We start from the raw sequence: 72,089 nt of genomic DNA, 5'->3' as shown, positions 1-72,089 counted from the left end.
TCCATGTACAAAGGAATAATTTAATTACAATGAATAAAAGATAAGTTGAGAGTAGTTGGTTCTTTTCATAAAGCAAAATTTTTTAGACATCAAGAACTCCATGAATCCAATTTTGAGCTGAAATATGGGTAGACTCCTCCTGCCCCAGCTGGCCCCAGCGCACCTCTGGCACACATGCCCACCCAGAAAGTTAAGTCAAGGGGGATCGAGCTTGGCGCCTCTGAGGCCCTGCCCCCATCCCCGCCCCTGGCTCCAGCTCCCTGTCCCCGACTCTGGCTCCCCGCCCCAGGCTCCCGCCACCACCACTGAGGGCCAGGCTCCCAATGGAGGCTTGGCCTGCTCTGCCTGAGCCTCCGCTGCCCTGCCCGCTGCAGCTCCTCCCTGTCAGCCTGTGTTGTGTGACGCCCCTGACAAGGGCAGCCGCCTGCGGGGCCGGTCTCTCCTTCTCCTCCTCCTCCTCCTCCTCCTCCTCCTCCTCCTCCTCCTCCTCCTACCTCTGGCCTGCACCGGGGGCTGCAGCCTCACCGCGCCTAGCGCTCCAGGTCTCGTCTCCCGAGTTCTCCCGAGGCGCTGGAGCGCCTCCTTTCTCTCCCGGGACTCCGCTTCTCCCCCGCTGCTTCCCGCCTTCCTCACCCCAAACCCCAACTCCTCAGCTCCATGGCGCCTCCGGGATGCAACTCCCCTTTTTCGCACACTGGGGCAGCGGTGCCCTCACCCAGAAACAGCCCTCTTGGGGGCGCTGGGCTCCTCCGGGCTCCGCGTGGGCACTCACAACCAGGGGTGGGGACCCAAAGCCCCTGCTTACCTCCCACCCGCCCTCTCAGCCCCTGGGGAAGGCGCGGTGACTGGCTCCTGTCATCGTCCGTCAGGTGCCTGCTGCCCAGGGAGCTGACCTTCTCCGCCAAAGCTGTAGCTGAGGCTGCCGCCGCCAAGTTCCCGTGTTATAATTCCTCCTGTTAGCAACTCCACCTGCTCCACTCCTCCCCCTCCTCCTCCTCCTCCACTCCTCCTCCTCCACTCCTCCTTCTCCCCCTCCTCCTCCTCCCCTCCTCTTCCTCCTCTTCCTGCTCCACCCCTCCCCCTCCTCCTCCTCATCTCAGCATTTGCCAAGAGAGATGGACCACACCAGCTCTGGAGCAGAGGAGGGGGCTTGGGAGCAAGGCTGTCCCTCCCTCCTCCTCCCCAGCAGTGACCACTAACAAGTCCTGTCACTGGGGAAAGGAAGGGGTGGAGGAGGGGGCAAAGGTGGACTGAGAAAAAAATATATATATGGGTGGAGGGCATAGGAGGTGGAGAAGTGTGGCAATTCTTCCTGGGCCATGGAAGTTTTTCAGTATCTCTCCACCAAATTAAAAGTAATAAAAATTTTTAAAAAACTCATAAGGAGAAAAAGAACTTCTGAAGCCATCAACATTTTTCTTTTTCCTTAGTCTCCACCTTAGAACCTAAAATATTTTATGCTGCTATCATCATCCAATGATGCTTCTGCAGGCTTATGGGGGAAAGGCATTTTCAAATTTTTAAAAATCTTTCTGGATGATTTGCACTTTTTTTATTAATTATGATTTCTTTCTAGTCTATCCTAAATATGATTTTAATATTGTTAATTTTCCTTATGTGTCTCAACAAATCATTTTTTCCTCCTTTAAAATCAATAGTATTCATTCAATGACTTTTTTTTTGTTATTTAAAATAATTATATTTCCCATGAACTGAAAGCATCTTCTGTTAATACTCTAACCTGAGAACATAGTGACCTAAGAAAAGAAAAAAAAAAGACTTTTGTAAAGAAACTCAAATAAAAACTATTTAATTCAATAATAGTTTGCATCTACCTATACTCAGAAACTAATATTTAAGAAGTCAAAATGAGAAACTTTGTATTAAGGACTATCTAATTTAAGATCTTGGATCTGCCGACAATGGTGTCAAAATGTGAAAAGAAGCACACCTAAAACTCCTGAGTCCAGCAATTAAAAACATGAGAGGATAGCAGACCCTCAATATCAAAGAAAAAAGGGGTCAGAATCTCCTGGTAGAGTACTTTTCTATTATGTGTGAGGTACTGGTTGAACACTCAGCAGCACATTAATGAAAACAACAAAGAAACAAACTAAAAATGATATTATATCCATCTACAGCAACAAATAAAATTTCAAGAAAAAAAGGACTGTGTCTTAGACTTGTGTACCCTCACTACTTGTGTACCCATAAACCTATATAGATAGATAGATAGATAGATAGATAGAGAGTATGAATTTTTCCTTTGATGCTTTTTCAAGTAACTAAATTACAGGTGTTCATCATAATTCTAGAATCCCCCTACCCTTCTTCTTCTTATAATTATTTTGAGTGGCTGTGAATTGCATTAAATGCCTTGGGTTGATTTACTTTGAGGGAGAATTTCCTTCTAATAGTAGGACCTAACCCAGACAGAAGTGCATTGACACTTATCACTGTATATAAGGTTAAAGCAATTTGTGAATAAAGATGTATATATTTTTATTTATGGAAATGATATCACAGTTAGTTTAAAATTTTATTTAACTTTTCTGTTCACTGATCTTATGAAAAACAGCTTGAAGTTTAAACTCATTAGCAATTTTCTTAGGCATCAAGATCCCCATATCTCTCACCCCTAAAAAGAGACTCACAAGTATAATTTTAAATTTTTTTCTATTCAAATTAAAAATGAAAAACAAAAGTCAGCCACAGTGACATATACCTATAATCCAAGTGGCTCAGGATGTGGTTGCAGGAGAACTATGAGTTCAATGTTACCTTAAGCAAAAAGTAAGGCACTAAGAAACTCAGTAAGACCCTGTCCTTAAATGAAAAAGAAGAAGGAGGAGGAAGAGAAGGAGAAAAAAGAGGAGAAGGAGGAGAAGAAAATAAGAGCTTAAACAAATTGTAACTAAAAACTCTATATTCAATATATTATCATGGTTTGACACTATGAATTTATTAATACATACATGCACTTTTGGAAAACCATCTAAATATTCACTATTTACCTGAAGTCTCAGGCATATCTCAGTTTACTGTATCCAAATTTCACATTGAGAGCTATGGATTCATTGACATCAGCAAGATGAAAGGCCTGACCCACTCATTTTTCTGTCCTAGGTGATGGAATACACTTCCTGGACATATTCTCAACAGGGCCAAAGAACAGGAGAGATAGTTCACATTGAGACAGCTGGCAGCTCCAACCCAGAACTGTACAAATGTGGGCATTATTTCTCACCAGATTCTAGGAACAGATTCATTCCCATTTCAGATCCCACATGGTAAACATAAAGAATTGGTGTCACAGGAGGTGTATGGTGCCAGGTCTTCAGATTTTTCAGTAGCCCAGACTCTACAATATAAATACATTAAAGGGAAACTTACCACTGTCTATAAGATGACTGCTGTTTTTCATACAACCTCTGCACATCATGTGATTGAATCCTGGCATCCAGCCTATAGTGAATAAATTAACTAATTATCTATCACTAATTAACTCACTCTAAAACTTATTAGCTCATATTTGGGATGGTCGTCAATTTAGGCTCAGTTCACCTGGAATCTTTGCTGCATATGATTAGCAGATGGTTGGTAAATACACTGAACTTTAGAGTGTAATCTGGCTGTCAATAAAACACCCTGAAGTTTTTTCCCAAAATAACTCATGATTAAAAAAGTATTGTGTGCTTGTTCTCATGGAGGTAACAGTGTTCTGAAAGCAAAAACAAAAACATTCAAATGTTTCTTGACCAGATACCTGACTAATATTCTTTCATAACAAACAGAATTACATAATTCATAAAAAATAATAAGAGACCATATTTAAAGTTTTGGAAACACATTCTACACTTTTCTAGAGTAGGAGTAAAAACATATCATCTACTTTCTGTATATAAATGAAGCTGAAGAATTCTTACGTGTTGGCATTTATGATTATTGTACCTTTTATAATAGATGAGGTTCACATAGGTGTTCAGTGTGAAAGAATATTTGCTAAGTCTCACAAGAATATTTGCTAAGTAACTTTACTGGAATTCAGGTTCAACTTTACCTTATCTCAAAGCCAAAACTCACCTCCTCTAGGTTACATGAGTTATCAATATTTTCATAATCTTTTGGATGTTAGCTCGTGACACTTATTCAAAAGAGCAGAATTTTTGTTTCTTTTGTACTAGAGATCTTACTCAGGGGCATTTAAGTACAAAGTCACACCTCCAGCCTCATTTTATTTTATTTTATTTTTTGTATCAGGGATTGAAGCCAGGGGCACTTAACCCTGGGCCACATCCCCAGACCTATTTTGTATTATACTTAGAGACGAGTCTCACTGAGTTGTCTAGGGTCTCACTTTGGCTAAGGGTGACTTTGAATTTTCCATCTTCTTGCCTCATTTTCCCATCCTTCTGGAATTATGGTTTTGTACACTTTGCCCAAAACAGTCGTGGTTTTGTTTGTTTGTTTGTTTGTTTGCTTTAGTATTTACTCAGTTGCTGAAGTTGTCCTTGAATGTGAAATCTCCCTGCCTAAATCTCCTGAGTCACTGAAATTACAGAAACACATTACCATACCGGTTCTTTTCAGTTCATACAATGGCAGAATTGGGATGTCAAACAGAAAGAGAGCTGTTAAAATCACCCCATCATAAATGGTATCTTATTTCCTAATATTTAAACATTGGACTTGTTTTGACACATAATGAGGAAATATTATTTTAATCGGGAGACTGTTGATTCTCATTTTATCTATACAATTTGTTACAGTTCAAAACTTGATTTAATTTGAAAATATAATTCATCTTGTAAAAATTTCTGTGCTTTCTCTGCTTTCTGATAGAACACTGGTCTCAATGCCTGTGCAAAATTATGATGAATTTACAGCTAGAGAGAAGTCTATATAATAAAATATTAATAGTATTTATTTTAATCATATTTTTGTTTCATATTTCTAACTTAGTTAGCAATATGAAGAATTGAACTCATAACTCCTCTATCACTGATTAATACTTCCAGATCTTTTTCTTCTTTGTTTTATGACAGGGTTTTTCTCAGTTGTCAAGGCTAATCTCAAACTTTTGATCCTCGAGCATCAGAAACCTGTATCACAGGGATTGAAGTGCATGACCGTGTACATGGCTATTTTGTAACATTCTTAAAGTTGAGTATACAAACTCACGTAATGGTGCATTCCTGTAACTCTAGTTACTCCCAAGGATGAGGTACTTTTTTTTTTTTTTAAATTCATCCATGGTGACTAAGATGCAGATCATTGCGTTGAGAGAGCATACAACACAAGCCTTAAGTCATAGACTGAAGGATCTATTTCTAGTGAATGAAAAAAAAATCATATATATAATATTGTGTTGCATAATCACATGACATTTTGTTTGTTAACAGCAGCACAATGATGAGTATGTAACAGATTTAGTTGCATATGTATTCTAGATGATTAAAATAATATTAGTATGGTTTCAGTACATATGCTTCCTGAAGTTGCAGCTACAAAGCAACTGACCAATGATCATTTGTATGAAAAGCTTGTCTGGGTACCATCTGGAGGTGGCTTTTAGTAGGTCTTGGTTGTTAAAATTTATTTCTACAGTAGTCTTATAATACTCTAGATGCTGAAAAACTTCTTATCCTTTAATATTGCTTGGTTAAAATTTATGCACTGCTCTTAGGAAGGAAACCCAAAAGCCTTTTTAGTGACAGATGTACTATGGAAAATTGTCCCCACAAAGTTCAGATGCTGTGTAATATCAACTCCCTGAAATCAGAGAAAGGAAATGACTTACATTCTTGGAAAGTGAAGCCATTAGCAGCTTTCTCTGAAAAACTACACCCTGTGGCAACTGGGAGTATTTCATACAAAAACTACATTTAAATAGATGCTTATGAAACCAGTAAACAAATATCACCGGGTCCTTGAGGATAAGGGAAGGAATCACACATGGAAGATACAGCAAGAAATGATTTTCCTCTACATTAAGAAGTGCTTGGGCTGGGGATGTGGCTCAAGCGGTAGCACGCCCGTCTTGTATGGGCGCGGCCCGGGTTCCATCCTCAGCATCACATACAAAGAAAGATGTTGTATCCGCCGAAAACTGAGAAATAAAATATTAAAAAAAAAGAAGTGCTAAATCCCAGACTTGAAGTAAAAAGTTTGTCTTCCCTGCTGTGGGTAATGCTCAGCTCCTGAGGAAAATGCTGGCAAAACTGAGTCTTTGCTAAAATAAAATAAAAACAAAAACTAAAAAAGTAGAAGGGAGTGAATGACCTAATATTTCTTCAGGCACAAGGTACACAACTGTACGGTCCCAAAATATTGCAAGCTTTCATTTCAAGTTTAAAATATACTAGTTTTGACCATTTTCCATCTCTTCATCTTTTAGAAAATGCCCCTCTGTTAGGCTCTGCCATCCCGGGAATAGAGGTGTTGTTCTCATCCTTTTGATCTCCCACGTGTCCCTACCTTACAGTGCCTGGCCAGCCAGCCCAGAGAGTAAACTGGGGGGCTTCTTTGCTGTCGCCTGACCTAAGGTCTGCCAACTCCTCCCAAGACCCACATTTTGCAGGCCACGATCCAACTCACAAGTCCCCTGAGATCCCTTTAAGTCCAGGAGCTCCATACTGGAGTCGGTTTCCCCAATGAGGCACTTTCAGGGTCTTGGAGCAGACACTGCGCTCTGGTCCTTTCCAGAAGCCAGGCAGCCTGGCCTCAAGGGTACACAGCAGGCAGCACCCACAGCCTTAGGAAAGCGGGCTCTGACGCTGGTCCCTTCACAGTGACGGAGAGCAACAAGTAAGAGCCCTAGAACAGAGTGCCAGAGACACCATCAAGCCCTGGAACCTGCGGAGCCCAGCGATCCGGGGAAGAGGCCCGATGCTTGGAGCCCAGAGCACAGCCCGCAGTCAATACAGGCCTCCTGCCCTCTCCACAGAGGGGACTGGGAGCTCCAGCCTCCCCTGCTGCCAAGCTCTGCTGCCCTCTGGCCTGCCCTCTGGCGTGTCCTCTGGCCCCGGCATGGGTAAACTCCGACTCCTGAGGCAACTTGCTCATCTGGTGCCCATTCTAGACCTGAGCGAACTAAAAGAAGAAGAAAGACCAAGAGGGGAACACTGCCTTCCCAGGACTGGGGACCTCGAGAAACCGTCTGGAAACGGGTCCAGTTTGGCTGACAGGGGACCCAGCCGCCTGCCGCTGGGGCGCGGTTCCCAGGGAGGTACTGGGTTCCTTTTCTTACCTCTAGAAAGACCTGAGTGCCAGGAGTCAGTCCCTCCTCAGCTGTGGACTTCTTCCTGCCCATGCCTCCTGCCCATATCTTTCTTGAGTCTCTCTTAAGGATTATGTGACTTTTTGCACCACTTGGGAAGCAAAACAGAACACTTAGCCTCTTTTTTAAAAATAATTTTTATTTGTGGATGAACACAATACATTTACTTATTTATCTAATGTTATGCTGAGGATCGAAACCAGGACCTCACACATGCTAGGTAAGTGCTCTACCACTGAGCCAGGATCCCAGCCCCACTTAGCTACATTTTGAAACAGATCAACTCTATTTGCATAAAACCAGCAGGCTGGGGTGAGCAGTCATGATGCTGTTATTTATTTATTTATTCACCTTGAAAAGCACAGAGTGTTCAGCAACTATTAAGAATGAACAACTGGATAGTGGCTTTGCAGGTTTTTTTAGGAAGGCAGGTGAGTGACCAATGTTTGGGATCCATGTGACTTACCTGAAAACTGGGAAAGCACCAAGGTTGATCGTTCTTTGTGCAAGGCTGCGAATCATGAGGCCACTGCAGATATTTCTAACCAGTCAACTACTGAGCCGAGTGCCCAGCTGGGTTTGACACATTTCTGAAGTAACTCAACTCTTCTGAAATGATTCCTGTTTTCTGCCTCCAGCCAAAAGTCATCTCAAAATATTGACTAATTTCAGAAGGAGGAAAATAATGTTCTAATGCTGCCATTCAGGTCCAAGTCTTCTCCAGGGCACCTGCTAGGCCTGCTGTGAGCCTCCATCAAAATGGTCAGGAATTCACTGACAAATTTCAAAGGGGCTGAAATGTCATTACTGTTTGTATAATTTTGGATTGATTAACAATAGCATAAATGACACAAACATGACAAAGGTGGAAGGTATGAAGCAAACCTCTCATTGGCAATCTTTTTTTAGTCAGTATTCAGCAGTAGAGTCAAGCAGTGGTTTACCTAGCATGGCTTATTTGGGGGGCAGAAAATGGCGTAAGTAAGGATCAGAGTTACATAAGCTTCTTTCACCATATCAATTTTCTTTCAGACGCTTACAACATTCTTATCATGGACACTCATGCCATCCACATCTCCAAATACAATATGTCAAATCTTTCTTTTCTGAAATCTAGATTCTATTTTTTGATGTTTCATAGTCCTGCCGGAAATTATATTTCCCACCTTGGTCTCCTCTTTCATCTATTTGCTTTCTATTTAAAAAATAAAATAAAATAAACAAAGAAAAAATTTTAAAAAAATTCTTCTGCATGCCTATGTATCTCACATTTTTTTTTGTTTTGAGAACATAAGACTTGGTGGTACTTTACATGCTCTCTAGATCAGCCTGCTCTCTAATTAATAAACCTTGATTAAACTTCCAACATATTCAATGACAACCTATATTTTGTTTGTAAAGGGGTGTTGAGATAAATTCTAGCTCTTGTTCCTTTGTTGAGAGCCATGGCCAGTCAGAATGATGCCTGGAATTTGCCAGAGAGAATGTTTGAAAGGTGACAGGGAATGTTTGAAATGTTATGCCAGGGAACCATTGAGATGATGATTTGTGTTAAGCTATATCTAATTGCTGTGAAGCTGGATTGATTCCATTGTATATTTGACCTTTACTGTCAGGCAATGGGGTGGCTCTTGCTGCTTTGGGCGCCTGATACTTTGAAGTTCTTCCTCTACTTTGGAGTTTTCCTGGGGATTCCCAGAGAGTGCCCATTGTTTGGGAAAGTGCTGGAGGAGGGATTTCCAGTGTGGGGGGTTGCTGGAAGGGCCATGTGAGTGGTGTTGGTGAAAAAGCATGCATGCACTGCCAGTGAGAGTTCAAATAAAGTAGTTGCTGTTTGAACCTACAAGGCTTTGTGGTGGCTCGGTTATTTGTGCCCAGCCAGACTGCGGCATTTCATCTTGATGAAAACTGTGAAGTATATTAAAAATAAGTCCAAGCACATTACTCTAAATCTTTTGTCATTTAAAATGATAGACCTCAGCCAGAGCAAAGGAACATATACGAAAATACTTGCACTAGCCTGGTTTCAGACACCCCCACACCCTAATGGAGCAGCTGACCCCAAAACAATAAGCCCAGGAAATACCCTATTCACATTCTGGTTCCATGTTAATTAATTAGCTGGGATAAGTGCTGAGAATTAGGCAAATATCAAAGGTGCCAGATTAGCTCAAGGCACTATCAGCATATTTTCTCAACTAATGAAGCCAAATTTAAAATTAGGTAGTCAGTGTAGTTAGGTAAATCGGGTCTAATATGGAGTGAAATCTAAAATGGAGGCCATGCTGAGAATGATTCTGGGAAACACAGGACAACTCATGGAATGTTAATGAAGTCCCAAGAAAAGCCCTAGGCCCAAAGTCCATCCCAAAGGAATGTTAATGAACAGCCCCAGCAGATTTGAAGATAGCCCATCCCAATGAAGTGTTAATGAAGTCCTTCCTGCTCAGACTACTTCTTTGGCCCACCTGTGTCCCACCCCTTGGGCCTTCCAACCTACATTCCATCACCAAAACTATAAAAAGGGGAGACAACTGCACTTCTACAGATTCCACCTCTTGGGTCCCTTTTTCCTCTGGGAGAAGTCTTGTTAAGCTCGAATTCGGGACCCCCAAAAGACCACCAGAGACCCAAGATCGATGTAAGCGGCAAAGAGGTCTTTATTGCGAGCTAGCTCGGTCCTCCGCACGCACACACAGCAACTGGTGACGCTGAGAGGCCCCAAACCCAGGGTTTGAAGCATTTTTATACATTTTTTTGGAGAGGGCAGGGACTTCACATTCATCATAGCCTCTTTTAGCAAATCATCACACACTGCGGGAAAATCAAATAACAACTCTAAAACATGATTAGCACATTTACTGGTGGGAACAATTTGGAGGGGGGTGATTGGCCACTTCTAAGCGGGGTACACATTTGAACTGATTGGTTTGGGGGCTTGGATGCCTACCTGCGGGATTACTCAGGGTCCCAAGTTATTAGACAACCAGAGGAGTCAGTGAAAATATTTACTGGGCAGTTCGGGTATTGTCCTAACAGCTACAGGGATTACAGGTTTTGGGGGTAGCAGAGGAACTTAACAATACTTGGTCTTTTACTTTTTAACCCAAGCCCTGCAATTTAGAAACTTTACAATGTCCAGTCTTTTACACTTTAACCCAGGCTCTACGGCTTAGAATCAGCTTAGAAATTTTACCTTTATAGTCTTTCCTGCTGTCCTTTAATAAACTTCTAATTTCTACTCTGACCTTGCCTTGGTGTGCTTCTTTGGTGTTATTCTTCAATATCGGTGAAGCAAGGACTCTCGTCACCGATCAACAGCAGTAACACTACTATTGCTGGCAGTATTGTGTTGTGGGTGTAATAGTGTAGAATAAAGTAAATCACCAATACCCTGAGTGAGACCTTCCAGAGCCCTGGCCCAACTCTGCTGACCACAGTAATAACTCCACAACTACCAATTGCTCCTAAAAGAAATTTGTTTGTGCACTGTTTCAACTTTAACAAATTTTGTTCGAGTTACTATGTTCTGAAGTTTAAAGTTTTAGATGCAAAGGTGACTGGGCATGTGCAAATATCTGTAAACTTCAAACAAATAAATTTGCATTCTTTTTTCTGGACTTTTATGGACTATGGTTTCCAACAGTCATTCACAAAAGAGGTTAGATAAAAATCCCTGTTTATTCCCAAGGAATCTTTACACAACACTTTTACACTGTCTACTTCACATAAAATTGCCTCAGGGATTTAATTCATAAATCTAATGAATTTCCTGCAGCCTGTACAGTTCTGTTGTAATGGCTATTATAATAATGTAAAATTGTCATGAGTGGTGAAACATTCCTGAAATCCTAGAAGTTCAGGAAAATGAGGCAGGAGAATTGGTAGTTTGAAGACAGCCTCATTCACTAAACAAGGCTCCAAGAAACTTAGTGAGAGCCTGTCTCAAAATATAACATAAAAAAGACAGTGGATGTGGTTCAGTGGAAATCACCCCTGGGTTCAATACTCAGCACCAAACCAAAAATTAAAAAAAAAATAAATAAACATAAGGATTCAGGGTACAAAAACATGTAAAAAATGTTGGCAACAGCATAAATTTAATAAATATATCTTTGATAAAAATGTTAAGGTTCTTTAAAAGCTCAAAATAAAAATGCTACATAATCCACTAGAAATAATTTGGAGTACTACCACAAGGTTGTACATGCCTGTACTCTCTGTGGCTTAGAAGGGTGAAACAGGAGGATCTCAAGTTAGAGACCAGACTCAAAAACTTGGCAAATTTCTAAGCATATCAGTAAACTCTGTCTCAATAATAAATAAATAAATAAAAGTGGTGGAGACTGGGTATGTAGCACATTGGTAAAATGCCCATGGGTTTGAAAGAATACGGTTTGTCCTGAAAAGTTTTTAAGTTGCATTCGGAACCTGAAATTCATGTGGCAGTAAAACAATTCCCGGAACTGCCCATTAGATGTGTGTCAAAATCTCCCCTGACCACCTAGTTGCTCAAGGAGAACAACCAGCCTCTATCTCAGAGCAAAGCCTGTCCAAGGAAGAGACATGACCTTTGTCTTTGGAAAAACCCACAGAGCACTCCAAGGCACATTTCCACCCTGCTAAGTTGTTTATCTACAGGAGAGATCTTCTGCACCAGGTGTCCCTGACTCAGTCAGGCTAGATGGGGACCCATAGCAGTTCAAATGAATACCCCCTTTGTACTAACCAATCACCCCTAGACAACTTGTTCCCACCAGTGAATGTGCTAATCATATTTTAGAGTTGTTATTTGATTTTTCCGTGGTATGTGATGATTTGCTATGATGTATGTAAACTCCCTGCCCCCTCCAAAGAATGTATATAAGCTCTGCTCAAGTTGTTCCCAGGGCTCTTTGTTCTTTGCTCCTCTGAAGTGAGCTCAGAGCCCCAGCATGCTGGACCCCCAATAAACCCCTTTGCTGTTGCATGAGACAGTCTCTTGGTGGTCTTTTCCTCCGACATTTGCCCGACCTTTTCAGGTTAATCCCTGGGTTCAATCCTCAGTACCACAAATAAGTAAATAAATAAAAGAGAGAAAGAGATATATTGAACTTGCATGTAATTTAAATTCAAAATAAATTTAAAAAATTATGGGTATATATGTAAAGCAATTGAAATCCTTTTGTTGAAGATATTGCTGCACTTCTATTTTTATTGTATCTTCATTCACAGTATCTAATAAAAGAAAAAAATTAAGTGCCTTTTATATAAAAGGTATTATCAGAAAATGCCTTTCAGCTGCAGATTATTCAACTAATGCCTTTAGAAACTACACACTTAAAATTAAAACTGATCCCTAGAAGTCAAGACTAAGATACTGGTGTTTTTTAAGTACTCCAAGATATTTGGTATTTGTTGGCACCTTTTTTCAGACTGTTCTAAAACTCAGAATGAGGTACATATGGGAGGTCAGAATGAAACCACAATATACAGTAAATTCTTCAATGGGTAATCTTAACTCAGATACTCTAATTGATGAAACAGTTTTGGAGATAAAACTAGATTCTATGTTTCACTGATTTCTGGGTTATGGATTTAATCCAAACATACATTAGAAAAGACTTAAGGCTACTGGTTAAAATCTATTTATAATTGGTATTGAAAATATACCAAAGGCTGGGTGTGTTGGTGCAGGCCTGTAAACCCAGTTGCTGGAGAGACTGAGGCAAAAGTGATAGACCCAACCTGATATTTTATTAAAATTGGGAGCCATCTTGCCACAAAGACATGAAAAGATAATTTCGGCTTTACTATAAATTACTGCAAATTCTGAACCTGCTTGGAATGCCTGCCAGTGCCTTGAACTCACCCATGCCTGGCTCTCTGACCAGATAGCAGCCATCTCTGAAACTTTAGTTACACCTCATAAATATTGGCCTTCCCTGGCCAGACAATGACACTTTCTGAGGCTCTAATGGTCCTCATAAATTCTGATGTTGGGGCCAGCATAAAAAATATGTAAACTACCATTAGTGTGATGCTTTTCAGAATTCGGTTATCTGTAACCCCCCCCCCTTTTGTTTAACTTTCTGGGCTATAAAGCTGGTGGGGTTGCTGTCTTGTTCCCGCTGTTTTGGGAGGGAGAGGCAGCCCGGCCAGTCGAAAAAATAAGCTTGCTTTAATTTGATTTTAATTGAAGTCAGTGGTCTTTTCTTGCATCCTGGTCTAACAAAAAGGATCAAAAGTTCAAAGCCAGCCATAGCAAAAGTGAGGTGCTAAATGATTCCGTGAAACCTCATCTCTAAATGAAGTAAACAATAACCCTGAGACTAAGTCTCAGGAGTCCAGGGTTCCTAAGTTCAATCTCTAGTATCCACCTTAAAAAAAAAAAAAATATGTACCAGGGGCTGGGGCTGGGGTTCAGTGGTAGCTAACTTGTCTGGCACTTGGCTTAATTCTCAGCACTACATATAAGTAAATAAAATAAAGGTCTATCAACAACTAAAAACTAGTCTTTTACATAGTCTACCTATTTGTTGACAGCCTGTGACCTAATTTGCTGTGTACTTTAGTTTTTGAAATTGAAGTTGGCCATGCATGGTGGTTCATGCCTGTAATCTCAGCTGCTTCAGAGGCTGAGATAGGAGGATCCTGAATTTTAAGTCAGTCTCAGCAATGGTGAGAAGCTAAGCAACTCAGTGAAAATCTTTCTCTAAGTAAAAATAAAAAATAAGGGTAGGGATGTGGCTCAGTGGTAGAGTGCCCATGACTTCAATCCCTGGTTTTGCCTCCCAAAATATGGGAATGGGGATACAGCTCAGCTGGTAGAGTGCTTGCCTTCTAAGCATGAGGCCCTGGGTTTATTTCCCAGTACCACAAAAAAACAAAAACAAACAAAAAAAAAAAAAAAGGAAAGAAAGAAAGAGATTAATCTTTCATGTAGTTTAAATTTAAGGAAGTCCCACTTTTATTTTCCTGCCACACCAGAGAAAGGTGTTTACTGAAATGTTTGGAATGTCTCTATGGGTCAGGGCCATTTTAATAAAAAGGTCTTACATATGAAAACAAAATGAATTGAGGACCTTTATTGGGACACATAAACTACACTACCTCATTTAGAGGAGATTAATTCTTTTTAATGTCACCTAATTTATTCTGCTTTATTCATATGTAAAAAGCTCGGATTCTTGGTAAAGATGGTGCCTGGAGGGGCTGGGAATGTGGCTCAAGTGGTAGAGCACTCACCTGGCATGCGTGCCACCCAGTTTCCATCCTCAGCACCACCTACAAACAAAGATGTTGTGTCTGCTGAAAACTAAAAACTAAAAATAATTCTCTCTCTCTCTCTCTTTCTGTCTCTCTTAAAAAAAAAAGATGGTGCCTGGAGCATTTATCTTCCAGGAGCTCAGGTCCATGACACTGAATGGCGTGAACATTTAATGGCACAATGGCACACCTCCAAATCCCCAAAGTATCATGAACTCTCAGCCAATAAAGAAGTAAGAGCCCACTTCCCCCTGCCTCTCCTCATCGCCCTTGAGCTCATAAATATCAAAAGCCTCTCCCTCTCCCTCTCCCCCATCCCCCTCACCCTCTCTTCTCCCTTCCCTCTCTCTTTTTCCCTCTTCCCCCTTTTCTTCTGTGACAGGCCTCTACAGTCCTGCTTGTTGAGTTTATGGAGCTTTTTCTCCATTCCTACACAGATGATAAATCAAATCTTTTAAAAATGCACTATAGTTCTTGAAGAAAAATAAAATGAAATATGGGAAAATGATCATTGATAATGTTGAAAGTGGAGTTTTGAGATGAAACAAAATTTCTCACATTGCCAATTGCATCTGGGTGCTTGTCTCACAAATTTTGAAGAAAAAAATGTATTTATTTAAGCAAGTGGAAATAGAACTCCCACCATGTGGGATGGGGAATGATACCAGATAAACTCATTTTTGTGTGCCATCTTAAAAGCTTACAGATGTTTTTCAGAAGACATGGAAAAAATTTATTTAAAATAGGTTTTAAAAAAGACATCCTGACTACCATATGGGTTCATTTTCATCTTTTCCATAACCCATCTTTCCTCTTGCAACTTCACCACGGGACAAAGGACTTTGTTGAAGGTGTTCCCCAAAGTGGGCATTAAGGTTTTTTTACATTTGAAATAGGCCTTAATGGTGCTCATTAACGTATCTTCCAGTTAGGCTCTAGCTGTGTTAGAATGAGGTTCATTATCCTGATTACACTGTCATTTTAGTATCCCTTCTATTTTATACTAATTCACTATAAAAAAGAACCCTAGATTTGAACATGTGAAAAGAGAGCTAGAAAACTAGAGGTTTATTCTCAGACCTAGGAGGAGCTATGCTGAAGTTCTGAAATTTATATTGTTGTTCTGAATTTGTGATACTGCTTCCCCTACATTAAAAAAGCTCAGGAGTCTTGAGGAGCATTGAGTTAAAATCCAGCATCAGCAACTTAATGAGGCCCTAGGAAACTCAAAGGGACCCTGTCTCCATATAAAAATATTTAAAAAGGGCTGGGGATTCGATTCAGTGGCTGAACTCCCCTGGGTTGAATTCCTGGTACCAAAAAGAAAACAAAACACACACACACACACACACACACACACACACACACACACACACACAAAGAAAAACCTCCATAACAAGCTCTAAAAGTACAATCTCTCTTGTGCAGGGAAACAACAAATGAAGTTGTGGTTCTCTTCAGATAATTATTCCAGTCTTCACCACACAATGTGGGAACATGCTGGACTCATGGCACATGGATGCCCACAGAGGGCTTTAGAGACAAGCTGAAAACACCATACAATTATGGAACAAAATGCCCAGGTTTTTAACTGCTGATCTAAGCTTCACTAGACTAGTAAGGGTGGCAGATGGAGGTTGATCTGTCATAGAGACCCTCTGAGGAGTCCTGTGAAGATGGTCTTAAGCCTGAGCCTACACAACTCTATTTTAAAAATTCAAGTTTCTAACCTGCAGTCTCACCAGGCACACACACACAGAGCACCCCAGTATGGCCTCTAACAAGTTATTTCCCCTCAACCTGATAAATAGAGTGATGCCCCTGGCAGGCTCTACTAGCCTGATAAGAGAGAAAGGCAAAAATATCAGGGTGGAGACCACCAGACAAGATGTTTCTGACCCCAGGGTAAATGATAATGAGAAACCTGGTGGTAGCTGAAGAAGATTGCAAGGGGTGTTAAAAAGCCCAAAATTTTATGTAAATAATAGAGCTAATGAACAGGGATTGAGCCAGCCAAAACAAGGATGCACTTTAGATGGAAAGACTGATGAGGGCCTGACATCCCATTACTTGTCTTCATTTCCTGATCCTCTGCATAATACTCACCACTCTCCAACTCTATGCCCTTGTCTGGACCCTAGTGAGAGCTGCAACTTCTCCCTATCATCCTCTCCTCAACCAGTCATCTGCTCCACACCAGGAAAGCCCTGCCTTGGTTTTTGTCCTGATTACCCTGGTCTGAGTGAGTGTGCATATGCTGGACATAAAGCCTAAGGCTTGATACTTTTGAACTTAGCATGCAGAAGGAATGTCTGTAATTAGCCTGTCATTATTACGTGTGCTTTGCAGTGCTTCGAATTAATTTATAATTGTTAGCTGTGAATGGATTATGTCTATTGCAGTACCTAGCATTAAAAATTGTTTTTTTTTTGATTAAGAACCTATAGAGGACTGGGGATGTGGCTCAAGCAGTAGCACGCTCGCCTGGTATGCATGCGGCCCGGGTTCGATCCTTAGCACCACATACAAACAAAGATGTTGTGTCTGCCGAAAACTGAAATAAATATTAAGATTCTCTCTCTCTCTCTCTCTCTCTCTCTCTCTCTCTCTCTCTCTCTCCCTCTCTGGCTCTCTATTTAAAAAAAAAAGAACCTATAGAGTGAAATTATGTTGAGTAATTGAATGAATAAAGCATTGAAAGGGGAAGAATTGCATGGAAATTCTTTATTTCTCTCATGTACTGCATATATCACAATTGTTGCCCCCTCACAACAAGTCCCTAGCCACAATTTTTATTTTCCACCATTGCCACTCTTGCCAGCTTTAAACAACCTACTTATCCAGTCTCAAGAAAACAAGGCACACTTATCATTTTCTTGCTTTCAGGGTTTTCAGAGTTCTCTCTGTGGTTTGTTTTCAGCTTCTTAACACAGAAATTTGGGCTCCTGATCCATGACAGAAAGCCTACAAAATGATTAAAAGAATGGAACCTAAGAGACTGATTGGACAAGTCTTCAGGCACTGACCCAACCTAAGCGTAGTGGGCCCAGAATCAAGTCCAAAATGCAAGCTGGTCCATTTTCATTGTTAAAAGACTAAGGATCAGGGCTGGGGATATGAACTTAAATAAAATAAATCTAAATACTTCTTATAAGATATCTGCTGTTTTCCAGATATTCACTGTACCACATATGATTAAAACCTGACATTTTCCCTCCAGTGGATATATTGTTGTCTATAACTGTATAAAAAGTCACTCTAAAACTTACTGGTTCATATTTGGATTGAACTGCATTCATCTGCAATATTTTTGTTGCATATGTTTAGCTGTTAATATTACTGAACTTCAGAGGGTGATCTGGCTGCCAAAAAAAAAAAAAAGAAAGAAAGAAAGAAAAAGCACGCTGAATCTTCTTCGCATGACATCTCAGAATCTAATAAATTAAAGTGAGATTGTTCTCATTGAGGAGACAGTGTTCTAAAAGAAAAAGCAAAAATATTAAAAAATATTTCCTGACTAGATACCTGACTAGTACTCTTTCATAGCCACAATTTTATAAAAGCCATAAAAAAGAAGAAGAGCCCTGACCCAAAGTTTGTAGAATGCATTCTGCATTTGGCTAGAGTAGGAGTAAAATCACATTACCAAATTTCTGTACACAGATAAGGCTAAAGGACTATTGATATTATGTCACTAATTCTGCCTTTTTTAATAGATGAGGTTTATACAGCTGTTCAGTGTCAAAAAATATTTTCAAAATCCCACAAGTACTGTGTGTGTGTGTGTGTGTGTGTGTCTGTGTGTGTGTGTGTGTTAGTGTGTGTGTTTATATGAGTGTAGTGCTGCTGGTCAAACTGAGAGAATTAATATTCCTGAGCTATATTCTCAATTTTTTTCTTTTCTTTTTCTTTATTTTGAAACAGGATCTTGCAAAGATGTTTGTTGTGTGCCCACAATTTTTAAGTACACATCAAGATCAAATATGCCTGACACAAAGGCAAAACTTACCTCCCTTAGAAGCTATGATTCATCATTATTTTTAAGTAGTGACATTTTTAAGTAGTGACATTTATTCAAAAAGGGGAGGGGGGGTTACACAGATATGTGGCTCATGTCAGCAATCTTAATAATTTGGGAGACTTAAGCAGAATAATCACAATTTCAAATTCAGCCTAAATAATATGAGAGGGGCCCTAAGAAACTAAGCAAGACTTTGTGTGAAAGCTAAAAATAAAATAAAATACAATTAAAAAATCCTGTTGATATAGGGGTTTAGGGAACTACCCTGGGTTAAGTATTCATTCCTCTCTCCTTAAAAAAAAGAAAAGAAAGAATAAAAAAAAGAAAAACAAAATTTTTACATCTGATGAGCTTTTTATTCAATGGGGATCATATGTTTGAGAAAAACGTCTAAAGCTTATAGCAAGGAATTAAAATAAACTTGGGAAATTGCTGAAAATTGAATTGAAAAATCTAGAACAAGCAATATTTTTAAAAATTTCTTATCAGGAGAAATTTGAAAACAGGCATATTTTATTTCAGTCATAATGAAAATGCAGGATGCTATGGAAACTGCAACAAAAGGACTGTATCTGTATCACAAAAGTTTTGTAAATGGAGACTATGAAACACTACATTAAAAAAGTGAGGGTGAGACAACATTAAGGCCATATGTGTAATCTAAAATAAATAATATACTAAATCTCCACTATATGAATTTTATCTGGGAGTATGTCTACAAAACAACACAATACTCCTTAAATAAAGCAGAGGATTTGTGATAGTCTCAAATTCAAAATGATTTCACATCTGTGGCTGTTGTGCAGGGGCTTATATCAAAAAAGCAAGGTTTGGGGCTCAAGCAGTTGAATGAAGATGTGAGGAACTTTAGGAATGGTAGGTATGCTACTTTTGAAGGCAGCAATAGCTCATAAACAAACTCTAGCTTCTATCCCTCAGCCCCCCAAATTATTAAATAAAACTTTTTTTTTAATGCAGGTCAGACAAATAAGGCATATCAACAACATTTTACTGATGTAAGAGCATGCTCACAAATACATGTTTTTGATCTTGATATATATATATATATATCTGTGTGTGGCTGTATGTTTGTGTGTGTGTGTGTATATATATATATATATATATATATATATATATATATATATATATATATATATAACATTTATATATATATAACATTTATATATATATCATATTTATATTATATATAAATGTTATATTATATTTATATTATATATAAATGTTGTATATGCATATACAACTTTTTATTTATTCATTCATCTGTTGAAGGATACCTAGGTGGTTCCGTAGCTTAGTTATTGTGAATTGACCTATTGTACATTGATGTGGCACAAGCAATGTATGAGTGTACCTTTGCCTCCCACATTCTCATGAACAATATTATTGCTTGTATTCTTGAATATTGCCATTATGACTGCAGTGAAATAAAATATTGAAATAGCTTTGATTTGCATTTTTTTAATTGCTAAAGATGATGGTCTTTTTTATATGTTTGTTGATCAATTGTATTTCTTCTTTTGTGAAGTGTCTTTTCAGTTCCTTCATCCATTTGTTGATGGGTTATGTCTCTTTTTTCTGGCAATAAGTTTGTTGAGTTCTTTATATATCTTGGAGATTTCTGCTCTATTTGATGTGTTTGTGCTAAGGATTTATTCTCCCATTCTATAGGCTCTCTCTTCATGTTATAGATTGATTCCTTTGCAGAGAAAAAGCTTCTTAGTTTGAATCCATCCCATTTATTGATTCCTAATCTTACTCTTTGTGTTTTAGGAGTCTTGTTCAAGAAGTAAAGTCCTAAGCTAACAGGATGAGGATGTGGACAATTTTTTTTTTGTTGTTAGTGTCTCCATTCTCATGTCTAAATCTTTTATCTACTTTGAGTTGATTTTTCAGCACAGTGAGATATAGAATTTTAATTTAATCTTTCTACATATGGATTTCCAGTTTTCCCAGCACCTATTGTTGAAGAGGCTTTCTTTTCACCAATTTATGTTTTTTTCACCTTTGTCTAGTATGGATTGGTCTCAATGTCTTTTGGTACTTTTTTTTTTTCTTTTTTTACTATGTCTCTCTAGTATAGTTTAAGGTCTAGTATTGTGATGCCTACTGATTCACTCATTTTGTTGAGAATTGCTTTGGCTATTGTGGCTCTACTATTTGTTCAAATGAATTTCATGATTGATTTTTATAGTTTTATGAAGAATGTCATTGGGAGATTAAAAGGAATTGCATTGAATCTCTATAACTATTTTGTTAGTATCACCATTTTGACTATGATCATTCTGCCTATTCAAGAGTATGTAACATCTTTACATTTTCTCAGATCTTCAATTTCTATCTTTAGTGTCCTGTGGTATTCATTGTAAAGGTATTTTACCTCTGTTTTAGTTTGATTCCCAAGTATTTTATTTTATTCTTTATTTTTCTTTATGAGGCCATTGTTAATGGGGTGGTTTTCCTAATTTGTTTTTACACTGGATTCATTGCTTCATTGCTGCAGTGGGGTGGGGGGGTGGGTGACGAACAACTTGTGTAGATTGATACAGCAGAAATGGGAGCCATTTACTGTAGGACAGGAGCCGTATTTATACATTCCACACAGCTTATCTTAATTAGAATAAACTAGATACAGCAGTAAACCAATAAGGAATCTCCACAGTTAATGGCTCTCTTTTGTTACTTCACAAACCACTCCCTCTGGCATTTTGCCAGGCGCCATCCAGACTTGTTTACAGATGTTAGAGTCTGTAAACAAGTCTGGATGGCTCTTGGAAAATGTTAGAGTCTCTAACATTTCTCTGGCAAAATGCCAGGTGCCATCCTGACTTGTTTACAGATGTTAGAGTCTGTTAAACAAGTCTGGATGGCTCTTGGAAACTGTTAGAGTCTGTAAACAAGTCTGGATGGTGCCTGGCAAAACGCCAGGGGGAGTGGTTTCTGAGGTGGAGCCATTGAGAGTCCCGGTCTCAAACTGCTTCCAGATCAGGTTTGGATTTGGGCTCTCTCAGTGGCTTCCAGCTCCCCAGGTGGGGGGTGGGGAAGAGCTGACTGCTGCCGCTTGGAAAGTCCTTGCTGCGCCATGACTGGCTCATTGGCTTGGCAGCCACCACGCCACTTCACGCACCCTCCGGTAACAAAAAGTATTTAGTAGTAGCCTTTTGCTGAAACTTTTTTCCTGATAATCCTTTCTCCTCTGAACTTTCTTCTTTATGATTGAGTTTCTGGGCTTCCATCAACATGCCCTAACTGCTCTTGGTTCCACTGGGGTGCCTTCTTCCCTTAGTAATTTGCTTAACACCCCTTCCATATTTTCATCACAAAGACAATACAATACACTGAGACAAAATAAGACACAAACATACTTTATCAATCTTCTCCATTTTCTCGAAATGGCCATTTTTCCTCTCGCCCTATCTGCCTAGGGATGAGCAGATTTGCTCCCGTCCTATCTATGGATGGGTAGCTTTTTTCCTGTCACTTACCCCCGAGTGTCCCGGGGCTCCCCTTAACGGGCCACCATCTGCAGCAGTCTGGCTGCAGCAAACTAGCGGGGTGTGGGGGGGTGGGGGGTGATGAACTTGTGTATGTTGATACAGCAAGAATGGGAACCCTTTATTGTAGGACTGGATCGGTATTTATACATTCCACACAGCTTATCTTAATTAGCATAAACTAGATACAGCAGTCAACCAATAAGGAATCTCCACCCTTAATGGCTCGCTTTTGTTACTTCACAAACCACTTCCTCTGGCATTTTGCCAGGCGCCATCCAGACTTGTTTACAGACTCGAACACTTCATTATAAAAATTCATTTGGTTTCTGAGTGTTTATTTCATGTTATACTATTTTACTAATTTTATTAGTCAATAAAGTTTTCAGGTGAAATTTTTTGGATTTTCTAAATATGGAAGCATGTCATTAGCAAATAGTGATAGTTTGATTTTCTGTTTTTCTATTCATTATCTTTAATTTTTTCTTCTAACTGTTTTGGATAGTGCTTCAAGGATGATGTTGAATAAAATGGCAAAAAAGGCATCTTTTTGCTTTTTTTCAATTTTAGAGTGAATGCTTTAATTTTTTCTCTCTTAATAATAATGTTTCTGAGGAGCCCCCACAGAAGGGCCAGGCACAGAGCCCACTGGCAGGGTGGGCCCAGGACTGACTGGGCAGGGGAGGGGGTGGGAGACCCCAGGAAAAAGTCCCTGGCCACCCTCCCCCAGCCGAGCCAGCCTTTGGTGCAGCAGAGGGTGGAAACACTTTTCTATGGTGAGGCACTGAGAAGCCTGGGCAATAGCATCAGTGGCAGTGGCAGCAACTTTGTGTCCCTGGCCCACTTGTCCCTGAGGTGCCAACATGGGTGGCAGGCAGCATGGTGAAGAATGATGCCCTGAAGCTGAGCCTGAGGGAACAGGTGCCATCAGAGCCAACTCTGGCCGCCCTATCTGCAAACTGTACACATAACAGGTGCCTCCTGACAGCCTGCTCTCCAGCCTTACCTGAGGCTGCTCAAGCTCCGCTCTCCTGAGCTCCAGTGCCTCATTATCCAGAACAATGTGCTGGTTACCACTACACTGAGGAGCACACAGTTCCTCTACCCCAATGTGTTGGCCAACTAGAAGCAGGAGTTCACCGAGGACTTGTCAAGGCCCTGGAGGATTTGGAAAAGCAGCACCAGCTTGGCGAGTGTGCAGCATCACTGCTGCTGCCTCCGCAGGAAGACCCTCTGTCAGGCATTGGGCGCCACACCCTTACCCCCCAAGCTGACATCAGTCTCCACAAACTTGAGCAGCTACAGGGGGGTGCTGCAAATGTCCTCTTCACCTCCAATCCCGTTCCCTTCTCCCCGTCACTGCCGCCCCCCTCCTCACGCACTGGGGCTGCCATGCCTAGCTGTGATAAAGGATGAGCCACAGAAGGTGCCCGACTTGCCAAGCTTCAAGGAGAGCCTGCGGATATCGTTCATCCACATGGACACATAGTAACACATCCAGGCTGAGCGCAAGCGGCTGCTCAACCACATTGCAGCCTTCAAGTGCCCCAAGGGCAAACTGGAGCATCTCTCCCTGGAGGAGAAAGTAAAGAGGTCAAGAGCCAGAACAGGAGCTGGCGTCCACCAGGAGCTTGCTGACTGAGCAGGTGGCGCAGCTCAAGCAGAACGTCCTCAGTCATATCAACAGTGGTTGCCAGCTGGTGCCCCAGCACCAGGTGCCTTTGTACAGGTCCAAGCACTGGGCGCATAAGCGGCCCCCTACTTGAGGGTCGGGCTCACAAGGGGAGGGAGATTGCATGAGCGCCCTGGACTTGGGAGGGTGCAACCCTGGCGACCACCTCCCTGAGGGTGCCCAGGACTCGAAGAGGGCCCGGTCCCCAGGGATCCCCATGGGTGCCCTGGGCTTGACAAGCTTGACCCCCTGCTCCATTGGGGGGGTGGAGCCCATGACCTCCACCCCCCGCCCCCGCCTCTTTTCCCTGGCTGCTGCCAGGTGTTGAAAAAACCCGAAGTTGCCCCTTCCTACACACCACTGCGGAAGGGGTCTCTATGGGGCACAGCCTCCAGCCTGCCTTTTCTTTTTCTGTTTTGCTTTTGGAAAAGAGAAGAACAGAGTGTTAGATTCTGCACCATTTCTATTCGTGAACAAATGGTTGTGTGTCCCTGTGTGTTTCCTTGTGTGTGTGTGTGTTTTTTAAAAGAAATGGGAAAAAGAAAAAAAATATTAAGCCTTTTCCTTGCTCTTCCAATTTTGTCCTTCTAAGACCCCTCCTCACTGCCCTTTTTGTTCTTTGTTTTTGTTTTGCTAGGAGTCCACATTCCTGTTTGTAAACCTTTGTTCCCTGTTTTCTGTTTTCAGTAAAGTCTCCTTACTCCAAAAAGAAGAAGAAGAAGAAGGAAGAGGAGGAGGAGAATATTGTCCATGTGTTTACCATAGATAGCTTTTATTGTATTAAGACATATTTATATTATACATAGTTTTCTAGTATTTTGACTATGTATTTAGTCAAAAGTTTTTTTTCTGCATTTATTGAGATTTTTTTTGATTCTTGTCTTTACATCTATTTAATTAAAAAATATGTTTATTGATTTCCATGTATTGAACCAACTCTGCATCTCTGGGACAAAGACCACTGATCATGTTGTATTATCTTTTTAATATGATTTTGTATGCTGTTTGCCATAATTTTATTGAGAATTAAGACATCTCTGTTCATCAGGAATACTGGTCTGAAATGTTCTTTCCTTGATGTGTCTTTGTCTGGTTTTTGCATCAGGTTGATATCAGTTTCATAGAATGAGGTTAGAAGGTCTTTTCTATTTTCTATTTTATAAAATAATTTTAGAAAAATTTGTGTTCATTCTTTTTTCAACTTCTTGTAGAACTGGGATGAGAATTCCTCTGATCCTGGGTTTTTCTTAGTTGTTAGGCTTGTGATAAACTCTGGCTTGTGAAAATTAATGTAAAATACTCAAGACTTTATACTTCAGAGGAGAAAGGCCTACTCTAATATTAGCCTGCTTTAGCAAATGTTAGTCCTCAAATAACAATATTTTTTAAACTTATTTTGTTTTCCCCAGAAGACTGACATCTCCAAGACTTCTTTCTTTAAACATGTATGTTAAAATGTGTGTGTGTGTGTGTGTGTGTGTGTGTGTATCCAATGTTTTGTGATCACTTGGTAAAACTGCATTAAATAACACAGGCATCACATCAATTTGGGTGTGAAATCAAGTTTTTTAGCCCTCATCTTAAATTTTTGATCCATACAACACTTTTAGCTATAATTTCTATCAGTCTCTACATGGAAATATGAAATAATGAGATAAAATATTTTAACACTCTAACTCTCCAATATTTTAAAATTTATTTCTAATTGAATTTAGTGTTATTCATACCTCACAAAATTCCCCTGAAATAAATATAAAAACTTTGAAATAAACAAAACACAAGGATATCAGTCAAGGGAAGTGACAAAGACCTCATGAGAGCAGGATGAAGATTATAAAATATTTCTGAATTAAAATCTAAGTTCCATGAAATGTTGAATCAATATTTTTTATGTGTGTGTATTGAGATAATTACTACACTAAGACATTTAGGTGTTTGTAGAGTAGGAGGATATAAGATACTATCTCAGTGTTAAGAAATAGGGAAATAAAAGGAGCTCTATCATGAACATCATGTTGAATTTTGCTGAAAACCCAAATGTGAAGCCTAGAGATGTTTTGTAGAAAGCAACAAAGTTAAGCAAATAGATCATCAGTTTTCTTGCTTCTGAGTACAAACTAGAAGGTAAACTATAGTTATGACACATATTTTTAACAAATTCAATAAAATGCTTCATTTCAAGGGAAACTAATAAACCAGGCTGTGGTTGAAGGAACTATCAAGTTCAACTTGTTCAACTGTCTTTAACACATCTATAACCGAGAAGAAAAAATGACTATTTTCCATGAATAAACTCAGTAATAACAAAAAGTTTTCTCAGATTAATGGCTACACTTTGAATAATTTTGCAATATTCATTAACTCTGGTTCTGCTTACAGAATAGTCTCACAGTTCCTGATAGACTCATGGGTACAAAGAAATATGTACCAAGGGCTTATAGTCTTCTTCAAAAAAATTTTCATTTTTTTTTTCCAAGATTTGGCCATCTTGACATCAATGTGTGGATTCAGATATTTGGGGCAAATCTGTACTCTGATGATCCGGTTATCTTTTTCTTTTAAAATTTCAAAAATTTCTGTAGAAAATGTTTACTTTACCTGAACACCCAAAGTCTGTTGTCATTCTTTGAAAGAACTTCAATTGTCTTTGAAGAGCATTTTTTTTTTTGAAAGTTTCCAATGAACAAAATCATCCTTTGATATTTGGGTAAAAAATCTGTCAAAATTCCTTTGAAAGTTTGAATACTTCTCAGAAAAAGATAAAATACCTTTCTCTAAATTATTGTAAACTGCTCTTATTACAGAAAAGTCAGTAACGTAATAGAAAATAATTTGGTATTTATTGATTTTTTTTTTGGCTGTTTGTTTTTTGTTGTGTTCCTCGCAAAACAATGTAAGACCTCTCATTAGACCCCAGACATGTATGGCTTGTTGTATAAGAAAATAAATTAAACAAACAAACAAACAAAAAACTAATGTTTTATGTGAGTGTGTATACTTTTAAAATGTATTTTTCAGGTTTTTCAAGTAAAACCAATTCAGAGTAATGACACCTAATATAAATGAATATGTCTCCCATAGAGCTTTATTTTCCAAATGACTATTTTGTGAGAAGTAAATATGAAGAGCGAACTGAGACATCTTCTCTTAGAAAGAAATCAAGGAATGAATGGAGAGTGAGAGATAAGAAAGAAATAACCAATAAAATGAGGAAGGAAGAAAATAGAGAAGAGAGAAATGAAAAAAGACATTTGACTTTTTATTTTTATTTTTTTTTCATTTGGGAATGAAGACAGGTTAAACAACTTCTTCCTGAGGGAGCCAGTTTTCCTTCCAATTACTCCCTTTTCATTATAGTCCATCTTCTCATTCTCTCACACTCATCATGTTGAATATATACCAAATATACATTGTGATTATGAACTAATCTGTGCTTGAAGATAATTTCTTCAGCCACTGTACAGTCCAGCTTAGCCATGGTCAGGTAGTTTAAGAACTGTGAAAAAAAAAGAACTGTGGTTGCAAATCATGCAGGATTTTCTCTTTCCCATTCTAGGAACCAAAATGAGAACCTCTTTTCTGTTAACCTTAGCTGAGAATGTAAGGGAAGGTCCTGACTCCCCTGATTATGTCCAACTCTACTAAATATTGTTGTGAGCATAATGGAACTTGATCTGGACAGAAATGACTCAAAGTCCCTGTTATCTGTTTGGGGTAGGTTAGTGTTAGTAACTACCAAAGCTCAGAAATGCAAGATCTACTTGAAAAGGGTTAATTTATTAAAATAATGAAGAAAGAATATGGAGCTCTCAGTATTACCAAATGTCTACTATTTATCAGATCAATTGGACTGTGTTTCTCAGTAATATCACCCACAATTTATTTGGCCTTTAATGTGTATCAGCACTCCTCTTTACTTGGACTATCTTTATTTATTTCAACCAGAGATTTGTTGAGTAAGAAAAAGAAAGTACTCTCATTTTATAGGTAGCATATTGGAAGTGAGGTAGACTTAAAAAATCTCAGATAATTTTCACATGAATATGAGTTTAGTAAAATAAGTTTAGAACATCTTTTCCTTAGTATTCAAAGAATTACTACCTATGGAGCAGAGTGATAAATAACCATTTTTTATTGATGTAAAAGCATCTTTTGAATGTAAGGTACTAGTTTATTCACTAAGGACTTATGTTCACTGTTCTCTAAAAATATAATGAAAATTGTAAAAATAGAAAAAAAGAAAGAAAAATAATGTTGTTGGAAATTATTTATTCTTAGTACAAGTGTTATTGTTGAGGACCAGTCGTAGGGCTGTGTGTGTTTGAGGCAAGGAAAATCAGCAAACCTTCTCTGATTGTTTTAATGAACAGACTTTATTTTAAGAAGAGTTTTAGATTTACAGGAAAATGAAGCACATAGTACCTTGATATGATACGCCTTCCCTTATTTAGAGTTTTCACTACTTTTTTCTTTGTATATGACTGAGAAATATTTGATAAGAAAAAAATCAAAATATTTTGTCAATAGTTTTGGTATTAAGTAATTATTAATGGCAATGAATAGTTTAATTATTTATTAAAACACTAATTTTACAGTTTTTAAAGCATTGACAAAGAATAATGTCAATTTTCTTCATGATGGTGTCTTACAGAGTATATTCATCACACCAGAAGTCCCTGTTCTTCACCTCTTTAGCACCTTCTACTGTCCCTGATTTCTTGGCAATGTTTAACACTTTTAATGTTTTGATTTTTACATAATGTCACAAATATGGCATTTCAGACAATATATTCTTTCTGGCAAATATAAATTTATGATGCCTACATTATTTTTATGTTTGATAGTAAATTTCATTTTTTTTTAGTTTTGAATGACCCTCCAGTGTATGGATGTATCACAGTGTTTACATTAATAACAGGTAAATAGCTACTGACATCTCTCTTAGCTGCTTCCTGTTTTTGGCAATCATGAATGAAGAAGCTGTGGACATTTGTATGTGGGTTTTGTGTGGACTTAGTTTTTAATTCCATTGAAATAACACTGAGAAATACAATTAGTGAACCATATTAAGTGCATATTGTAATTTTAAGAAGCTACCAAACTGTCTTCCACAGTGACTGTCCAATTTTGTGATCCCAACAGCAGTGTACGAGAGTTGTTCTTGTTCCACATCTTTGCCAGCTCTTGATATTGTGAGGTTTCAAATTTTGTAAATTTTTATAGGTGTGATTAATTTGTAATTTAATAATGACATATACTATTCAGTATTTTTTTCTATGCTTTCCAAATATATTTATTTCTTTCATTCAAATGTAAAACCATTGTATTAGGATAATACCAAAATACAATAAAATATACATATATAATTCATATTTTGTCATGTTTGGACATACCTATTTACCAATATAACAGTGACCACAATCAAGTTTTTTACATTGAGAGTTTATGCATATGTTTCTTGGTGCCCTGTTGTAATTTCTACCTCTTGTTGTAATTTCTCCTCCTCCTACAGTGGGGGGGTGGCAAACCAAACCAAACCAAACCAAAACAAACAAACAAAAAAAACACATGGACTGACTTTGTATTGTGATACATGATACAGTAAATTGTAAATCATACAAATTAATTGTGAGAGCCTTAGTCTGCATAGATGGTGACCTTGGGACAATCAGTCATCCCTCAACCTTAGTGTACTCATCTATAAGATTAGAAGTCTTCCAATCAGGACTCAAAATAATGGAAAGATAAGGACAAAGTAAATAATGAATGTCTGACACAGAGAAAGCTATTGAATTCTGTTATCCAGTGTTACCATCCAAGCTTTAGTCTGGTGATGCAGAGTACACGTGGGTGACTACAACTCCATAGTTTCTTTCTTTTTATTATATTTTATTTGTTATTTTTAAATATTAATAATGATAGGAAATATTTTGGAATATTATGCATACAGTGAGTATAGCTCATTGTAGTCAGAATTCTATATTGTTGTTCTACATAATACAGTTACTCTGGTCATCTGTTCAAATACAAAGATAAGAAAGTTATGTCCAAATACATAGTTCATTTCTGTAACCTCTGGCTATAATTGTATAGACTTCAGTGTTTTCATGATTTTTTTTTCTTATTGGTGTTATTGAGGTTTAATTCTCATAAGAGTGCCCATCAAAAAATTAATTAAGTATTGACCTTTACAATTTTGTGGTAAAATTACCACAATTACCTTGTTTTAAACATTTTAATAACTGATTTAATTAATTTAATCTGTTAATCAACCACTTAAATGCCTTCCAAGTTCCTGGCAACAAACTCTCTCCTTCCTAACTCTATGATTTTCTAATTTTGGATATTTAATATAAGTGTAATTATCTCTTACCCATACAATCAATAACTGATTCCTACATGGATGGATTAAGAAAGAATCTGCTAATGTTCCCCTTTGAATGACATCCTAGGAAGAGACCTTTGTGGTAAACACATGGAGCTATGCACTTAAAAGAACTAACAGTCCATTTTGGGTTCAATGTGACTTGGTCTCTGGCCAATCTAGATGGACATGTGCTTGGTCAAGTAGCAAATAGGGTGTCATATTGCAGAGGTGATAATCTGTTATGTGGAAACAGAAGTATGGGTATGAGTGCTCATTGGAAGTGGAGTCTTCAGGGCATAAGTCCCAGGGAGAGCCCAGCCTCTGGAAGCGTAGGCTGTACCTATACCTGCAGGTGAGTAGTGTACAGAAAGCTGGCAAGGATGGAGACAGAAAACCTGTTACCTAGGGCTTCCATGCCTCCTTATCCTGAAGAGCAAAATATGAATGGGATTTGGCAGAAAACCCTTATATGTATGGTCAATATTATGATGTGCTAAGTTATCACCAATCATGCATGGGCATGTAAGAACAGAAAAAAATGGACTCAGAATCCCTACATCAATTCATATACACATACACACACACACACACACACACACACACACACACACACACACACACAAACACACACATACCCTCAAAATATATCACAGAACTCAATGCAAAACTAAAACTACAAACTTTTAGGAAAAAAACAGGAATACATCATTTTGGCCTTATATTTAGTAGTGGTTGCTAATATAAGGCACCAGGAAAGCAATAACGGAAGTAATAAGTAAATTGAACTTTAATGAAAATAAAAGCTTCTAAGCATCAAAGAATGCACTAATAAATTGAATTGACAACTCAGAGAATGGAAGAAAATATTTGTAAGTTATAGATTATAACTCAGAAATGACTGTTTCCAAATATAGAAAGAACTGTTACAACTAAACACAAAGAAAATCCAATAAAATATATCCAAAGACTTGCATGTGCACTTCTCTAAAGATCATTATGTTTGCAAAACAGTAATCATTTTATCATTTATCATTAAGGAATTGCAAATCAAAGTCATAACAGGAGACCACTTTATGGCTAGAAGGCTACAATCAAAGACATGGACAATAGCATATGTTCTCAGGACACACTGTGACCTGGGGGAAAAAATGTAAAGAATGTGCCTACTAGAGCTGCCGGGCGCCTGCAAGGTAGGCAGACCTGCGAATCACCAGCAGATCAGGCCCAGCAACCACGGAGCAGCAGAGCCACCGCTGGGCCTGCAAGCTAGGCCCACTTGCCACCCACCGGCAGGTCAGGCCCAACAAACTGCGGAGGGGCACAGCTGCCCCACGAGCCTGCTAGGTAGGCAGAACCCTGACCACGGACAGAACAGGCCCAGTGGCCGGCCAGACACATTGCCCCGCCCCGGTTGGGGGAGGGGCAGAGCTGCAGGGCGCCTGCAAGTTAGGCAGACCTGCGAATCACCAGCTGATCAGACCCAGCAACCGCAGAGCGGCAGAGCCACCCCCGGGCCTGCAAGGTAGGTCCACTTGCCACCCACCGGCAGGTCAGGCCCAACAAACTGCGGAGGGGCACAGCTGCCCCACGAGCCTGCTAGGTAGGCAGAACCCTGACCACCGACAGAACAGGCCCAGCGGCCGGCCAGACACATCGCCCCGCCCCAGTTGGGGGAGGGGCAGAGCTGCAGGGCGCCTGCAAGTTAGGCAGACCTGCGACTCACCAACAGATCAGGCCCAGCAACTGCGGAGCGGCAGAGCCACCCCCGGGCCTGCAAGGTAGGCGCACTTGCCACACATCAGCAGGTCAGGCCCAACAAACTGCGGAGGGGCACAGCTGCCCCACGAGCCTGCTAGGTAGGCAGTACCCTGACCACCAACAGAACAGGCTCAGAGGATGGCCAGACACATCGCCCCGCCCCGGTTGGGGGAGAGGCAGAGCCGCCAGGCGCCTGCAAGGTAGGCAGACCTGCGTCTCACCAGCATATCAGGCCCAGCAACCCGTGGAGCGGCAGAGCCACCCCCGGGCCTGCAAGGTAGGTGCACTTGCCACCCACCGGCAGGTTAGGCCCAGCAACTCTCGGAGAGACACAGCTGCTCCACGCGCGTGCAAGGTAGGCGGAACCGTGACCACCGACAAAACAGGCCCAGTGGACCGCCAGACACATCGCTCCGGTTGGGGAAGGGGCAGAGCCGCCGGGCGCCTGCAAGGTAGGCGGACGCGCGACCCACCAGCAGAACAGGCACAGCAATCCACAGAGCGGCAGAGCCACCCCCCGAGCCTACAAGGTAGGCAGACCTGCGACCCACCGGCAGGTTAGGCCCAAAAACCTGCGGAGGGTCACAGCTGCCCCACGTGCCTGCTAGGTAGGCTGAACCGTGACCACCAACAGAACAGGCCCAGCGGACGGCCAGACACATCGCCCCGCCCCGGTTGGGGGAGGGGCAGAGCCGCCGGGCGCCTGCAAGTTAGGCAGACCTGCAACTCACCAGCAGATCAGGCCCAATGACCAGCGGAGCGGCAGAGTCACCCCCGCGCCTGCAAGGTAGGTGCACTTGCCACCCACCGGCAGGTCAGGCCCAGCAACTCTCGGAGGGACACAGCTGCTCCACGCACGTGCAAGGTAGGCGGAACTGTGACCACTGACAAAACACGCCCAGTGGCCCGCCAGATACATCGCCCCGGTTGGGTGAGGGGTAGAGCCGCCACCAGCGCCTTTTAGGTAGACAGACCTGCAACCGACAGACAGAACAGGCCTAGTGGCCAGCGGAGGGGCAAAGCCGCTGCTCACGCCTGCAAGGTAGGCGGACCTGTGACCACCGAAAGAACAGGCCCATCGAAAGTACAGGCACAGCGGCCTCCCAGCGTGGTAGGCACATTGCCTCAATTGGAGGAGGGGCAGAACCACCGCCAAAGCCTGCGAGGGAGACTTTGCAGCTATACAAGAGCAATATAAATATATAGGGGGAAAAATCAATAACACAACAGTTTCACCAAGCAGAAAGAAACGCGATCAATATGAAAAGACAAGGAAAGAAAGGACCACAAGCAATGCAGGTCAACTCAACTTTAGAAGAGGTAATATCTGCAGCAGATGGAATGTCAGATAAAGAATTCAGGATATCCATGCTTCAGATGATCTGGAGTCTCAAGGAAGACATTAGACAGCAAAATCAGACAATGAAAGACCACTTCGACCACTTTGATAATGAATTACATAAACAAATCCAAGAAGCAAAAGATCAATTATACAGGGAGATAGAGGTTATAAAAACAAACAAACAGAAATCCTGGAAATGCAGGAAACAATAAACCAACTTAAAAACTCAATTGAGAATACTACCAGCAGAGTAGAACACTTAGAAGATAGAACATCAGACAATGAAGACAAAGTATTTCAACTGGAGAAGAACATAGACAGCTCAGCAAAGCTGTTAAGAAACCATGAGCAGAACATTCAAGAAATATGGGATAACATAAAGAGACCAAACTTAAGAGTCATTGGGATACAGGAAGGTACTGAGGTCCAAACCAAAGGAATGAGCAATCTATTCACCGAAATAATACGAGAAAACTTCCCAGACTTGAAGAATGAGACAGAATCCCAAATCCTAGAAGCCTACAGGACGCCGAATGTGCAAAATCATAAGAGATCCACACCTAGACACATTATAATGAAGATGCCCAACATACAGAATAAGGAGAGAATTTTAAAAGCTACAAGAGAAAGGAAGCAGATTACATTTAGGGGTAAACCAATCAGGATAACAGATGATCTTTCAACACAGACTCTGAAAGCTAGAAGATCTTGGAATAACATATTTCAAACACTGAAAGAAAATGGGTTCCAACCAAGAATTGTGTATCCCGCGAAATTAAGCTTCAGGATGGAAGATAAAATTAAAACCTTCCATGATAAACAAAAGTTAAAAGAATTTGCAGCTAGAAAACCATCTCTTCAAAACATCCTCGACAAAATATTACAGGAAAAGGAAATGGAAAATAAAAATGAAAACCAACAGTGGGAGGTAGGACAAAAAGGGGGGGCAATAATCAAGGAGGAAAACAAACCATGTTTAGTGACATAAATAAACAAATATGGCTGGAAGAACAACCCATATCTCAATAATAACCATAAATCTTAATGGCTTAAAATCACCAATTAAGAGACACAGGCTAGTAGAATGAATCACAAAACAAGAACCAACAATATGCTGCCTAAATGAGACACATTTGATAGGAAAAGATATACATAGACTGAAGGTGAAAGGTTGGGAAAAATCATATCACTCATATGGACTTCGGAAACAAGCAGGAGTGTCCATACTCATATCAAACAAAATAGATTTCAAGCCAAAGTTAATCAAAAGGGATGAAGAGGGACACTACATACTTCTCAAGGGAACCATACACCAACAAGACATAACAATCATAAATATATATGCCCCAAACAATGGTGCAGCTATGTTCATCAAACAAACTCTTCTCAAGTTCAAGAGTCTAATAGACCACCATACAATAATCATGGGAGACTTCAACACACCTCTCTCACCACTGGACAGATCTTCCAAACAAAAGTTAAATAAGGAAACTATAGAGCTCAATAACACAATTAATAACCTAGACTTAATTGACATATATAGAATATACCACCCAACATCAAGCAGTTACACTTTTTTCTCAGCAGCACATGGATCCTTCTCAAAAATAGATCATATATTATGTCACAGGGCAACTCTTAGACAATATAAAGGAGTAGAGATAATACAATGCATCTTATCTGACCATAATGGAATGAAATTGAAAATTAACGATAAAAGAAGTAAGGAAAAATCATGCATCACTTGGAGAATGAACAATAGGTTACTGAATGATCAATGGGTTATAGAAGACATCAAGGAGGAAATTAAAAAATTCTTAGAGATAAATGAAAACACAGACACAACATATCGGAATCTATGGGACACATTGAAAGCAGTTCTAAGAGGAAAATTTATTGCTTGGAGTTCATTCCTTAAAAAAAAAAAAAACCAATAAATAAATGATCTAATACTTCAACTCAAAATCCTAGAAAAAGAAGAGCAAAACAACAGCAAAAGAAGTAGAAGACAAGAAATAATTAAAATCAGAGATGAAATTAATGAAATCAAAACGAAAGAAACAATTGAAAAAATTGACAAAACTAAAAGTTGGTTCTTTGAAAAAATAAATAAAATCGACAGACCCTTAGCCACGCTAATGAAGAGAAGAAGAGAGAGAACTCAAATTACCAGCATACGGGATGAAAAAGGCAATATCACAACAGACACTTCAGAAATACAGAAGATTATGAGAAACTATTTTGAATCCTTATACTCCAATAAAATAGAAGACAGTGAAGGCATCGATAAATTTCTTAAGTCATATGATTTGCCCAGATTGAGTCAGGAGGATATTGACAACCTAAACAGACCAATATCAATTGAGGAAATAGAAGATACCATCAAAAGACTACCAACTAAGAAAAGCCCAGGACCGGATGGGTATACAGCAGAGTTTTACAAAACCTTTAAAGAGGAACTAATACCAATACTTTTCAAGCTATTTCAGGAAAGAGAAAAAGAGGGAGAACTTCCAAATTCATTCTATGAGGCCAACATCACACTGATTCCTAAACCAGACAAAGACACTTCAAAGAAAGAAAACTACAGACCAATATCTCTAATGAACCTAGATGCAAAAATCTTCAATAAACTTCTGGCGAACCGGATACAAAAACATATCAAAAAAATTGTGCACCATGATCAGGTAGGATTTATCCCTGGGATGCAAGGCTGGTTCAATATACGGAAATCAATAAATGTTATTCACCACATCAATAGGCTTAAAAATAAGAACCATATGATCATCTCGATGGATGCGGAAAAAGCATTCGACAAAGTACAGCATCCCTTTATGTTCAAAACTCTAGAAAAAATAGGGATAACAGGAACATACCTCAATATTGTAAAAGCAATCTATGCTAAGCCTCAGGCTAGCATCATTCTGAATGGAGAAAAACTGAAGGCATTCCCTCAAAAATCTGGAACAAGACAGGGATGCCCTCTCTCACCACTTCTGTTCAACATAGTTCTCGAATCACTGGCCAGAGCAATTAGACAGATGAAAGAAATTAAAGGCATAAAAATAGGAAAAGAAGAACTCAAATTATCACTATTTGCAGATGACATGATTCTATACCTAGCAGACCCAAAAGGGTCTACAAAGAAACTATTAGAGCTAATAAATGAATTCAGCAAAGTGGCAGGCTATAAAATCAACACGCATAAATCAAAAGCATTCCTGTATATCAGCGACAAATCCTCTGAAATGGAAATGAGGACAACCACCCCATTCACAATATCCTCAAAAAAAATAAAATACTTGGGAATCAACCTAACAAAAGAGGTGAAAGACTTATACAATAAAAACTACAGAACCCTAAAGAGAGAAATAGAAGAAGATCTTAGAAGATGAAAAAATATACCCTGTTCATGGATAGGTAGAAGTAACATCATCAAAATGGTGATATTACCAAAAGTTCTCTATAGGTTTAATGCAATGCCAATCAAAATCCCAACGGCATTTCTTGGAGAAATAGAGAAAGCAATCATGAAAATCATATGAAAAAATAAAAGACCCAGAATAGCAAAAACAATGCTAAGCAGGAAGTGTGAATCAGGCGGTATAGCTATACCAGACTTCAAACTATACTACAGAGCAATAGTAACAAAAACAGCATGGTACTGGTACCAAAACAGGCGGGTGGACCAATGGTACAGAATAGAGGACACAGAAACCAATCCACAAAACTACAACTATCTTATATTCGATAAAGGGGCTAAAAGCATGCAATGGAAGAAGGATAGCATCTTCAACAAATGGTGTTGGGAAAACTGGAAATCCATTTGCAACAAAATGAAACTGAATCCCTTTCTCTCGCCATGCACAAAAGTTAACTCAAAGTGGATCAAGGAACTTGATATCAAATCAGAGACATGGCGTCTGATAGAAGAAAAAGTTGGCTATGATCTACATACTGTGGGGTCGGGCTCCAAATTCCTCAATAGGACACCCATAGCACAACAGTTAATAACTAGAATCAACAAATGGGACTTACTCAAACTAAAAAGTTTTTTCTCAGCAAAAGAAACAATAAGAGAGGTAAATAGGGAGCCTACGTCCTGGGAACAAATCTTTACTCCTCACACTTCAGACAGAGCCCTAATATCCAGAATATACAAAGAACTAAAAAAATTAGACAATGAGATAACGAATAACCCAATCAACAAATGGGCCAAGGACCTGAACAGAAATTTCTCAGAGGAGGACATACAATCAATCAACAAGTATATGAAAAAATGCTCACCATCTCTAGCAGTCAGAGAAATGCAAATCAAAACCACCCTAAGATACCATCTCACTCCAGTAGGATTGGCAGCCATTAGGAAGTCAAACAGCAACAAGTGCTGGCGAGGATGTGGGGAAAAGGGTACTCTTGTACATTGCTGGTGGGACTGCAAATTGGTGCGGCCAATTTGGAAAGCAGTATGGAGATTTCTTGGAAAGCTCGGAATGGAACCACCATTTGATCCAGCTATTCCCCTACTCGGTCTATTCCCTAAAGACCTAAAAAGAGCACACTATAGGGACACTGCTACATCCATGTTCATAGCAGCACAATTCACAATAGCAAGACTGTGGAACCAACCTAGATGCCCTTCAATAGACGAATGGATAAAAAAAATGTGGCATTTATACACAATGGAGTATTACTCTGCATTAAGAAATGACAAAATCATAGAATTTAGAGGGAAATGGATGGCATTAGAGCAGATTATGCTAAGTGAAGCTAGCCAATCCCTTAAAAACAAATGCCAAATGTCTTCTTTGATATAAGGAGAGTAGCTAAGAACAGAGTAGGGATGAAGAGCATGAGAAGAAGATTAACATTAAACAGGGATGAGAGGTGGGAGGGAAAGGGAGAGAGAAGGGAAATTGCATGTAAATGGAAGGAGACCCTCAGGGGTATACAAAATTACATACAAGAGGAAGTGAGGGGAAAGGAGGAAAAATATAAGGGGGAGAAATGAATTACAGTAGAGGGGGTAGAGAGAGAAGAGGGGAGGGGAGGGGGGAGGGGGGATAGTAGAGGATAGGAAAGGCAGCAGAATACAACAGACACCAGAATGGCAATATGTAAATCAATGGTTGTGCAACTGAAGTGATTCTGCAATCTGTATATGGGGTAAAAATGGGAGCGCATATCCCACTTGAATCAAAGTGTGAAATATGATATATCAAGAACTATGTAATGTTTTGAACAACCTACAATAAAAATTAATTAAAAAAAAAAAAAAGAATGTGCCTACTTTCTAGTACAGTCTGGTAACTCGAGTCTTCCATGTTAGTCTCAGACTTACTAAATGACCCAGCAATCCTACTCTAAGTGTACACCCAAGAGAAACAAAGGTATATGAGTGTTCACAGCAGTTATTCAAATAGCCAAAAAGTACAAGTGACTCAGTCAACTAACAATACAGATTAATAAATATGGCATTTCCATATAATGGAATGTTGTTCTGCAATAGAAAGGAATGGAATACTGATGAAATGCTATTATATGAATAAACCTTGAAAATATTAGGCCAACTCAAAGAAGCCAGTCATAAAAAAGACAGGGTCTCATTTAAGGTTCTGATTTTATCCTTGATGAAGGAAGAGCCACTAGGTACTTTGTCCCAAGTGCCGACAGCCACACACCTCTCCAGGCACAGTTAGAGAAAGGTTTACTGAAAAGTTCTAAGGTGAAGCCAGGTTTCTCAGCATGCTTTGCATGGTTCCTCCCCCAAGTTCCCTGATGTCACAATTCCTTTCAACACCTATTCTTCTAGTAGATCCTCCAGACAGAAGGCAGTATCCTCCAGGATATTTCTTGTCATGCCATGTCATTGCCCTGCCCAAACTTCTCCATCCCTGCCTTTCTCTGGACCTCACCAGAGAGCCAATTTTAGGTTGCTCAGGGCAGAGCTCAATGCTCTAAGGCAGCAGGCCCTACAGCCTCTAGGAGGTGCTCTTCTTAGAGTCATGGGCTAATGGAAGAGAGGGGACTCAGGAAAAAGTGCATCATGTAATTTATACAGCCAGAAGCAGCTATACTTAAAGGCAGGCTGAGGCCAGGCAGGGGCCAGAGGTCCCACTGTGTCTTCAGGAATGTCTTCCTGTTCTTACTGGTTTTGTTCCTGGAGAGACCTGCGTTCTCCTCAGTGTTTAGAGCAGCTCAACTCACAGTAGCCAAGCTACAGAACCAGACCTGGTGCCCCTCAGCAGATGGACAGATAAAGAAACTGTGGTCCCTATACACAGTGGAATATTACTCAGCCATAAAGAAGAATGAAATGGTGGCATTTGAAGGTCAATGGATGGAGCTGGAGAGGACTGTGCTGCTTAAGTAAGCCAATTCCAAACACCAAAGGGAAGGGAGGGGAGGGACTGGGGGATGCAGGAAAATAAATGGACGTCACTTTCCCATGTTTACATAGGAACACAACCAGGGACACCCCACAGAAGGGCCAGTCACAGGAATGAAAATCACACCCCGTGTAAGTGACATGGCAGCATTCATGCTGCGGTCATGGGGAACTAAGAAGAACCAATTCAGAGACAAACCTGTGTTCCCACCAATGCCAAGGGACAAGGTGCAATGTCATTCAGTGTCCTCATTGAAGATGAAGCTTGCTCTGCTGGCCTCTGGGAGCCAGTGTGAGGGAATTGACACTCAGGTCACCAGAGCAGCCCCACCTCCTCAAGCCTTTGCTCCCCACAGGAATGTTGAGCCTCAGAGGCCCGTGGAGACCCTGCCCATCAGGAACAGGGCAGCTGCGGCCTTCAGTCCCCCTGCTGTCTCCTCCCAGGGGCAACATGCACTCCCTTCGTCCCATCCTGACTTATGAGATCATGGAAGGGGATAGACCCAGGCAGCAGGGATAGCTGGCAGCACCTACCTGATAACACAGTGGCCTCTATTGGAGGCAAAAATCATGATGGGGGCGATGGAAGATTCCAGAGCTTGGTGCAGGGAGGTGAAGCCCTTGATGTCCAGCATGTGCACCTCGTCCACAAACAGCATGCTGGGGACCTTCTCAGCCACGCCCTGGTCGATGTACTTGTTCACCACCTTGCTGATCTCGCCCTGGACAGGGTCCCAGCCAGTGGGGAGAATGTCACCTGCTCTCTTCTCCACACCTAAATTCAATCAAGACCCAACCCTGCAGCCTGGTTCTCCTACTGGCTCTCTGACCCACGGCTGGATACTGGACCCATTCCAGGTTTGGTGTCATCATTTGAAAACAAGAATCATGCCAGTTGTGGTGGCACACGCCTATAACCCCAGCAGCCTGGGAGGTTGAGGCAGAAGGATCACAAATTGAAGGCCAGCCTCAGCAACTTAGTATGACCATGAGCAACTCAGTTCAGACCCTGTTTCTGAATAAAATACAGAATATTGCTGGAGATGGGACTCAGGGTCAAGAACCCGTGAGTTGAATCCCTGTACCCTCATCTAAAAAAAAATAAAACAGGCATGATCACCCCCAAATGCCACAAAACGCCTTTTGTGGAGCTGTGTGGGGCACAATGACCAGGAGCTGCCCCATCAAGCCCTGACCCTGATGCCAAGACACCTCATTTGGGAGCTCCAGGGAGATGTGTTTTCAAATGTGAATTCTCTGCTGCACTCAGTCAAGGAGCTCTTTTGAGGGCCGTGCATGACAATGCTTAGGTTAATGAGCTTTCCATCAAGTGCACTTAGAATCCTCTCCCCAGGAAACCTGACCAAGGAGTGTCAGAGCAGGCCCAGCCTTGGCCCCAGAAACATCAGCCCTTACAGAAAAGCAGACCCACCTCAGGTCTCAGCCCTCACCTTCCAAACCAGCGCCCCCTGTCATAAGGATGGAGCTGTTCCCAAAGAACCAGTATCTGAGACCTGTCCTTGCCTAGAGCCATGATGCAGGGCTGTCAAAACCGAATTCAAAGACAGATCTGCTCTTGGTCACTCATGGAGGAGCTTAGGCTGCTGCAACACCTCAAGGCAACAGTGGATTCATGTTGAACTTACATTTTCAGGGAGTAAAGTGGTAATGGTCCAGAGAAGGGCATAAAATTAGGGAAGAGCCAGGCGCGATGGCACATGCCTGTCATCCCAGCAGCCAGAGAGGCTGAGTCTGGAGGATCACAAGTTGGAGGCCAGCCTCAGCAACCTAGCAAGGGCCTAAGCAACTCAGCCAGGCCCTGTCTCTAAATATAAAATAAAAGTGCTGGGACGGGGCTCAGTGGTCGAGGGCCCCCGAGTTCAAACACCTGCATCAATAAATAAATAAATAAATAAGCCCATAAAGGAGCAAGGGAGACCCACTGCCTGGTGTCAAATTTGGCACCTTTCTAGGACCTCAAGAGAAGCAGATGCTGACCTCAGTGGGGCCAGAACACACAGTGTGGCCACAGCTTCAAAAGGGAGTGAAGACCCAGAGCCATGCAGTGGGAGGCGCTCAGAGCCAGGAGCTTGTCAGAGGAGGGCTTCAACTTGGCTCCAGGCTTTGGCTTTGCCACCTGTCCTACCTGTGATCTCTGTCTTCTTCGGCTTCATCAACTGGCCCATCATGGACAGGACATTTTGTCCCCCTGTAGCAGAGAGGACTTTCTAAGGCAGCTACCAAAGCTCATCCTCCTTCCTCCTGTGGGTCCCTGATGTCACTCAACTTGGAGGCCTGAGGTGGAAAGGCCCAGCACACTCCCCTGGGAAGGATGAGGGGCTTCTGAACTCAGAGGGATCCCTTTGAGGTTTCCCCTGACCTGCAAAAATCAAGCAGAGTCATGCGCGGTGGAACGTGTCTTTAAAAATTCTGGCAATTTGGGAGGCTGAAATAGGAGGACCACAATTTGGAGGCCAGCCTAAGAAACTTAGTCAGGTCTGAGCAACTCAGCAAGACCCTGTCTCTAAATAAAATATAAAAAGGGCTGTGGATGGGGCTCCATGGGTAAGCACCCCTGGTGTTTAAGCTTCAGTACAAAACAAAACAAAAACCTCCAGCCAAGAAGGAAGAAACTCCAATCTCAAGAGTCTCTGGCTTCTCCTGGGAAAAGCTCCAAGGGACTAAAAGCAAAACCAGATTCCCAGCAGAAAGCCTGTTCCTGGTGGGGAGGAGGAGGCCCCTTCAGGATTAAGAGCAAACCTGGCTCTCTGTCCAGCTGGGAGCTGGAGGATTTGGAGCTCTTACTCTGTAGAGGCCAGAGCCTCCGTGAGGCTGTCTGAAGCCCTGTGAAGGCTCCCACCAGGAACCCCCAGTCTGGGGTGGAGAGCAGCCCCCAGCAGGCTGGCAGGCGGCCAGGGGCAGACAACGCCCAGAGATCAGCTGTGACAGCATCTGGACATTGGGACAAAGGGGCCGAAGCTCATATCGTGCTCATTGCTGAGCCTCTCAGAGGGCTTCCAGGAGGACAGAACAGCCCTGACAACTGGTTCCCAGGGCCTTGGGCATGTGCTGGCCCAGGAGAGCCTGTCCGTGGGGTCTGGTGTTGGCCACATCCAGGTCATGCAATATCCCATTCTGGATGACCTCCTTCTTCTTGTGCATGTCACCCTTGGGCAGGGCATGGCCTCATCGGCATTCAGAGCGAATTCCGTGGCCTCTGCCTTTGCCAGCAGAGCCATGGGGCACCGGGACCACACAGAGCTCACCACTGCCCACCGAGGGCCCCCAATGGCAACCTCCGCATGTGCCCCGCAGCCAGGGGCCCCACTTTGGCTCCCAGACCCGCCCGGGGCCACACCTGAGACTTTCTGGAAGATTCTCTCCCCTTTCATTTCACTCCTGATAAAGGAGCATCCAGGGGACTCACTGGAGCCGGGGTCCCGGGCTTTTCTAGGTGGTTATTTATGGGTGACACGAGGCCTTAGGCTCATCCATGCACCAGGGAGGGGCTGCCACCATGGGACACAGCAGCAGATAGAGGACGAGCCACCTGGTGCAGTCCCAAGGTTTAGGACTCTGGGAGGGACACCAGGGAGATAAAGGAAAATGGAAGATGCTGCCTGGTGCAGCGGGAAGGGACAAAGGCTGTCTGGTCCCTGTCCCCAACAGGGTTTGCGTCTTGCACACTCTGCCTGCTTAAGTCATGAGGAGAGGAAGACAGAAAAGCCAAGGTGACTTAGGTAAAGGGACAGCTGCTGACCTTCCCCCACCCACCACCAATGAGCAAAGTGATGCCCTAGTTACCCAGTTGTCACCCTGGCAGACCCTCATGTGTAACACTGTCCCCGGGGAGCATACCTTCACAGCCCCGATGTTGGCCTCCATGTAGATGACGTCACTGGCCTCCACCCGCTCCTTCTACAGACTTTAAAAAATGCTGGAGTTCAGCTAAAACCAAACCAAACCAGACAAAGGGGGACTCAGACAACCCTGATGCATGTTCCAGTTTCTCCTGACCCCGAGGGAAGGCACCTTTCCCGAAGAGACCTGAGAGGCCAGGCACAGAAGTGCACACCTGTCATTCCAGGGACTCGGAGGCTGAGGCAGGAGGATCGCCAAGTTGGAGGCCAGCCTCAGCAACTTAGCAATGGGAGACTCCCTCTCAAAACAATACAAATCAAATTAAAAAGGGCAGGCTTCTGGCTCCCTGCTTAAGCACTACAGGTTCAGTTCACAGGACTAAACACGAGAGAGATACAGAGAGACAGACCGACAGTTGAAGTAGCCAGTGACCCTAGGAGTGGGTGGGTATGAGGGTATTTGGCAGGGCACAAGAGCCTGGACTGGGGGCTTAGCACACCAGGAGGTGAACCTGAGGGTGACCATGTCTACCTGCAGGGGACAAGAGAAAGTCACCATTACTCTTCCTTGCCTTGCCTTCAGGGGTTGCAAAGTGGAAGGAACATTCTCACAGGGACCCAGGTGCCCTTAGAGGGGATATATGTCCTTGGCCACGCTCCATGGCACCTTCCAGGATCACCACTACAGCTCCAGTCCTTGGGTTACGGACACCAGAGCTTCCTGCTTAGCCACCTGAGGCTGCATTTGATGTGGCCCATGTTCCCGGCTCTCTAGGCCTCAGTCTCCTCCTCTATGTGACAGTACCCAGAAGTACCCACAGAGAAGTCCAGCTCAGAAGGGGAAACATAAGTTGGAATTCCCCCAAACTGTCTGGGTCAGGAAGGTGAGGAAAGAGGATCACCAAGGTGGAGGCCATTCTAGACCACATAGCTAGGCCCTGGGGCTGGGGCACAGCTCAGTGCCAGAGTGCTAGTTCACTATGACCAGGGCCCTGGGTATGATCCCCAGGACAATAAAAAAGCAAATCCTAGCACCCTCTGGCCCCCGGGGCTGTGCACACACATCTCAGGGTGATGGTGCTCTACGGAGTCTTGCTCTTCCCCAGCGGTGTGCACTGGGCAAGGACAGCAGCCTCTGCAGGACCAGGCTGGCAGACAGGTACTGAGGCTGAGCTTCCAGAGCAGCTGCTACAGAGGATCACCCTGTGGAAACACACCTGAGCTCTTTCCCAGACAGAGTCCAGAGTCAAAGGGGGGGTGCGGGGGACATGACACAGACTAACACCCCCTGTAGGGCTCTCTCGGAAGAAGGTGGCCCCCAAAAGGCTAATTCAGAAACAAAGTCAGTATGTGGTGGCCAAAGGTCAAGGGGAGAGACATCAGGTGGCCATTCATAGGAATGAGGTCCCTTGGAAGGTCGTGACAATATTCTAAAATTAAGATGGGGAGTGTAAACAATGTCATGCCTCAAAATCCTGTGCAATACACAAACTTAAAATGGGTGGATCATGTTCACAACTGCACCAACAGAGCTGCCAGGAGCTCACCAGGACCTGGCCTCTTTGGCCTCTTTGGGGCACTGTGGAAACAGGAGCAAGGTTGGGGAGTCCCTAGGCAAAAAACTTCATAAGCCTCCTTCAAACTCAGACACTTCACAACTCCACACAACACACCTGAGGTCCTTCTGTCCCAGTATGTCATCCATGTGGAAAAACAGCCCAGAAGGACATGGGTTTTGGGGGAACTGGGGGTACCAGGGATTGGGCTCAGGGGCCCTCAACCACCAAGCCCCATCCCCAGCACTTTTTGGCATTTTATTCAGAGTCAGGGTATCCCTGAGTTGCTTAGGGCCTCGCTTTGGCTGAGGCTGGCTTTGAACTCTCAATCCTCCTGCCTCAGCCTCCCAAGCTGCTGGGATCAGAGGTGGGAACCACCTTTGTTTTGAAAGACAATTTTCCTTTTCTCTGTTAGGCTCATTTCTTTGAGAAGCTGGTCAAAGCAGAGTGATGGATGGCTCAAATTTCCACTGTGTTTCTGTGTCCTCTCTCCTACAGGGAAGAGGTCAATTTTTCTTTTCATCTCAGGCACTTTTATTCGGTTAATTTTCCAGAAGAACTTTCTCAAGGTGTTATTCTTGAGAAGGGGCCACCTTCTCAGAACCTCATTAATCCAGGATGGACAGGATGTGATGAGGGATTAAAGAGATAAAGACAGGTTGTGGAGCCAAGCTGCTGAGATGAAGGCCCCATTAGGAAACAGAAAAATAGCCCTTGATAGAAGTGACATTTTCATGATCTCCATAAAGCTGTGACCAAGAAACTACCTCAGAGAATCAAAGAATCACCAAGTTATAAAAGAGGGAAAGATGGAGAGATTCTATGGTGGATGGATAGTGGTCTAGAGATGAGAAACTGAGCCCCAGAGAGCTCAGAGGATGCATAGGTGTTACCCAGCACCAGAGGACTTGCAGTCACCCTGGCCCTCAGCCAGCAATGGGCACAGGATGACTGTGGAGCCTCTTTCTGAGCCTGAAGACTTGATCTGGAAAACAGGGGAAATGAGATTCTTGGCACCTGTGCACACGGGCACACAGCTGTGCTGAGCCACAGGTAAAATACCTCCCTAAGCCCACAGCAAGAGACCTGGCCATGCAGCAGGGGACAGGTACAGGGCTAATGTGAGTCAATCATAACACAGTGGATGAGTAAAAACATTATGAAAAAGAAAGAATAAAGAAAACAAAATTATGTCCACTTTGACGTTTTGGGGAGGTGAGGGGGCAGTTTGGGGATTTGAACCCAGGGGTGACTTATACCTGAGCCACATCCCCAGCCCCATTTTGTATTTTATTTAGAGACAGGCTCTCACTGAGCTGCTCAGGGCCTTGACTAAGTTGATGAGGCTGGGCTCCACCATGTGATCCTCCTGCCTCAGCCTCCTGAGTGGCTGGGATGACAGGCATGCTCTACTGTGCCTGGCTGGCCAATGGCTGTCATTTGGCGGATGAGATGGCATTAGCAATTTCTTGACTTAACCACACAACTCACAGAAGCAATGAAAAAAGAAAGACCTACCTCATGAAGGGACCTATGTCCTAGCCCTTACGAGGTGTCCCTTTATACTACACGGTGTTATCCTGAGTATCCCATATAGCATCAATAGTGCAGAGGCCAAGTAAAGGGGGACTCAGAGGTCACACCACCTGCCTGTGCCACAGTGCTGAGAACAGGGCTCAGGACAGACTTCCCTTGAGCTGCTTGGTGCCCTTGGCTGTCTTGAGCACTATGATTACGTGGCTGATGGTCTTGCCATAGCCGCGCATGGGGTTCTCGGTCTCACATGACGTCAGCTTCATCACCTTCCTCTCGTAGACCTCCTTGGCCTCCTTTATCCACAGCCCTGGAAGGGATGGCTGATGGGCACATGGTGAGAAGCAGGACCATTCTTCTGTTCACATACATCTCCTCCTCACCAACACCCTTCTTACCTCAAACTTCCACAGCACAAGAACTGACAAGTCACCTTACAGTACAACCTAGTGACACCATCATGGGTGGAGAGCAACTCTTCTGGGAGCGGTGACACAGGCCTGTCATTCCAGCTCAGGAGGCCGAGGCAGGAGGATAGTAAGCTGGAGGCCAGCCTCAGCAACTCAGTGAGGCCCTGATCAATTCAGGGAAACCCTGTCTCCAAATAAATTCAAAACAGGGCTGAGAGATGGCTCTGTGGTTAGGATCCTCGGGTTCAATCCCTGGTGCCCCTCCTCAAAAAAAAAAAAAAAAAAAAAAAAGGGTCGCTGCTCTCCTGACAAATGGGGAGGCCACAAAAGACTTCTGCTGGCAGGTGGCCATCAGGATCCCTGTGAGCTTATATGGAAATATCCCAAAGGCAGAGAAACACAGCCACATGATCAGACACTCAGGCCACTTCCCTCAGTTCAAGGGGGGCATTATCTTATCACCCCATTCCTTGCCTTCTCTTCTCCAGAAACCCAACCAGGACAAGGACACTCAAGACTGGAAGCTAGGGTCAGATCTCCTCTGTCTGTGATCCACCTGAGAGCCTATAAGTGGGGCTTGTGGAAAACATCCAACAGGGAAGCCACATTCTGTGTTTGATGAACCAAATTCACAGCTCCTGAACCCCAAAACAAACTTCCCAAACAAATCCCAAAGCAGCTGTGCACACCTCGAGTCCAAGTAGCTGCAGAGGCTGAGGCTGGAGGATCATGGGTTAGAGGCCAGCCTCCACAACACTGAGGCCCTGAGCAACTCAGGGAGACTCTGTCTCTAAATCAATGCAAAATAAGGCTGGGTGGTGCTCAGGGGTCGAGGGCCCCTGGGTTCAATCCCTGGTACAAAAAAAAAAGAAATTTTCCAGACAACATGAAGGTAACAGAAAACTCTATCAAGCTTGGAAAATTCTGGGCATTTAAGCCTCCTTTGATTTTTTTTTTTAATAGAACCATTTCTATTTTGCAAAGAGGAAATTCCTCCAAATGGAATGCCTGCCCATACTCACTGTGAGGGGACAGTGATATGAAATTCCTCCAGGAGAGGAAAAGAGGCATCCCCATTTCTCAGCCATTCATATTTGTCTAGCAGTTTCTTGGTGGTGACAAGTAGACTGGGGAAGGCCCAGTGGACCATGGGCCCAGCTTTTGGCCAAGAGAGAGGCTGTGGGCGCTGTCTCTGGCCAAGACAGCACAAAGGATACGGGTTTCATCTGCTGTCTCAGGTTTCTAAGTCCCTGACATGGACTTTATCACATCAAGGAAGTTGCACAGATGGGGACAGATGACCCTCTCTCCCTCTCTCTGCAGCTTTGCAGGAATTTAAAGATGTGGGAAAAGCAGGCTTCTGTCTGAGGGGAGACCACAGCTTCCCCTTTTATTCTGTGGCAGGATCTAGAAATTTCTCCTCACCTGCTGCCACCAAAAGCCCTGCTGTGACCCCCACCACCCCACTCCAGGGGCCACTCCCATCAAATGTGCCTGGTGACCTCTACTTTTTCAAACTTTAAAGCAAAATTCAGTTTCCACTGAGCCATTGAAATACAAGCAACTGTGAGAAGACCAGTTTTATCAGGTTTTTGTTTCACAAAAATGGGGGTTTAAATTTTTTTTTTAAGTTGTAGATGGACATAATTTCTTTATTTTTTTAATTATTTTTATATGGTGCTGAGGATGCAACCCAGGGCCTCACACATGTTAGGTGGGTGCTCTACAACTGAGCCCCTGACCCATCCCAGAAAAATGGCGTTTTTTAAATTTAAGTTCTTAAAATATTAATATTCAGGTATTTGAAAGGTAGTAATATCTTACTGGTCACATATTTTTCTTGGTTCCTTTTTTTACCAGGAATGGAATTCAGGGGCCTTCAACCCTTGAGCACCATCCCCAGCCCCTTTCATATTTTATTTAGAGACAAGATCTCACTTAGTTGCTCAGGGTCTGGCTAAGTTTCTGAGGCTGACCTCCAACTTGCTATCCTGCTGCCTCAGCCTTCTGAGCTGTTGGAATACGGTGCATATGTTTAACTTATGAGTTGAATAAAATCACTGGCACATGTTTAAATAAGAAAAAAATAATCCAGGCACCGTAGCACACATCTGTAGCCATAGTTACTCAGCATACTGAGGCAAGAGGATGGTTTGAACCCAGGAGTTCCAGGATTGCCTGGGAAACATACTGAGATCCTGAAAAATAGGACATGAAAAGGGAAAAGAAAAGAAGATGTGAAGAAAAAAACAATAGAGAGAAAAATTTTAAAAGTAAAACCCAGTTGTATACATGTATAATCCCAGCAACTCAGGAGGCTAAGGCAGGAGGATTGAGAGTTGGAGGCCAGCCTCAGAAACTTGGTGAGAAGCTGTCTCTAAATTAAATATAAAAAGGGCTGGGGACAGGGCTCAGGGGTGAAGTGCCCCTGGGTTCAATCCCTGGTACAAAAAAATAAAAATAAAAAGCCTAAGTTCAATGTGACACAAAGCTTAGCTTCTAGACACAAGTTCAGAATTAGAACTCTTCAGTTCAGCATTAGTGTCACACAGGGGCTAGGGGTGGCTCAGCAGCCATGGTCTCAAAAGGGAGATAGAGAGAGAGACAGAGAGAGAGAGAGAGAGAGAGAGAGAGAGAGAGAGAGAGAGAGAGAGAGCGCACCATAGTTGAGTGGTTACAGGGACCTGCTGGGGAAGATCAAAGGCAGAGCCAGTCCCACAAAGAGGCACTGCAGGAAGATAGAGTGCCATCCATGGGGGTACCAGGTGGCTGTGGGGGGTAAAACAGGATCCCATGATGTCTCCGCACTTCCAAATGCTGCACCCTCCTACTGCATTTTCTTTCCTTCAGCATTATATCAAAAGTTCCCCAAGTAGACTTCTTAGTCTTTTTATTTATTTATTATTTATTTGGGTACCAGGGATGGAATCCAGGGGCCTTCGACCATTGAGCCCTGTCCCCAGCCCTTTTTATATTTTATTTAGAGGCAGAGTCTTGCTGAGTTGCTCAGGGCCTCAATAAGTTGCTGAGGCTGGCCTCCAAATTGTGTTCCTTTTACCTCATCCTCCTAAGCTGCTTGGATGGCTAGCTACTCTTGCCTGTCTTGTCAACAGCACCAAAGAACATGAGCATTTTTAAGATGAAAGGATTCAAAGCACCAGAGTATCACTGACGTGATACTCACTAATAGCCCTGCGGAAGTTCTCCATCAGCACCTCTGTCTTCTTGTTCTCCATGGAGTAAACTTTGCTCCCCACCAAGAAGAAGAAAGGCACCTTACTACCCAGCTCCTGAGCAATCACCAGAGAAAGGACTGTCTACAGAGGCAAGAAAGGAAAGGTTTTCATTTTACAGTCTTGAAAACATATTTAAAACCCATCTATGAAAATATTTATTCAAGAGGCTGAACGTGGTATTGCACACTTGTGATCCCTGAGACTCAGAAGGCTGAGGCAGAAGGATGGCAAGGTGGAGGCCAGTCTCAGCCACTTATCAAGACCCTGGGCAACTCAGTGATACCCTGTCTCTAAATAAAATATAAAAGTTTGGGGAATGGGGCTCAGGTGTTAAGTGCCCCTTGGTTCAATCCCTGGGACCAAAATAAATAAATAAATAAACAACACTAACAAATCAGGAAGGATTTATTACATGACCTTTATTTTATGTTAAAAGGCCAGAAAATAGTGGATAATGCGTAAGGCCAAATCTGTAAGCGGTGGCTTGGTCTGCACAAGCTCCCCCTGACGGTGCCCTGTGGTCAACTATAAATTGATGCTCAGTAACATAACTTTGGTTGGCAGATGCTAAAGAGAACCTGGTGAAACAGACATCTCATCAAATACCAAGTTTTGGAAAGCAAATGCTCTCAAGTGGGTTCAGGACTGGGAAATGCCATGGCCTCTGAGTGCCATTTCATCCTCCCTCATCTCTGAAATAAGAATGAGGTCAGACCCCATGTGTGTAGGTCAAGCAGAGCCTCCTGAGATGCTGAGGGCCTCACTAAGTTGCTGAGGCTGGCCTCCAACATTAGATCCTCCTGTCTCAGCCTCCCAAGCTGCTGGAACAAGGCCAATTGAAGCTACTGCTTCAAAGATGGCCCAGGGAAGGCTCCTCTTTTTAATGCCCTTTTGGTTTCAGCTCTGAGCAGCCGATATGGGGAATGATCAGCGAATCCACTAGCCCATGGGGCAGAGGTTGGTTCTAGTTCTGATCTTCTCCATGTTTTCTAGGGTGGTCTTGAGCACACAATAGTGCTAATGCTGGACAGCCTCATCTGGCGAACTAAAATACTGTTTAGATTACAAGGAGCCAACAAGCTGCCCACAGGATGGTTTGATTGGGACTCCGTAGTCTTAGATGTGCCTTTAAACTTGGCTTTTGTGGAGGGGGATTGAACACAGAAGCCCTCAAACCCTGAGCCCCATCCCCAGCCCTATTGTGTATTTTTTTAGAGACAGAGTCTCCCTGAGTTTCTGAGGGCCTCGCTTCTGCTGAGCCTGGCCTCAAACTCGCTATCCTCCTGCCTCAGCAACCCAAACCAGCCACTGGGATTAAAGGCATGTTCCACTGTGCATGGCTCTTGCCATTTTTTGAACCCTAGGAAATTTCCTGTTAAAATCCAGCTATTTGTTTTTTTTTTGTTTTTGTTTTTGTTTTTTTGAGAAACCAGGTCTGAACACAGTGGCCCTCTTTTAGTGAAAGGGCACCACAACCTTGGGCTTGAGCAAGTCACTTTGCTTACCTCGCTGCCCGAATGCTTAGGCACCTGAGTTGGTAAGCCCAAAGCATGTGTTCTAATAGCAAAGGGAAAATGTCTAGAATAGAACACAGAGGGATGTGATTCCAACACCATGAGGCCCAGGGGAGGCCACGGGCGACAGTGCTCATCTGTATTATTTTGATGTTTCTGGGAATGGAACCCAGAGCCTGGTATGTGCCAGGCACCTGTTCCACCACTGAGCCTCAGGCCCAGCTTTTTTTTTTTTATTTAGAGACAGGGTCTCACTGAGCTCCTGAGGCTGGCCTCCACCTTGAGATCATCCTACCTCAGCCTCCCATGTTGCTGGGTTTACAGGTGTGAGCCACTGTGCCTGACTCTTCCCTGTTCTTTCACAACCCCCAACTCCCCATTCTCAGTTTCCAGTGTCAAAGACAGTGACCACTAGCCACTGAACAGAATCCCTGACTCCTTCCACCTAATACTGAAGGGGTGACCATTACCCTTCCATTCAAATAGAAACAATACTTGGTTAAGAATGGCTCCTTTTCTGTCCAGTTTTCTCCAATTAGACACTCATGGAAGGGGCTGGGCTGGGGATGGGGGCTCAGTGGTGGAGCACTCGCCTAGCATGTGCAGGGCCCTGGGTTTCTTCCTCCATGCCACATAATAATAAATAAATAAAACAAAGGTATTCTGTCAAATTACAACTAAAAAACTATATTATAAAAAAGAAACTAATGGAAGAAATGCAAATATACAAACCCTTTCCTAAGGAGCTCTTTATATCTCACTGATCTTTTCATAGCCTGTCATCTTGATAGTCTAACTTGTATTTTTTTTAATATTTTAATATAATCAGGCCTCCCAGCTGATCAATCACTACCCACCAAGACACATCCCAGAACTTTATGTTGTTTACTTTTGAACAGGGTTGCATTATTCATATTTATTTTTAATTTTTTTCTTTGAAACAAGTTTAATTTTGTTCCAGCCCTAAATTAGGGAAAGAACTTAAATCTTAAAAAATTCTCAAAAATCAAGCCATTATAAAGTTAAGCACCCCTCTCCTTAACAATAAATATTGAACTGATATAGGTGACTGAACTGATATAACTGATTTAGGTGTAGATGGACACAACACAATGCCTTTAACTTTAAGTGGTGCTGAGGATCAAACCTGGGTCCTGCCCATGCTCTGCAAGCCCTCTAACACTGAGCCACAATCCCAGCCTGCTAACTTGTATTTTATCGATTAAGAAACTGAGAGCTGGGTGTGGGGGTGCACACCTGTCATCCCAGCAGCTTGGGAGGCTGAGGTGTGAGTATGGCTAGTTGGAGGCCAGCCTCAGCAACTTAGAAAGGCCCTGAGCAACTCAGCAAAACCCTGTCTCTAAATAAAATACAAAAAGGGCTGGGGATGAGGCTCAGGTGTTTAGTGCCCCTGGGTTTGATCCTTAGTAGCCCTCACCCAAAAAAAGGGTTTCTCAGTCTTGCCTCTGTTTTGGGGGCACAGCCTTGCAGTGAAGGTTGCTTGGCAGCATCACTGACCTCTAACACTAGATGCCAGGAGTCCCACCATCACATTTTGAAAACTAAAAGAGACAACTCTCCAGATACTGCCAAATATCTCCTTGGGGGCAAAACTGACCCAGGTTAAAAATCACTTCAGAGCTAATCTCACCTAGCTGGACTTCCAGAAAGACCACACAGAGAATAGGAACAGCCCACAGCTAAGGGGTTCACAGCTGGTGACTGTCCACACCAATGACACCAAACAGTGAGACTCAGAAAGCCCTGTGGACATCAAGAAAGGAAAATCAGGGGAGAGCGTCCTATCCCAAAATACCTCCAAAACATCCAGAAAGAAAGGTCCCAACCCTGAAAATCAGACTTCTTAAGAGCAACACTGGAAGACACAAAGTACTAAATAACACTAATTAAAACAGCACTGAAGGAAACAGCTATCATGCTGGTGCTGTGGCACAGGCCTGTCATCCCAGGAGCTCGGGTGACTGAGGCAAGAGAATCGCGAGTTGGAGGCCAGCCTCAGCAAAAGTGAAGCCCTAAGAAACTAAGTGAGACTCTGTCTCTAAATAAAATGCAAAAAGGACTGAAGATGGGACTCAGGGGTTGACAGCTTCTGGGTTCAATTTTTGGGGTTCAATTCTTGGTAACTCCCCCCCCCAAAAAAAATGGAAGACGACTTGGACAAGCTAATGTTCTTGTAAGTGCACACTGTATGGCATTCCAGCCTCAAAAAACTTCCCCCAGACATAGGACTTCTTCATCCACCATCAGTCACCACACAACACACCCTGGCAACTCCATATGTACAACTTCAAACTTAGAATTCAAGTTTTTTTCACAGCTGATTGTGTTTCTGCTTCTGAAAGGTCAAGTGGCCTTCCCCAGGCCTTCCAGCTGATCAATCAATACCCACCAAGATGTAGCCCAGAACTTTATGTTGTTTATTTTTTAACAGGGTGACATTAAGTCACTTAGAGCTTGGTGAAACTGCTGAGGCTGGCCTCCAACATGTGATCCTCCTGTCTCAGCCTCCAGAGACACTGAGATGCCAGGCAGGGGCCACCACACCTGGTGAGAGCCCTCTTCTTTACATACAAGAGCGCAGGCTCCTACTCTCCTATCCAAGAGGCCCTTCAAGAGAACAAGCCATGTCCAGACCAGGAGCACTGGGAAGCCTGAGGATCTGGTTGATCCCCTTGCAGAACCCAACAAGCTCCACCATATGTCCTCTTTTGTCCCCTGGAAAGCCCTACTCTGAAGGGGAATTATCAAACCCTCTGCCCAATTCCAGCATTCAAAATCAGTCAGCAGTTTGAAGCTCAGCACTCAACTGAGCCATTTTATGCCATCAGGAGACTTCCTGTTTCTCTGCCTGAAAAACACTAGAAGCCCTTAAAGATCAAAAGCGTGTTTCTGTTATTGTCAATCATGCACGTAGCCAAAATAGTGGTGGGCAAAGTTTGCATTCAAAAAAATACTGGCTGACTCATTTTTCCCCCTCCAATAATGTGCCACAGAAGAATTTTTTTAATATTTTTTAATTGTTCATGGACATAATATCTTTGTTTTAATTTTTTTTAATATTTATTTTTTAGTTGTAGTTGGACACAATACTTTTATTTCACTTATTTATTTTTATGTGCTGCTGGGATCAAACTCAGGGTCCCGCATGTGTGAGATGAGTGCTCTACCAATGAACCACAGCCCATCACAAATTTTTATGAGGCCCTGGACCAATAGAAATGGATTTTCAGCTGGGCATGGTGGTGCAAACCTATAATCCTACCTCTCAGGAGGCAAAGGCAGGAGGATCACGAGTTGGAGGCCAGCCTCAGCAACTTAGCAAGGCCCTCAGCAACTTTAGCAAGATCTTGGCTCTAAATAAAATACAAAAAAGGGATGTGGCTCAGTGGCTGAGTGCCTCCAAGTTCAATCACTGGTTAAAAAAAAAAAGAAAAGAAAAAAAAAAGAGATGGATTTTCCAAGAAAAGGAGACTTGAAAGAGTTCAAAGACGATCCCAGTGACCAGACCTCTCAGAGGACTTTTCTTCCCCTCTGGCCAGGATGATTTTCATTCTAGAAGTAAAAGTTTGAGATCATATTCCTTTCTTAAACACACATGTGACTTATGTCGTTAAAAAAAAGACTAGTTAAGATGTGAATTCCATTTGGCTTCAAAGTGAGGATCGTCCTCTTGAACAGCAGAAATCAAAGAGAACACAAGGACTTTTCCAGTTCCCAGGGTTCCCGCCCACAGAATGGCTCTTTCTGCCATCTTCTTGTTTTGATTATCCCTTCTATGACATCACATGCCTGCAGCACAGAGGTTACAAATGGTCACTATTACTGTGTTTCAGTGGGGAAAAAATGCAGTCCCTGGTCCAAACGATTCACAGACTAATCCAACAAACCCTGGGTGCCAGCACCCTCCATGCACTGTTCTGGATGGTGAGAGAGAAGGTGAGAGAGAAAAGTCTGCTGGGCACAGTGGCCCACACCTGTGATCCCAGGGACTCCAGAGGCTGAGGCAGGAGGATGTCAGTTCAAAACCAGGCTCAGCCAAAGTGAGTCCCTGAGCAACTCAGAGAGACCCTATCTCTAAATAAAATACAAAATAGGACTGGGGAGAGGCTCAAGAGTCAAAGGCTCCCCAAGTTTAATCCTGGCACACCCCACCTCCAAAAAAGAGACATAGACAAGAAAATAGAGGCTTTTCTTTGGCTCTTTCTGTTAATAGGAGGCTCCGAGGCCACAGTCACAAGCTCATATAAATTGCAGGTTTCTGTAGCTGTTCAACCTCCAGGGAGACCACAGGCTATGACTCTAGGGTCCAGCAGCTTAGAGGGGGTGGATTGCAAACCCCCAGTTGTCATTACTAAATTCAGTGGCCATGGTCCTGGTACCAAAACAGGTGGGTGGACCAAGGGAACAGAATAGAGGACACAGAGACCAATCCAAAAAATTACAACTACCTTATATTTGACAAAGGTGCTAAAGCATGCAATAGGGAAAGTATAGCATCTTCAACAAATGGTGCTGGGAAAACTGGAAATACATATGCAACAAAATGAAACTGAATTCGTTTCTCTCGACATGTACAAAAGTTAACTCAAAATGGATCAAGGAGCTTGATATCAAACCAGAGACTCTACATCTGATAGAAGAAAATGTTGGCACTAATCTATATCATGAATCATGCGTGGTCGGGCTCCAAATTCCTTAATAGGACACCTATAGCAGAAGAGTTAAAAACAAGAATCAACAAATGGGATAAACTCACACTAAAAAGTTTTTTCTCAGCAAGAGAAACAATAAGAGTGGTAAATAGGGAGCCTACATCCTGGGAACAAATTTTTACTCCTCACACTTCAGATAGAGCTCTAATATCCAGAGTATACAAGCAACTCAAAATATTAAACAATAAAAAAACAAATAACCCAATCAACAAATGGGCCAAGGACCTGAACAGACACTTCTCAGAGGAGGATATACAATTAATCAACAAATACACGAAAAAGTACTCACCATCTCTAGCAATCACAGAAATGCAAATTAAAATCACCATAAGATACCATCTCACTCCAGTAAGAATGGCAGCCTTTACGAAGTCAAAAAACAACAAGTGTTGGCGAGGATGTGGGGAAAAGGGTACACTTGTACATTGCTGGTGGGAATGTAAATTGGTGTGGCCAATTTGGAAAGCAGTATGGAGATTCCTTGGAATGCTGGGACTGGAACCACCCTTTGACCCAGCTATTTCCCCTTCTTGGACTATTCCCCAAAGGCCTAAAAAGAGCGTACTATAGTGATACAGCTACATCAATGTTCATAGCAGCACAATATCTAGATTGTGGAACCAACCTAGATGCCCTTCAATAGATGAATGGATTTAAAAAAATGTGGCATTTACACTCAATGGAGTATTACTCAGCGCTAAAAAATAACAAAATCATGGCATTTGCAGGGAAATGGATGGCATCAGAGCAGATTATGCTAAGTGAAGCTAGCCAATTCCTAAAAAACAAATGCCAAATGTCTTCTTTGATATAAGGAGGGCAACTCAAAACAGAGCAGGGAGGAAGAGAATGAGAAGAAGATTACCATTAAACAGGGATGAGAGGTGGGAGGGAATGGGAGAGAGAAGGGAAATTACATGGAAATAGAAAGAGACCCTCATTGTTATACAAAATTACATATAAAAGGAAGTGAAGGGAAAGGGGAAAAAGAGAGAGATGAGAATTACAGTGGATGGAGTAGAGAGAGAAGATGAGAGGAGAGGTAAGGGGATGGGGGGATAGTAGGGGATAGGAAAGGCAGCAGAATACAACAGAAACTAGTATGGCAGTATGTATAAACATGGATGTGTAACCGATGTGATTCTGCAATCTATATACGTGGTAAAAATGGAGTTCATAACCCACTTGAATCAAATGTATAAAATATGATATGTCAAGAGCTTTGTAATGTTTTGAACAACTAATATAAAAAAGAGGTTAGTATTGGGGTTACAGAAGGCATTCATGGAACACTTCCTACTACCTCTAGTGTTCATGACACCTCCCATGGAGCCTGGGTGGGACTGGAAGAGGGCCTAACTGTGTCATAGAAAGGGAGATAGAACCTGATCCTATCTTTTGGTGGTAAGAAAAAGAACAGGGGAGAAGGTGGGTCAATTGGCAGCATCCGAAGCCAAGACCCCAACTTTTCTGTCCAAGGCCTGGTGGATTTGCAATGACTTTGATCTGCCAGTGGAAGCTGGCTGGCCAGCCCTAACTGTCTAGAATTCTTTCTGGCTCATCCTGCCAAGAAAGAAGAAATTCTACACTCAAAGTGGGGGCTGGGACAGGAAGCATGTCCTTGGAGGTCCTCAACACTCTGGAAGTCTTGACACAGGGTCTCTGGAAAAATAAGAGGTCATGTCCTTGCAGAAGAACCATTAGAAACTTCTGTGTGATGGTGACACAAACCATTTCTTCTTCCATAACCATCCTTGCTATAGCCCTGGCTCAGGTCAGACAACCTGCCATGCATGCACTTTATTTTAGAATATATCTTGCTTTATCTATAGCTATATCTATATATCAATCTCTCTACACATCTATCTATCTATATACCTATCTACCTGTCTATCTATATTTCTATATATCCATATATCTATATATATATATATTATATGTCTATCTATATCTATTTATCTGTATATCTATATAACACCTATCTATCCCTGTGAATTCCTGAACTCCCAGTCAGAAGAAAGCACTCAATTCTGTCTGTGAGTGTGCTGAGGGTGATGTGATTTCTCACACAGAACCCTCTGAGCTCTGCAGCAGAAACAAGCCCCCTCCTGATGTAATTTAAAAGAATAGCCTCCCAATTTTCTCAAATCTTTTCTGGATACACCTTATCCAAGGACAGGATAAGCCAATGTTTGGTTAAATAGTTCAGAGGTTAATTCTCAACAGATATGAGAAATTTTTCTTACATTCCTCCACTCTTAGAGGGAATCTGGTCATCTCTTTTTGCTGGATTCACAAGGCTACCTTTGGCCCACACGTGCCCCACTCTTCAGGCCTTCCCACCTACATTCCATCACTGAAAGATAATAGAACAAAAGACAGAAACACTGACAGAAATGCAGGAAAGCTAAAAGAAAACCTTAGCTATAAAAAGAGAAAGACATCGCCCTTCCATGGATACCTCAATGGGGAATGTTCCGTCAAGTGTGGCCTTGGCTCCTCCCCCTCACAGGACCCCTATTAGTCCTCTTTATATTTCTCCTAATAGAACTATGTATGTTAAATTGCCTACAGAAGTTCCTGCAAGATCAGATACACAAATTCACCAACCAGCCAGTCAATCAACTACTTCTTTAAGACTATCAGCCCCTGATGCCCAAAACAGAGACCTATGACTCATTACCAATTCTTCTAGTGAAAAACCAGCCTCTACCTCAGAGCAAAGCCTGTCCAAGGAAGGGACAAGACCTTTGTCCTTGGAAAGACCCACAGAGCACTCCTAGGCACATTCACACCCTGCTAAGTGGTTTATCTACAAATAACAGGAGGGTGTCCCTGACTCAGTCAGGCTGGGTGGAGACCCATAGTAACCCCCAAGCAGCCACAAATCAGCATGAGACAGGGAATTACCTGGGATGACAGATGACCTTCCCAGTAGTTTATGGTATTGGGAAACTATGTAATTCAGCATGAATACCCCTCTTGGCTTAAACCAAACAGTTCAAATGAATATTTGTAACCAATCACTTCAACCCAACTTGTTCCCACCAGTGAATGTTCTAATCATGTTTTAGAGTTGATATTTGATTTTCCTGCAGTGTGTGATGATTTGCTAAGAGATGCTATGATGTATGTGGGGGTCCCTGCCTTCTCCAAAGAATGTACAAAACTGTTGCAAAACCTGGGCTCGGGCCCTCTCAGCCTCACCAGTTGCTGTGTGCATGCGGAGGACTGAGCTAACTCCCAATAAACACCTTTTTGCTGCTTACATCTATCTTGGGTCTCTGATGGTCTTTTGGGGGTCCCGAGTTTGAGCATAACACTAGCTCCAGAGACTCTGCCCCCACCTAACACCCTTCATAACCTCTTTTCCAGATTTTATAACCTCTCTTTCACTTCCTAGAAATGAGATCTGCTCTCTGGCAGGTTCACTCTACTTGGTCTGTCTGTTCTACAGCATTCCCACAAGGAAGCATCAAACCTAAACTCCCCACACATCAGATGAGGAGCCACCAGCCAGACAAAGACTGGCAGATCAACTTCACTCACATGCCTAGGCACAAAAAGCTTCACTATCTTCTTACTTTGGTTGATACTTTTTCAGGTTAGATAGAAGATTTCCCTACATCTAGGGAAACTGCTGACACCGTCACCTCCATCCTCATCAAGCAGAGCATTCCCAGGTTCAGACTTCTCACCTCCACCTAGTCAGACAAAAGTCCAGCCCCCACTTCTCAGGAAACAAGCAGACCAGTGCCTTCCTGCAACATTCATTGCCTCAGTCCCAGCACAACCACAAACTGAATTGGACCCTCTTCCACTGGGTGACTCAGTTTTACTTCAGGATCTGCATTCTCAGTTATTGCAACCTCGCTGGATGGGACCCCATACAGTCATACTTACTACCCCAATGGTGACCAAGCTTTTAGACATTCTCCCTGGTACCATGTCTCCCACCTTAAAAAGGCACCTGTTCCAAATATCCAGTCCTGGACTTCCACCACACCCACCAAAATCAAAATTTCTCACCATTCCTGTTCTTCTTTTACTAATCATTAAATTTCTTTCAAGTTTCTATCCCAACCACAGATGGTGCTTTAACATCTAAGTGACATGTCACCAGAATTACATCACCCACTCTCAGTTAATGGGTCATGGCGATTGCCCTTCCACTGGCTGAAATTGGGCTGTCACCCTTAACATTACTGGATTCAACCAAGCTACCTCTGATACTTCCTAGAGTCCCCATGACAGGACCAATGGCTGATACCAAGGATCTCCTCTGCCCATGACTGATTTGATGCCATTGATGACTTGTGGTTTCAAGGAACTTTTATGGACTCTACCCCTGCCAAAATAGCTGTTTATAGCCACCGGGTGTTATTTCTGGCTGCCTAGTGTTCCCAGACTTGTCCCTGAACATTCCTCCACTTTCCCTCTTAGGTCCCACGCTGCCCACCATTAAGCAGGATGTAGCCAGAGGATTTTATGATTTCCCCATGTCATTTAGAAAAACAAATGGGAGGAATGTTAGGTTCAAGACAGGCTGAACCAAGTTGTCTGTAGGGCAGGCTGAATGGATGTTAGCTGCAGGATAACACATGCACTCAAACCCCCTGACTGATCCTTTATAACCTGATTATATCAAGTCTGAACACTGGACCCCCACCTATCTGGTGCAACAGAAACCCACATCTGACCCCTGCCCCATCTTCCTGAAGGCAGAATAGGCGATCCTTAGCAACTACTATGTAATCCAATCATTGTCCGCTAACAAGGCAGTTTGCAGACCCAGAGACCCCATTACAATTTAGCTTTAAAAACTCCCTGCTGCTGGGGGCCCCCTGTCTCTTGTTCTCTCTGTCTTCATCTCTTGCTTCACTCTCCCTTGCTCTCTCTTTCTCTCTCCTTCTCTTTTGCACTATTGCAATAAAGATCTCTTGGTCACTCCGAGTGTTGTGGTCACTTTCCTTTCACTTCCACCCCTGAAGTATCATTTTGCCCTGTGTGAGAAAGCAGAGGTGGGCTTAGAGTGACTTTTGTACTACAGGGGTGGGGTCACTCACAGAAGGAAAGTGAAATAGTGCAGCCCAAGCCTTGCCTCAGGCAAAGGAAAGTTTGATTATCCTTGAAGCACGGGATTCCAGTCTGGAACAGTTGGTTGTCAACCACAGAACCAAGGCTCCTCTCCTGGGTATTGAATGTTTATTAAGCCCACTTGGCTAGTGAGCAATGAGATTTGCACACAACAGAACCTGCCTAGAAACAAAAGTGAAAGTGGGTGTGATACTTTCACTTACATGTAGAAGAAAAATAAAGGGAGGACAATATATGACATACATTGCAGTCTCACTTATAACCAGAAACTTCAGCTGTGGTGAAAGACAGAATGTGTTGAGTGCTTGCACCTGCTGCTAGTGAAGAAGTTTGAGTTGGTTAAAAAAAGAAAGAAAAAGTACTAGGATCCAGTTCAAACAAAAAAAATCCAAGAGGGAGTTGAAGATAGAAACTAGTGTTGGGACACTTAGTGTTGGGACAACCTTATTTAAACTAATAAAAATGAGAGGCTAGATTGAACTAGGGATGACACGCCAAGGTCAATTACATACTGCCTCAGTCTACCCACAGGCTTTACTATGACCCTTCCATGGATCCCTTCAGTTGCCAGTAATAACAAGATTGAAATTTTTGAATTCATTGTGGGGGGGGGATTTATGTGCCATCTCATACTGTTAGCATATATACTAGTCTATGTATACTCACTATAATTTTAAATTTATGTTGAGTTAATGTGTAGTTTGAAAAAATGAGCACTAGTTTTCAGACAGTTTCCTTATTCTCCTGAAGCACCCCTTACTCATTTGTCTTACATAATTAGAGGCAAGGGGTGGAGTTTCCTATAAAAACTTTTAAAAGTTGTGTCTTAAAGTAATTGTCATTTAAAGTGGGCTTGATTAAACCATTTTAAAATCAAAATTCTTGTGACCAGGATGAATCTTGATGATACAGATCCATCCCACTCAAGCATTGTTTGAAGCCTAGATCCTGACCCTCAAACACTAAATGCCCCCAAACACAAAATTGGTGTTCCTCAATATCTTTGATAACTGAAAATTTTCCTTAAGGACTGTTCTGCCTCTTTGAGAATACTATTAAGAACATATCCATTATCTACAATATTTTAATAAGAAAGGGATGAAAAACAACATTTTTCTGGGAATTTTTTTTCTGATATGTCTGACAAATAAAAAAGACCATGATCTTGGTTAGTGACACCTTTGTCAATTATTCTAGAATCTTGGAAGGCAAGGTTGTGTTTGTCTGTGTTTAATGGGAATTCACATTAGAAATGTTGACATCTAAACACTAATATCATTTTAGCAGTTTGATGTGAGAACAGAGTTGGGAAGTGACAGCGGTGTGTACGATAGCAGTTCTGAGTTGAGTAGAATATCCATTCATGTCATCAGTTTGGGGGGGGGTGTTACTTACAAGGAGTTGAACCCAGAGGCACTCTACCACTGGGTTCCAGCCCTTTCTCCCCTTCTTGAAATGGCAGTCTCAAACTTGTGATTCTCCTGCTTCAGCCTCCCAAATTGTTGGGATTAACAAGCAAGCAGCACCATGCCCAGATGTAATCACTTTTAAAATAACCCTTTCTACTTACTGGAGTTCATATTAGCAAATATGGAAAATGTAGATAGATGTACATACACCAGACCTCATGGTATGACTCATTACAATTTATCTTTTCATTTGAAACACTACTAGTTATGATAGAGAAAAATTAAAAAAGCGTTTAGCTCAAGCTAGCTACAATGTAACAAAAATTTCTTCAACTTGTTTAACTCTAAAAAGAATGTTCATTTTGACTTTTTAAAAATCTTGTAAGGTGTTTGTTGCTTATTACTATTGAAAGGTGCTGTGGAAACAAACATGTAAGTAATGACTTCTTGGAAGAGAATATATTTTCAATTGTGTAGAGATGTATTGAATCTCTTTGACCTGAGAAGTCAGCCAAATTGAAAATAATTATTTTTTTTATTTTGAGCAAGTAAAATGTCCCAGAGTAAAAGAGGTCAGTACGGTTAAAAATACTGTTAAAAACCATTACTTTTTTTCATATTCACATATTCCTAAGTAAACTAAATAAATAACGAGTTATAAAGTTATTGAAAATATTCCAGTTTCTAAGCATGGAGGAAATGATGTCAAATGAAAAAAAACATGCATTCCATTTTGGAGTTTTACATTTGAGAGACATACGAGTTAATTAGAAGAAAACCAAATAATTTACCATACAATTCTGTGGTTTATAATTAAGGCATTTCATTGATTTTTAAGATGCACATCTGAGATGGATGGAATCTTAAAATTGGCATGCTGTAACCACATGGCAATTTTTCTTCTGAATTGCACATAGAATAAGAATGTTTGGGTTGTTTCTAGGTTTATCACAGACCATACTATGGTGAAACAGCTTGTATACATATCATTTTATACATGTGCAAGTACATCTGTGGGATACATTCCTAGAAGTGGGATCACTGTGCCAGTGGGCAATGCATTTATCATTTAGTTAAATGCTTCCTTTCTTAGGTGTTGCACCATTTCAAACTTCCACAAGTACAGTTGCTCCTCATTATTCATAGAGGATTGGTTTGAGGACCCCTTTGTGGATGCTGAAATACAATGATGCTTAAGTCTCTTATATAAAAAGCATAGAATTTGCATATAACCTATGCACTTTCTCCACATACTTTTAAATCATCTTTAGATTACTTAGAAGACCTAATACAATATAAATGCATTGTAAATAGTCATTACACTGTATTGTTTAGATACTCGTGACAACAAAAAGTTGGTATGTTTTCAGTATGACAATTTTTTAAAAAAATATTTTCACCTATGATTGTTGAATCCAGTCTGAATACCACAGATACAAGAGGGCAGATCTCAGTGTATCAGAGAGTTCCTTTTTTTCTGGGACCTTTCCAATGTACTGTGTACAACCCTTGAATTTGTTGATAGTTTGATAGATGAGAATTATTAGTATAGAGTAATTTAATGTGGATTTCTATCATTATTAATAAGGCTGAGCATATTATGCTTAAAAACTAATTGTATTTTTTTTTTTGTGAACTCTCTGTTAATGGGTTTTTCACATTTTTGTTTTGGGTTGCTTTTTCCCATTATCAATTTCTAGAAATTTGTAAATTGGAGAGATTAGCCCTGTGTGATATCAATTCTAGTTTTCCCCAGATTTTCACTTATTTTTATTTACCTTCACATATCTTGGTATACAAAAGTCTTACATTTTTTTTCTTTAAATTTTACAGTTTATATTAATCATTTTGGTATCTTGATTTTTAAAAATACTTCTTTATTTCTATGTGGTGCTGAGGATCAAACCCAAAGCCTCACAAGTGCTAGGCAAGCACTCTACCACTGAGTTAAAGCCCCAGCCCAGGTATCTGGAGTTTAAGTCACTGAAAGGCCTCCAAGATTTTTAGAATTTGCCCATGGTTTCTTTTAGTACTTTTATGGTATCACATTTAAATTTAAATGTTCAAATTAGGATTTATTCTGGTGTTCCGAATGATGCATAGGTTCAACTTTATCGTTTTCTGTGTGTCTGTTATTTTCACCTGTTGCTTTTAGAGCCCTTCTTTGAATCTGTTACGGTATTGTTAACTTTTGGAGGTATTGGGGTGTCTCTGGGGTTTGTATTCTATTAGTCTTTTTCTTCATATACCAGTATCACATTATTGGTTTTATAAAAGTTTTAATATCTTTTAAAACTAGTTTCCCCTTATTGCTTTTCATATTCCTGGGAATTCTTGCTTGCTTATTTTCCCATTAGTACTTTTGAACTCCTCGATCCTCAGCACCACATAAAATAAAATTAAAAAAAAAATATGTTGTCTCCACTGAAAACTAAAAAAAATAAAAAATAAAATTTTTAAAATTCTCTCTCTCTCTAAAAAATGGGGTTCCCATTTGATCATTTGCTAGAACAGTGTTTAAAACTAAGAGAAACATTTAACTAAATGAACTGGTTTACTATAAATGTTACAACTTAGAGGCAGCTCCACGGAAAAGATGCAAAGGAGTATGGAGGGAGCTCCCATGTTCTCTCAGGGTGTCTACCTGCTCAATGCCTGAATCTCTTCAGAAGCTTTGTGAATTCCCATCCTTTTCGGGTTTTATGTAGTCTTCATTACTTAGCTATTATTGATTTTATCATTGGTCCTTATTGAGTAATTCAACCCCCAGTCCCAGTTTCCTCTCCAGAGTTGAGAGGTGATGCTGATAATTCCAATTATCTATTCACAGGGTTGGTTTCCCTGAAACCTCTATTCTGCAGCTATCCAGGGGCTCTTCCCAAATCGCCTTATTTAAACTGTGTGGTTAAAAGGCGCTTCCTCTCTCTGGCACTGTTTGAGGAACTGGGGACCAAAATCCAGCTATTATAAGAAAAGATGTCCTTTTGTGTTTCATTACTTGGGGAAGTACATGGGTTTTAGGAGCTAGGACAAAGACAAAAATATATATTATGTATATCATGAATTACACCCAGAATCCTGGTATTATGAGTTAACATTTTCTACTTATTAAAAAGGGAAATATAGTCAGTGCTTTATATACTTTGGTTCTGCATCCAGAATTCAACCATGGGGAAAAATGCATTGACATGGAACAGGTAAACTTTTATTTTATTATATTTTCCTTGTTACTGTTCTCTAAAAAATACAGTCTAACAACTATTTATATACTATTTACATTGTATTCTGGTTTCCTAAAAAATTATTTTTTTTGGTTTTAGGTGGACACAATATTTTATTTTATTTTTATGTGGTGCTAAGGATCGAATCCAGTGTATCACGCATGCTAGGAAAGTGCTCTACCTCTGAACCACAACCCCAGCCCTGTATTAGGTTTTATAACTAAACTATAGATAATTCAGAGTAGACAGGAGAAAACATGTGGGTTATATGCACTTACTATTCCAATATTATTGCCCTAAGCATGCATGGGTTTGGGTATCTATGGGGGTCCTTGAACCAGTCCTCTGTGGATACCAAAGGACAAATCTACTTCTTTTAGATTCATCTTAAAAACAGTAATTATATTCACTTAATTGTGGATGTGGTGTTATTTTTCAAGTACATATTAGATTGTATATATATTAAAATGACAAGTATAACAAAACTTGGAAAATATTGGTTGAACTGAATTCTAGCCTTTTGCTGGATGACTGAAGACTGACCTGGGACCACATGAATCTTTTCTTAACTTGGAAGGTTCCTGAATCCTCCTCCTCAAATTTTTTGCTCAGTCAGAGGCTTGCCCTTGGGTCTATCTTCAAAAGAGAGTGCCCTGGACCCTGGACATTTTTTAAAATATATTTTCTTTTGGTTGTAGATAGACACAATGACTTTAATTTTTATTTTTTTAATTTTATGTTATTGTAAGTATTGAACCCAGGGCCTCACACATGCTAGACAAGTGCTCTACCACTGAGCTAAAACCCCAGTCCCTCTGGACATTTCTTAATGTACAGATTTCTCAGTGTGTGTGTGGGGGGGAGAAGATGGTGGGTTGTTACTGGCTTTTCAGGCAGGTCAATTCTTTGGCACTGTCCTAAGCGACTTTATCTCTTATATGCTATCAGTGGGCCTCTGCCATCATAACCAAAGCTCCCCAACCCCATGTTCAAAGCCCCCCACTGAAAGCCACTTCTAGGAAGCCTCCTAGTTAACAGGATCTAGATCCTGGCCCTACCTTCATAATTCATATTCTTTAAAAATTCATTTTACTGATAGCCAATGCACATTGCACAGCCCAACATGCCCTTGGATAAACAGCTTTAATGCCCTGGGGACCTGGGGTCTTCTGATTGCACTAAGGAGGAAAAGCACTGGCCAAGGAGCCAGGCTGCCTATTCTGAGTTGCTCAATGAGCCCCTGTCTCCTTTTCCCTTTCTCTGAAGTGGGGGTTAACTAGCATCAGCCTGAAAAGACCATTGGGAGGATGGAATGAACTAATCCATGCAGAACATCTAATGAGAACCTGGCACACAGAAGGCAGATAGGGGTCAATTCAAAATCATTCCTCCCCTCCCTTCCCCTTCCCTCCCCTCCATTACCCTTCCCTCCCCTCCATTCCCCTTCCCTTTCCTTCCTTCCTTTCTTTCTTCCTTCCTGAATGCTGCATAACCTAGGTGTGCTCTACCACTTAGCTACACCCCAGCCCATATCATTTTAGTGACAGGATCTTGGAAAGTTGTGCAGCTTGGCCTTGAACTTGTGATTCTTCTTTCTTATCCTCCCATATGCTGGGGTTGTAGGCATATTATATGGTGTTCAGCTGTTTGATTCCATTTTTTAGATGATTAAAGAGAGGAATGGATAGGTAGCTTCTGCAGGCTTGACTCCCTCAGGAAGATAACAACAGCACCAGGGCTTGGCCTGGTTGTCTCTGATTCTTCTATAGCAGGTTAGAGGATAGATGCAAACCCTGAGTTGGAGTCAGAATGAGGAGGGTTTCAGGGGCACCTTGACCCTACTCTTGTGCAGGGACATGGCTTACTGCAATGAACCTCAGCTTCCTCATCTGCAAATAAGGGCTTTGAACCAAATGCCTTCTGAGGCTTCTGCTAGCTTCCCAGTCTTGTGTCTTTTGTGAAACCCCAAAACTGTACCGAGGGGAAGTCAGCTCAGGTCCTGCAAAGACAGCAGAGCCACCCTCTGAGGACACTGGGCTCTTTCCTCACAGTGCCCAGTGAGGTGAACTGATGACTTATTACTGGAGCTTTCATTCTTCCTCCTGCCCTTCCAGGCATCTGCCTAACTCTCAGAGCCTCTGAGGACACAGAGGAGGTTATTTTGGCTCAATAAAAACATTGGGCCTAGGACACTGGGGCCTAGTTTCCAGCTAATGTGACTGGTGAGGCTGCAGGTGTCCCAGTTAGCTTCTCTGCATCTTTCCCAAAGGGTACTGCCCAATGGGATTGCTGAACCCAGGAGATTATACACTGGGGCAGCTGTCTTGACTCAGATGTGAGAGTCAGAACAGTGATTTCTAGGGACACCAAGTGGTGTGAAGGAGGAGGAATTGCTAGATGCTGAAAATATCTGCAATCCTATAACATCATTCTCTGTGTGTTCCTGCACACAGCAATGGTGAAGATGATGACCGTGATCCATACTAATTATCTCTTCCATTTGTTGAGCACCCACAAGGTATCTGCCATGATACTAGGGCCTTCCCATCATTGTGTATGTATGTGTGTTTGTGATTGGATATGTGTCTCTTTGTGTATATATACACACATACAACACATATGTATATGTGTATATATATGTGTGTGTGTGTGTGTGTGTGTGTGTGTGAGTGTATACTTAAATATGTGTTATTACTTCACATAAATCATGTAAAAGAAGAGACACATATCTTGAATTATATATTAGTTTGGATTTTTTTTTTTAATTTTGGGGGTGGCTGCTGTGTATAGAACCCAAGGCCTTTTGAATGTGAGGCAAGCACTCTATGAAGCTGAGATATATCCCTAGCCTTAGTTTGGATTATTTAATTTTGTTTAATAAATGTACATAATAAAATCCAGAATTAGCTGAGAGTGTCAGTTACCAGTAATTCACTGTATAAAACATATAAGAAACATGTGTATGAGAAAAATCTAGCCATGACTTAAAGTATTATTTTATGCAGAAATCGAAAAGAAAGAAATTGAAAAGAAAGTGAAGAGTTACTGAAAATGATAATCATACAAAACACCCCCTGAAGCAAATTGGAGAGTTGGTGCAGCTGAGAATGGGGGGAAACAAGCCAGGTATTCACATCCCAGTATATCCATTTTCAACAACTAAAAGCCCAGAAAGAAGGGAGCAATACTAAATACGGACCTCTGGAATTTGACTTTTCCCCTAGAAAATTGGTCTTTAACAGAGACACAGTAAATACTGAAACTCTAGGAAACAAGGTATCTCAGAGAAAGAGTAACAAAGAACAAAATTTTAGTCCTCATCTCTTGAAAGGGTTTAAACTCCACAACTACCACTGATTATTCAAACATCCAGAAGTCCCAATGATTAAAAAACCTAATTATAACCTATAAAATTAAAATCCTCTCTGTAATGAATGATCATTATTGTTGAATGCTGACACAAAGAAAAGACCACCAACTTTAATTTTAAATCAAATTACAGCAAGGTTGTTTGTGTTTACACCAAGAGACCTGATTAACATTTGTCTCTCTTAGCACATGGTAGATATCAACACTCCAGATCTTCAGGAAAGAGGTTTTTAGCATACAAAGTTCCAAGGGTGCAAGGGGGTGGGTGCCTTGGGACTTACATATAACAGGATTTTGACAAGCATAATACACAGTCAGATAGTAGATTAATAATCTCCATGTCTTGTGAGAGCTAACTATGTGAACAGAGGGGACCTGTATGTTTTCTTACTAATTATCCCATGTAATTCTTTTGTTCCTATAATATGAATTGCTAGTGTTTCTGATAATTATTTTATCTCTAATAAGCCAATTCTGAGCTGCAATATTGTACAATATTTTAGAAAAATATTCAAAGATCAAATGTTACAATAAAACATTATCTTTTTTAAACACGTTTCCATCTATATGTGACCCATTCAGTCAAGATTGTTTTCAAGAAACAATTGATACCATTGGTTCCCGGTGATGAGTCTTGCCTCCCCCCAGTTGATGTTTTAACGTTAGAGACGTTGTGTCTGATTCATTCTACTGTATTTTCCATTTCTATTTCCAAATCCTTCTACTCACTCCCCAGTCCAATCAGGTAAACCTTCACTCCTTCCCTCACCTTGCTTACTTGGAGGCTGCTTTAACATATCAGAGAGAACATTAGATCTTTGTTTTTTTTTTTTTTTTTTTGAGATTGGCTTATTTAATTTAGCACCATATTCTCCAGTTTCATCCATATACTGGCAAATGCCATAATTTTTCTCTTCTTTTAGACTGAGAAACATTCCATTGTGTATATGTACCACAATTTCTTCATCCATCTATCTGTTGAAGGGCACAATTGTGTAATTGGCCTAATTAGGTAGCCCATTCCCACCTCCTCTTGTGACAAAACTGTCCTTTCCATGGAAGTTCAATCAGCCTTAACTCAGCTGTTTCTGGATTTTTACCTATTCTAGAAATGTTTTTGTTTTTACAACTCTCCATGTCCTCTATAACTTGTCAATGAAAATTATCTTTCAGTATTTCCTTTAAAATTTTATAAAAAATAATTTATTCATAATAATTTGAATTTAATTTTAGAATGGAATTACATTACTATAATTTACCAAATGGGATTAGTTTTAATACTCTTAATATCCAACTTGTTAACTAGAATGATTCATTTAATCAACATTAAATCTCTGAAACAGTTTAAACTAACTAGCTGGTATTATTTCCTCTTAGCCAATGAGTATACTAGAGGCAGATTTAGGAGGTGTTACTGGAACCCTACTTTACCAAACCTTGTACAGAGAGTCAGCATCTGGAGAAACCTGGCTTTTAACTTCCAGCTTGAATGGGTTCCAGGACCCCCATAAACATCAAAACCACAGGGATGCTTAAGCTATTCATAGAAAATGGCATAGTAGTTCCATGAAATCTTTGCATACACTCCTGCATACATTAAAACATGTGTAGATTACTTAAAATACCCAGTACGACATATACAACAAGTAACAGGTTAAGCAGTAATGACAAGGAGAAATGTACATTTTTTAGTACTGATGGAATTTTTTATAATATGTTGCAGCTATGATATGGAAGGCCAGCTGCCACATAGGCCCCTGAGAGAGTAAACAAATATTTAAACTTGGCAAAACTGGGAGGAGTGACCACAGCCTCAGGAAAATGGTGGTGACTTCTCCCACATGAAGCTTCACCAGCAACAGAGCTGTTGCTTTGTCATGTGGTCTCACAAAGAACCAGCAAGATTTAGCTGTGGATGAGGCATGTGATGAATTCAGGTGTACACATCCTGTCTTTTTCTAGTGCGATGCTGTTTTGCATGCCCATGGGCCTTATACCACTTTACCAGAAGCTCCATAGGCTCTTACTCCCTTTAAGTAAATGGTCCTGGGTTTTTGTTTACAATTTCATAAGAGCTTAATGTTGTTTCACTACTTTTGTGCATACTTGCTTCTTCTCTGGCTTTCCCTGTCTCAGGGCTAATTTAAAATTAACCACCATTTGTAATTTATTTTGCTATTAAGAGGACTGAAATTCTAGCTAGAAGAGTGACCTGTAACTAACAGAAAGTTCCAGTCAATAACAGCAGTGATTCCAAAAAAGACAAACACCATCTGCAAGCTGAGAGGATGACTTTGTATCCAATTAGGCTGTTGTGTAGTTGCATCTATTTTCTGTCTGAAAGTGCTGCCGATCTTGTGCCCCTACTATGGTATTCTCAGACAGTGAATCCTTCATTTTTTAAAAAGAACTCCTTTGTTTGACTTTTTTTTAACACTGTTTATGTGATCTAAGCAAAATTTATTAATTTAAACATTATTGTGGTTCAGTGGCATATCTTTGATGTTTCTAATCTATTTACCTACTTGAGAACTCTAAGGACATTTAAAATTAAGCCAGTTTAT

General features: G+C 41.6%; 1 pseudogene; it reads right to left on the bottom strand.

Annotated features, from left to right (window-relative positions):
* Positions 1 to 40,117: 40,117 nt before the first annotated feature.
* LOC143390224 (ruvB-like 1) lies at positions 40,118 to 55,500 on the bottom strand (annotated as a pseudogene).
* Between the last annotated feature and the right edge of the window lie 16,589 nt (positions 55,501 to 72,089).

Source organism: Callospermophilus lateralis, unplaced genomic scaffold (genome assembly GCF_048772815.1).
Source record: "Callospermophilus lateralis isolate mCalLat2 unplaced genomic scaffold, mCalLat2.hap1 Scaffold_52, whole genome shotgun sequence".
Taxonomy (NCBI): Eukaryota; Metazoa; Chordata; class Mammalia; order Rodentia; family Sciuridae; genus Callospermophilus; species Callospermophilus lateralis.
Note: the sequence above shows the minus strand (reverse complement) of the source record. Positions and strands in the feature narration are given on the sequence as shown.